The 72,089-nt window shown below is 45.1% G+C and overlaps 1 protein-coding gene and 1 long non-coding RNA gene across 2 annotated transcripts; one reads left to right on the top strand and one right to left on the bottom strand.

Moving 5' to 3' along the window:
* Positions 1-3,715: 3,715 nt before the first annotated feature.
* On the bottom strand, positions 3,716-43,549 carry LOC310690998 (tomoregulin-2-like). The gene is made up of 4 exons (XM_083470560.1): positions 40,925-43,549; positions 38,542-38,651; positions 10,256-10,385; positions 3,716-3,836 (listed from the first exon to the last, which is right to left on the bottom strand). Exons 1-4 carry the CDS (start codon positions 41,100-41,102, stop codon positions 3,724-3,726), a joined length of 531 nt encoding a protein of 176 aa, XP_083326686.1. The 5' UTR covers positions 41,103-43,549; the 3' UTR covers positions 3,716-3,723.
* Positions 43,353-44,536, top strand: LOC310691231. The gene is made up of 2 exons (XR_014518400.1): positions 43,353-43,443; positions 43,545-44,536. It is a non-coding gene; the product is annotated as an uncharacterized lncRNA (long non-coding RNA).
* Positions 44,537-72,089: the final 27,553 nt, after the last annotated feature.

Consider the following 72,089-nt stretch of genomic DNA (forward strand, 5'->3'; position numbering starts at 1 on the left):
AAGGAAAAGCCATAAGAGGAAAAGGGAGACCTCAGACTTGTGAGGAGGAGACTACCTTGGAAGACAGAGGAAAAGAATCCCAGCTAGTGTCAGGAAGCAAGAGGTGGAGGGAAATTGCAATTGGAATAGAGGATCCCTTGCCATGAGCAGCCCAACCAAATGCCTTCCTACCAAAAGTGAGCCCCTACTGAGCTACATTGGCTGCAGCAGGACAGCCCAATGCAAGGGAACAGACACAGGCAGATGTTCTTCTCCATCTCCAAGGGTCCCCTGGTCCTTATATAATATTGTTGTTTTGCTTCAGGATGCATCCATGTTTTAGAAAGTCACCCGAAAAATAAGAAGATGCTAAACAAGTTGCATTCAGGCACAGCGGATGCATAAAAGCAGAATTTCCTGCACCCTCTCTGATCCATAACTCAGTTATGTGGATCTGCCAGTTACATAAAATAACATTATTTGTCTCTTGTGTGTCTTATGTCAGAGTAACTCTATGTTAATAACTGCCCCATTTATCTGACAGACTTTTTTTGATGTCTGCCAGGCAGTTTGGATGAATGAGGCTATTTGGATAATGAGGCTTTGAGTCACCACCAAAATGGAGACAAGCGCAAAGTCATCCATTTCCTTTGGAAATGTTGGAAAAATCACACTGGAAAAACCCACAAAGATACAAATACACTGAAGCATCTATAACCAAGCATAAATACCAGGAATGGAATTCTTTCAAGGTACTGTGATATTAAGTCTGAAATCTATGAGTATGGGCAATGGGGACAAAATGAATGTGGTGCTATTACAGAAGAACAGAAATAATAGTGAATGCCACTTTTGCTTATCAACGCACTGTGTTAGGAGGAGCTTCTGTTGGAAACACCAAAAATTAACGCCTCTCTCATCCAAGTACGAGTGGGGTACACAAAGGGAGTTCAGGAGCAAGCACAACATGCCCAAGGAAAAGAACATAACATACTGTAGCCAAGATGGCCCATGTATGGGAAGGTCAACCCAACCAACGTGAGTCAAGCTAAATCTATCGCATTGGAACAAGAAGGTTCAATCGCTTTGAAAAATCCCATTCTGCCTACAGTTTTTTAGACAAGGCCGGGGTCAACAGTGAAGAGATCAGTGGCCCACATTCATCAGTCAACCTGCTTTCACAGCAAACAAGACTTTCTCATTTAGAGCTGCCATACGTCCGGGTTATCCCAGACACATCCGGGAATCAGGCTGTCAAAACGGCGTCTGGGTGGATTTTTGCTGAACTGACAAAATGTCCGGGGAATCCCTGACATATGGCAAGTAGAGCAATAAAGAAAAGCTTTAAAAAAACACCCAAAAGCCACAAAACTTCTGGGTTGCGTTTTGGGGGGGGGGATATTCAAGCTTAACAACTTTTTCTGGATTTTCACTTTGGGGAATATGGCAAGCCTACATTTGGTAGTCTCACTGCCAGACCTACCCCTCATATCAAATCCCATTTGGTGTTCTTCCACAAACCCACACCTTCTAGGGAGCTACCACCTCAGCCCTTTGTTGCCATCCTAAGACCATCTGAAGGCAGCCCTGTATTGGGATGTTTTTAATGTTTAATGTTTTATTATGCTTTTATATATGTTGGATGCTACCCAGAGCGGCTGGGACAATCCAGTCAGATGGTTGGGGTAGTAGTAGTAGTAGTAGTAGTAGTAGTAGTAGTAGTTATTCCAATCAGTGATTTGCACAGTCCTCCAACTGCAAGCCAAGGTCCCCATTCAATCCTTGGCGTCTCCAACGAAGGGATGGGAATTTCTCTGCTCTGAACTCATAGAATCATAGAGTTGGAAGAGACCACAAGGGCCATCGAGGAGTGCCACCACCAGTTGGCGCAGTTTGGTCTACAAAGACCAAAGCTTTGGGCTTTCAATTAAGCACCTTTCTGGATTCCAAAAGGGCCAATATGCCCCAAACGAAGGAAGTGAAAGTCCACAGCAGGCTTGCTGCTAAAATAATGTAAAGCTGGACACGCCCATCATTCTTCTCCGCCTATCCCAAATGATAAGAATGCTGAGAGGGCAGACAGTGAACCTGGCCCATGGGTGCACTTGTGAATGGAGCTATAGAAGAATGGTTAATAACCTGGCCCAACTCATCAATGAGGAAGCGTACAATGCAAATGTAACGCCCAGTTCTAGCCTGAAGAGAATGCCTTCCCCGTTTTTGAGCATGCCGTCTACAAGAGCAACTTCCGTAAGTTACTCACCACCCCTCTGTCAGAAGAAGCACAAAAAGCCTGAGCACATTCAAGCAAGAGCAAAACAACTTTAAGTCCCATAAATTTAAACAGGAGTCCTGTTCATATCCATGAATGTACCAGCAAATGTGACATGAATTTCTGTTGAAAAGAAGGAGCTGCACCATCTTAACTTGTGGATATTTGACCACAAGTAAGTCTCACTATATACTGCTCGTGTACAACTGCTCATGTACAACTGCACATGACTTCACCATGAAATGCTTACTTTCAGACAATGCTGGCTTAAGATCTCAGTATTTGGCCTGGGGAAGGGATTACTTGTACATCTAACCAACAAGGAGTTTATCAGCCCACGGCCGAAAACTATGGCCAGAAAAGCCACCTCGATTGGACTGTCACCATCCCTTTTGTATCAACTGGGCTACTTGTATCCCTGAGGCAAAGGCTTTGGGACATCTCACATAGCGACCTGTGATCCAGATCCAATGTAATCTGTGGCCCGATTGCAGCTGGAATCCAATACGGGCACGACTTTCAGTTAGCCTCATACCTTAGGAATTTGTCCATACCCACCTATCGGTGTTTATTTACCAAAGCTAGATTAAATGTATTTCCATCAGAAGTTCTAAATGGTAGACTGGGAGGCATCCTCTACCAGAACAGGCTTTGTTTATGTTCTCAGGACATTGACTGCATGAAGCATATCCTACTGCATTGTGGGCAGTACGAGCAAGCAAGGTATCAACGGATCAAACCCTTACTAGCAAATTTGCCGGGGAAATCTGAAGCCTCCCATATTAAATACCTTCTGGAGGATAGGTCAAATGATATTACACTGACCGTGGCAAAGTTTCTTTTGGAGGTCGCAAGAAACAAAGACCATCATGCTCTAGACATAACAAAACGACTACCTCGGTCTCTTTCACCTGTTGTTTGGTTGTTTTAACTGTATTTTGTTTTGAAACTGTTTTGTGGGTCTATGGACCGCAATAAAGATATTTATTTATTTATTTACTTTCAGACAGATTGTGCTCACAACTTATAAAAAGACCTAGAAAGATGAGTCAGTATATTTGCAATGCATATTTTTTAAATGCACCAACATGGCAGTACCCTGTAATCAAATTGTTTGACACAGCCACGTTTAAAGCCATAACCTTTCTTCCTAATTTTTCTGTGAATTCCCTCCACCTTATGGTTTGGGAAGACTACGTTAGTCACGGGAGAAAAATCCTGGGGAAAATCCTATTATGGGTTCGTTGAGAATGTAATAACAATAAATAAAACCATCTGTGCCACAAGAACTCTAGTAACAGTAGATGGAGATAGAGTCCTTGCTGAATCATGAAGAATACAAATCCTTACCAAGTGTAATACAGCCCTCCACATATCTCCAGAAACAAACCAGCTCTTCATCATTAGGCTGGAGTTTGACAAAAATGCAGAGGATCAGTTCGTCTGAACAATACAGGGCGGTACAAAAGCAACTATCCAACACGCCTAACTGCAATGTGGCAAGTGATGTCAGCAGGTTCCAGTGGTGGAAAAATAGAATTAATAAAAGCATTCCTACCTCCATCCCCAGATCCAGAGCCTGCATCTGTAAGAGGGAGAGAAAAAAAGGGGTTGTTGTTATATAGATGTATGAATACCGGGATAATTTGTATGTATGTGCAACCACATCCTGCTTAGTTAAAATGCAATGTAGCAAATTGTGCTTTTTTATGCCGTTCCTCTGTCAATTAGAGAGATCTATGCTAAATGTTTCATGTGAACTTTCTGTTTGATGCTGGGAAGTTCCTTTTAAGATTCTACAGGTGTTCCTCTTCTAAATCCTCGGTTTACTGCACCAAGGCTGGCAACGTTACTGTGTTTCCTGACAAATTTTCCATTTTCTTCCATAAAGTATTTGTCGGATGGGCGCTCTGTTTTTATTTTTCGAACGTAAGCTTTTGAAAGAAAGGAGAACCGAATCTACATTTGGCTGTGAGAGTCACGGGGTATGTTCCACACCAGGGGTCCACTGTCCCTCAGATCTTGTGAGGGGCCAGACTATATTTTTTTGGGGGGGGGGGAATGAATGAATTTCTATGCCCCAGAAACAACCCAGAGATGCATTTTAAATAAAAGCACACCTTCTACTCATGTAAAAACACCAGGCAGGCCCCACAAATAACCCAAAGATGCATTTTAAATAAAAGGACACATTCTACTCATGTAAAAACACGCTGATTCCCAGACTGTTTGTGGGCTGGATTTAGAAGGCGATTGGGCCAGATCTGGCCCCCGGGCCTTGGTTTGCCTACCCATGTTCCACACAACCCATGGGTGAGATCTCTATCCCTGCTCCCTCACAGACCCCATGCAGTCAGGCCCTGACCATCTAAAATCTCCCTGTGCTGCCATGAAACTGGTCTCAGCAACCACAGCCGTTTCTGAAGTGATGAGGCAGCAGCATCTACAGCTGGACCTGACCAGGATGTTCTATGTCTGCTTCAAACAACAATGAAGGAGCACTAGATCATTTTGCTGCCTGATCCACTGCTGGAAGGTTCCGTTGTTGTTTTTTAAATAGCACAGCATATGCTTGTTCTCGGCATTTATATACCACCCAATTAACCATGTCCTCTGGGCAATTCGCAAATTAAAACCAATAAAATACAAAATACAATCAATGGGCAACTAAAACGCTCATTAAGCGTTTGGTACGTTTCCACATCAGTAAGCCTGGTCACCAAGGAGGTTTAAATTCCAAAATAATATTCCAAAATGCCAGAGTCAAATCTCCTGCTTGGACTACTGCAACCTGCTCTATGTGGGGCTACCTTTGAAGGTGACCTGGAAACTACAACTAATCCAGAATGTGTCAGATGGACTGCTGACTGGGTGTGGCCGCTGAGACCACATAACACTGGTCTTGAAAGACCTACATTAGCTCCTAGGACATTTCTGAGCACAATTCAAAGTGTTGGTGTTGACCTTGAAAGCCCTAAATGGCCTCGGCCCAGTATACCTGAAGGAGCGTCTCCACCCCCATTGTTCAACCTGGACACTGAGGTCCAGCTCTGAGGGCCTTCTGGCAATTCCCTCCTTGCGAGAAGCAAAATTATAGTGAACCAGGCAGAGGGCCTTCTCGGTAGTGGCGCTCGCCCTGTGGAATGCCCTCCCATCAGATGTCAAGGAAATAAACAACTATGTGACGTTTAGAAGACATCTGAAGGCAGCCCTGTTTAGGTTTTTAATGACTGATGTTTTAATGTATTTTTAATCTTTGGTTGGAAGCCACCCAGAGTGGCTGGGGAAACCCACCCAGATGGGTGGGATATAAATATTATTATTATTATTATTATTATTATTATTATTATTATTATTATTATTATTACCAGATCCTGGCAAATTGATACTATAGGATTGGTACAAGAGAAGTGACATGTATAGCTCTGAGTCAGAGTTTCTGCCTTTTCTCAGGTTCAGTCCTTGACATCTGCAGGTCAGGCTGAGAGATGCTGAAAACCTGGACAGCTGCTGCCATTCAGCGCAGACCTGTGGTCTTAGCAGCCGGAGGGGGCATGTGTGTGCGCTGGGAGGGGGGTGGACCTCGAGGGTGGCCACACCAGCCCCAGCCCTCACCACCGACTGAGCCGTGGCAGTCTGAGCCATTGGCAAGTTGTGGGATGTGAAACACAAGAGCAGTCAAGTACAACATCCCTAGAGTGGACATAAAAGGGGATGTCTGGACCAGCCAATCAGAACCTGTTTCTCTTAGGCTGTGACAGACTTCCTCTGCATGTGACTAGAGTCAGGCGTGACCTCACCTACCCAGGTAACAAAAGAACAGGACTGGTCACCCATTTCTCTCTCTCTCTCTGACCACATTCATCGAAGAAGCAACATCTGCTTAGCCTAAGATGCTCTCTTGGCTTGCAGCCAAGAGAGGACAAAGGAGCTGTCTCCTTCTGGGATAGTTTACAGGTGTATATTACTTTTGTAACATAAGTCTGCCTTCTGGGATCCAATTGTGAACAGAATGTGCGAGTAAACTCTTTTTACACTTTTATAGAAGCCTGTATTGTGTCTATCTTTTTATGAGGGACTAAGTGGGGAATTGGGACGCGGGTGGCGCTGTGGGTTAAACCACAGAGCCTAGGACTTGCTGATCGGAAGGTCAGCGATTCGAATCCCCGCGACATGGTGAGCTCCCGTTGCTCAGTCCCTGCTCCTGCCAACCTAGCAGTTCGAAAGCACATCAAGTGCAAGTAGATAAATAGGTATCGCTCTGGCGGGAAGGTAAACGGCGATTCCGTGCACTCCTCCGGTTTGTCAGAAGCGGCTTAGTCATGCTGGCCACATGACCTGGAAGCTGTACGCTGGCTCCCTTGGCCAATAAAGCGAGATGAGCAGCGCAACCCTAGAGTTGGCCACAACTGGACCTAATGGTCAGGGGTCCCTTTACCTTTAAATGGGGAATTACCAAAAGGAAAACGTACAGTGGTGCCTCGCAAGACGAAAAGAATCCGTTCTGTGATTCTCTTCATCTAGCGGTTTTTTCGTCTTGCGAAGCAAGCCCATTGATGGATTAGCGGATTAGCGCTATTAGCGCTATTAGCGGCTTTTAGAGGCTTTTAGCGGCTTATCGGCTTATCGGATCAGCTGATAAGCGGCTTAGCGGCTTAGAAAAAGGGGGGGAAGAAAAAAAACCCCGCAGGAACTCGCAAGACATTTTCGTCTTGCGAAGCAAGCCCATAGGAGATTCGTTTTGCGAAGCACCTCCAAAATGGAAAACTCTTTCGTCTAGTGAGTTTTCCGTCTTGCGAGGCATTCGTCTTGCGGGGCACCACTATATTTTAGAGGCTTTAGTGAGCCTGAGCAAATGCATTCGCTGTGCAAATTTAAAAAGGGGAATGTTACTGTGCTAAATTGTATAACTTGTTCACACAAGTTGGAAAGGGGAGGGAGAAAGAGGCTCGCTGTGGCCCGACGGGGAGGGCAAAGCTGTGGACTGTGGCACCCCATTCCTGAAGGAGGCAGCTGCCAGGACATTTCACCTCTCCTTGGTGGGTGGCAGCAGCAGCACTGTTGCCCTCACCCTTGCTCTTGTCCAGCCCAGGGGTGGGACATATACAAGCATCCCTTCTCTGGTATTGGCTTGGCTTGCCTCCTCATGGCTCCAGCTTTGATAAGGGGACCAGGTTACACCCCCCCTCATGCCCAATCAAAAATTTGCGCCTGGGGCCACGACTCCCCTGGGCCTTCCCATCCTATACCCCCGGGATTGACAGCCCTGAGCAAGATAGACCAGCTCCCCCTGCTACCAAAGACTCTGGGCAAAAGGCAATCAGTTAATATCTATGCTTGGATGCCTAGTCAATAAAAGCACTTGCTTAAGTAGCCCTGTAATTAAACTTGAAAACTACATTGAAAATTACTTGGAGACATATAGCTCCAAAGGAAATTCCAGCTGCTGTTGCATATGTGCTTGCCCGGGAGTAAGTCCCGTTGAAATCAACGGCGCTTACTTCTGAGTAGCCAGGTATCGGACCGCGCTGCTACTCTTTAAAAGGTGCATCTGAACAAAAAGCAGGCAAAGCTGCCGCAGAGGGAGAGATTCGGTTCGCAAAGGCTCCTCAGTGTCACAGGCAGTTAGGAAGGGAAACGGAGAGCTTGCAAAATACAAGATTGGGATTCTGCTTGAATGCTGAGAGTCAGAATCCCAATTTATCTACAGTCAGATCTGGTTAATCTAGATCAGTTTGCAAACCTCCATCATCATTTCGATTTTCTTTTTAAATCTTCATTTTAAATGAAGCCGTGATGCTCTTCAAATTGCAATTGTGGCTTGCAATTAAAAACAAAACAGAAACCCGGTGTGTGTCTAAACAAAAGATGAGCCTGCAAACAATTTCTTTCTTTCTTTTGCACAATTGCTTGCTTTGCAGATAAGTAAGCCTCAGAAATTGGACTCTCGCTTTTCCCCCCCATATTATCGCAAACTGCAAAAGGCAAATGGGGCCTCTCGTGCGACTCTGTCCTGCTTTCCCTGATGACAAACAAGATTATCTTCCCTCACACACACATTCCTCTGAGCCAAAAGGTCTCTAGGATAAACCCTCCTATTCATTATTTTGCCGCATAAGGAAAGTAAGTATTAACTTTTGTAGCGGGCCTTTCTCGCTCTCTGCGGGGCTCTCTGAAACGCCACAAAATTGCAAGAGCCATACAGATCTAACACCATGAGACAAGATGGCTATCACACCGTAGTGAGAGAGCTTCTGCTCGTGATGACTTCTTACTCCTATCCTTCCGGCTACTTTAAGAACATTATTTGACCACTTAACACCATCTTGCAAGTCCCCCATTCCTTCTCTTATGGTCCCTTTAGGGCAGGGCTTCCCAAACTTGGGTCTCCAGCTATTTTTGGACTACAATTCCCATCATCCCTGACCACTGGTCCTGCTGGCAGGGGATGACATTGGCAGCACTGCAATTTACGTGGGTGGTTCCAGGGCAGCTTGCAAGGCTGGGGCTACCAGCAGAGCCAATCTGCATCTGTACCCTTCCAGGTAAACTGAGGCAACACCATTCAATTGCCAAATATATATTGGATGAGAGCTAACATGGCATGAGTGGGTGTCCACTCACACAACTGGGCTTCTCCCCTCCAACCCATCACACACACACCGAAAATCTACTTTGCAGCAAATATGCAAGTGGCTAGAGGTCCATTGTTCAAGCAGATTTCCTGTGACGGCCTGGGAATCTGATTCAGAGGCTGAACTGGAGGAATCCCAGCCTGCTCAGGAGTCCCTGCCTCCAGGGCCGCCTGAGCCGGGGCAGGGGCTTGAATCTGAAGGGCCTCCACCTGTGCCGGATCCTCAGAAGCAGACACCAGCTGAATCTGCTCTGGCTCCGGCGGTGATGGAGGACCCATTGCCTACAGGTGCTCCTCTCCCAGCCCTGTCAGGGGAAGGTGAGCCTCCCCCTGGGTCCAGTAACCCTCCAGCCTCTCCTGAGCTGCAGAGGCTCAGGGCAGAGAGGCGGAGGGAACTAAGTTCTCTCAGGAGGAGTGCTCGCCTCCAGGCCAGGAGAGGCGAGTCACCTGTGGGCTGGGACCGCCCCAGGCCTCAGAGGAGATAAAGGCCAGTCAGCCCAGTCCCAGGTTGCGGGAGCAACATCGTTGGAAACCTGTTCCTGCCAGCACCCTGACCTGCTCTTCTGGAGTTCCTGACCACGCCCGGCTCCTTGCCTTGGACCCCGCTTCACCCTTGACGGACAGCCTCCAGACCCTCAACCCAGGACCGGACTCAGACCACGCCACACGGTAACCCCCCCCCCAGGACCAGCACATTTCCATTGCACAAGCAGGCAGATATCATGGGCTGTTTTCTATTGGGTAGTGTGACTCTCGCTCTTCCTCATTGGTCATGTGTCAGAAGTAGTGGCAAAGCTTCATGCTCTGGCACTGGGGGGCAGAGGGCAGGCGGGGGTGGGGCTGGCATGTGTCCCGGGGCGGGGGGCACGTCTTGGGGGTGGGGCACCCAGAGCGGGCGGGGGGCAGCTGTGTTGGCACCCTGGGGGCCGCGCTGCTGGGGGCGGTGTGCTCCCCCCCACTCCTCTTCCTCCGCCAGTGGTCAGAAGCAGGTCAGAACACCCCGAAAACTCATCTTGCAGGCCACACATTCTAGGGTTGCCATATTTTGAAGAGCAAAAAAGGGGACACATTTGCCAACTTCTACTTTTAACATTGCTACGATGACTCTACCCATGAAAAAGAGGACACGTCCAGAGAAAAGAGGACATATGGCAACCCTAAAATGAAAACATAGTTCCCAGGTTCCGAAATGGTTTGCTGCAAGGCGGAAACAACAACAAAACCCCAACTGTAGCTGTCATTACATGTTGTGCCAAGCTTTCAATTACTGGAATGAATCAGTCAGCAATGCAAAACAACTGTTTGAGACGACACACAGCCTATTAGATTTGGCTTAAGATAATATGCCATACAGAGCCTGCTAGACCTACCAGTGGCACACGATCCTTCTGACGCCACAAGGATTTCGCTTTGCTGCTTGCAGGCAGCCTGTCTCAAGTAGCACTCGTTCTGATAGGTGTCGCCGTTGGAGCCGCACACAGGCACAAAGTCACTGTTACACTGATGAGCAGAAAAAGACAGAATGAAACAAGTTTAGGGTTGCGTTATAACCATCATCATCATCATCATCATCATCTATTACTTATACCCCACCCATCTGGCTGTGTTTCCCCAGTCACTCTGGGCAGCTTCCAACAGGATATTAAAAACACAATAAAACATCAAACATTTAAAAACCTCCCTAAACAGGGCTGCCTTCAGATGTCTTTTAAAAGTCAGATAGCTGTTTGTTTCCTTGACATCTGATGGGAGGGTGTTCCACAGGGAGGGTGCCACTACCAAGAAGGCCCTCTGCCTGGTTCCCTGTAACCTCACTTCTCACAATGAGGGAACCGCCAGAAGGTCCTCGGTGTTGGACCTCAGTGTCCGGGCTGAATGATGGGGGTGGAGACGCTCCTTCAGGTATACTGGGCCGAGGCCATTTAGACTGAGTTTTAAAGGTCAGCACCAACACTTTGAATTGTGCTCGGAAACGTACTGGGAGCCAATGTAGGTCTTTCAGGACTGGTGTTATATGGTCTCGGCGGCCACTCCCAGTCACCAGTCTTGCTGCCGCATTCTGGATTAGTTGTAGTTTCCAGATCACCTTCAAAGGTAGCCGTAGAGCACATTGCAGTAGTCCAAACGGGAGATAACTAAAGCATGCACCACTCTGGTGAGACAGTCTGCTGGCAGGAAGTGTCTCAGCTTGCATGCCAGATGGAGCTGGTAGACGGTTGCACTGGACACAGAAATGACGTGTGCCTCCATGGACAGCTGTGAGTCCAAAATGACTCCCAGGCTGTTCACCTGGTCCTTTAGGGGCACTGTTACGCCATTCAGGAAGTCCTCTACACCAGCCCACCATGTTAATTTCATCTGTGTATCTTGTCCCTCTAATAAGCCCCAAAGTGATTTCTAGGGTTGCCATACATCCAGGGAAACCCAGACAAGTCCTCTTTTGTGGGGCCAACATACCCATCTGGGAGGATTTTTCACATTTTAAAGGAAATGTCTTGGGTGGATGTTTGTTGGATTCACCTTGCATGCCTCTACCCCTGTCTCAGACTGGCAGCAGCTTGGGCTGCCCTCTTTTTTTGCTTTTCAAGATATGGCAACCCTAGATTTACAAGCAAGTAAAACTGAGACATCACCTTGCCAACAAAGGTCCGTATAGTAAAAGCTATGGTTTTCCCAGAAGCAATGTATGGAAGTGAGAGCTGGACCATAAAGAAGGCTGATCGCCGAAGAATGGATGCTTTTGAATTATGGTGCTGGAGGAGACTCTTGAGAGTCCCATGGACTGCAAGAAGAGCAAACCTATCCATTCTGAAGGAAATCAGCCTTGAGTGCTCACTGGAAGGACAAATCCTGAAGCTGAGGCTCCAGTACTTTGGCCACCTCATGAGAAGAGAAGACTCCCTGGAAAAGACCCTGGTGTTGGGAAAGATGGAGGGCACAAGGAGAAGGGGGCGACAGAGGACGAGATGGTTGGATTGTGTTCTCAAAGCTACCAGCATGCGTTTGACCAAACTGTGGGAGGCAGTGGAAGACAGAAGTGCCTGGCCTGCTCTGGTCCATGGGGTCACAAAGAGTCAGACACAACTAAACAACAACAACAAAACTGCAAGAATAAATTGGCAAAAAGCATATTAGAAACAGATGGAACAATAGATCATTGATGGCACCTAAAAAACTGTTGGGATACTGTTGGGGAGACGGGGGCATTTTGTAGGCCCCCAGCTGGCTCCAGCCACCGGCCAGCAGCCGGACAAACTCCGGTTCTCAGAACAGCATCAAAACTGTGACTCAAGCCTCAGATACCTTTAGAGACTTAGCACGCTCTAGTCAGCAGAGTGAATAACTTCTCACAGTGGAAGTGGCGGACAGAGACATGCGTAAGCATTATTTACAGGTGTTTATTCAGCATAGTTCAGGAACGAAGGAAAAAAACATGTCTGCCTCCTTTCGTGTCCAAGTACACAGCAGCATAGCAAAAGCAATATACAAACGGAAGTTCCCAGCAGGCTGTGCTGGAAGTAAACAGGCATGTGACACACAACAGTCATGCCTGTTCCTTTTAAGGTGGAATGGAACTATATCCTAACAAGAACCCCCCAAAAGCAAAAATGAGGACAAGGTTGGCACCAGGTGAGCCTCCTTGGAAAGAGAATTTCATAAACGGGGAGATACTGCAGAGAAGACCTGTTCTGCCATCACCACAAGAGATCCCAGAGGGTGGCAACATGAGAATGGGTCTTTTCTGTGTTGGCTCTCCATTTGTGAAATGCCCTCCCCAGAGAAACTCACCTGGTGCCTACATGACATACTTTTAGGCGCCCATTGAAAACATTTCTCTTCAACAAAGTTATCTACTGATTAACATTCTATGGCTTTTAAAAATGTATTTGTGAAAGAGGGGTTGTTAGTTTGTTTTATTACGTATTTTGTATTTTATTTTTGTATTTTTGTTGTTGTGAACCATTCTGGAATCTTCAGATGAATAATAAAATTAATAAATCATCATCATATCAAGTTTTATTAAAACAGACCCAATACAAATTAGAAGAGAGAATAAGGCCTATCACAATGGTTCCTTATTGCCTGTTTGACCGATTCCAAACTGGGGAGACACACAGAAGAATGGCTAGGCTGGATGTGCTCCACATGCTGCCACAGGAAAATTACCAAAATACATAGCATAGAACACACTTAAAAACTCTTCTCTGGGGCTTATATCTCAGTTTATTTAAACTTGACTTAGAACTGTGGTTTAAGATCCCGATTTACAAATTGGCATTAATATATAGTTCTCCACTGTGGCTGTAATGACTAACCGTGTTTTAATTAAACCAGGTTGTAAATACCGAGGAAGAAGGAGGAATGACCACACAGTCCCATCTCTTATTTCCAGCTGCTGAACTATAATTTGGCAAGCTGGGAACCATAGCTGTCAACGTTTTCCTTTTTTTAAAGGGAAATTCCCTTATTCCGAACAGGATTCCTAGCAAGAAAAGGGAAAAGTTGACAGCTATGCTGGGAATGCAGCACCCAAACAAGGCCATTGAGTAGAACTGAGTGGAAAGAGGGCAGATAAGGGACTTGGGAACACAAATTTCCAGGATGCAAACTGGCAGCCCTATTGAAAAAGGGCCATGTGACCCCAAATTTTGTTGTTGTTGTTGTTGTTTAGTCGTTTAGTCGTGTCCGACTCTTCATGACCCCATGGACCAGAGCACGTCAGGCACTCCTGTCTTCCACTGCCTCCCGCAGTTTGGTCAAACTCATGTTAGTAGCTTCGAGAACACTGTCCAACCATCTCGTCCTCTGTTGTCACCTTCTCCTTGTGCCCCCCATCTTTCCCAACATCAGGGTCTTTTCCAGGGAGTCTTCTCTTCTCATGAGGTGGCCAAAGTATGGGAGCCCCAGCTTCAGGATCTGTCCTTCCAGTGAGCACTCAGGGCTGATTTCTTTAAGAATGGATAGGTTTGATCTTCTTGCAGTCCATGGGACTCTCAAGAGTCTCCTCCAGCACCATAATTCAAAAGCATCCATTCTTCGGTGATCAGCCTTCTTTATGGTCCAGCTCTCACTTCCATACATCGCTACTGGGAAAACCATAGCTTTAACTATACGGACCTTTGTTGGCAAGGTGATGTCTCTGCTTTTTAAGATGCTGTCTAGTTTTGTCATTGCTTTTCTCCCAAGAAGCAGGCGTCTTTTAATTTCGTGGCTGCTGTCACCATCTGCAGTGATCATGGAGCCCAAGAAAGTAAAATCTCTCACTGCCTCCATTTCTTCCCCTTCTATTTGCTTAGGGTGAGCAAACCTGTCAATTTTGGTTTCTCGTTTTTTGAATCTTTAATTCAGCTCTCCACATCAGTTTGTAAGTGTGTTCTTTTGAACCCTCGTGGAAATTCAACAGCCCTGTAGTGCAAATTACTCCTACTAAACACTTTCTTGTATGCAATTTTGCACAACAGACACATTTTTTTATTTTTTGCAGAGCAGTTTTCCCAAATATAATGCATTTTTCTATGTTAGTTCCACCAATCTACCCTAGCATATCCATCAATAGGAGTATAGCATCTAGATCAAGGGAAGTAATAGTGCCACTGTATTCTGCTCTGGTCAGACCTCACCTGGAGTACTGTGTCCAGTTCTGGGCACCACAGTTCAAGAAGGACACTGACAAACTGGAACGAGTCCAGAGGAGGGAAACCAAAATAGTCAAAGGCCTGGAAACGATGCCTTATGAGGAACGGCTAAGGGAGCTGGGCATGTTTAGCCTGGAGAAGAGGAGGTTAAGGGGCGATATGATAGCCATGTTCAAATATATAAAATGATGCCATATAGAGGAGGGAGAAAGGTTGTTTTCTGCTGCTCCAGAGAAGCGGACACGGAGCAATGGATCCAAACTACAAGAAAGAAGATTCCACCTAAACATTAGGAAGAACTTCCTGACAGTAAGAGCTGTTCGACAGTGGAATTTGCTGCCAAGGATTGTGGTGGAGTCTCCTTCTTTGGAGGTCTTTAAGCAGAGGCTTGACAACCATATGTCAGGAGTGCTCTGATGGTGTTTCCTGCTTGGCAGGGGGTTGGACTCGATGGCCCTTGTGGTCTATTCCAACTCTATGATTCTATGAAAATTCAGAGAAGTGCAAATTTGAAAGGGTGGCTGCGTTTAAGTTCACATATGGTTTCAGAAAGTGGGAACTGGGTAGGTTCAGCTTTAAATGTGAACTTCTTCCCCCACCCCAACCCTAAACATACTGCAGGGAAGGATATAGAAATGGCAAGCGATTGCGACAATGATGTGTGCAATTTGGGACTTCCTAAAAATATGTTACTAGGGTTGCCATACAGTGGTACCTCGGATTAAGAACTAAATTCGTTCCAGAGGTCCTTTCTTAACCTGAAACTGTTCTTAACCTGAGGTACCACTTTAGCTAATGGGGCCTCCCACTGCGGCTGCTGCGCGATTTCTGTTCTCATCCTGAGGTAAATTTCTTAACCTGAGGTACTATTTCTGAGTTAGCAGAGTCTGTAACCTGAAGCGTCTGTAACCCGAGGCACCACTGTATTTCAAACAGTTAAAATCTGAACAGAAAACTTATTCAGCATTTTTTTTTGGGGGGGGGCAAAGCTGTTGAGCTTTTTTAGCAAAATCGTGAAAAAAAATATGCCAGTTTTGAGCTATTTTTATGGGAGATAGGATTTTCCCAGACATTTGTCCAATTTCTGCCAGGACACTACGGTGGTACCTTGGGTTACATACGCTTCAGGTTACACACTCCGCTAACCCAGAAATAGTGCTTCAGGTTAAGAACTTTGCTTCACGATAAGAACAGAAATCGTGCTCCGGCAGCGTGGCAGCAGCAGCAGCAGCAGCAGGCGGCCCCATTAGCTAAAGTGGTGCTTCAGGTTAAGAACAGCTTCAGGTTAAGAATGGACCTCTGGAACGAATTAAGTACTTAACCTGAGGTACCACTGTACTGCCAACTGCAGCATTCTGGGAAATTCTGGGTGTCTGGCAACCCCAATTTTCCCCTTATATGCAGCATTGTGACTCAGTGCAGCTGACTTGACCCTCTTTCTTAGCTTCCACACAGAGCCAGATGTATTAAGTCCATTGTTATTCATATCATAGCAAAGCCACGTGGATCTGAACAGAGCACCTGCAGTCAATGATTAATCCACATTGCATCAGCCCACCTGAAATTCCAGCTAAGCCATAGTTCCACTGTAATCTATCAGTCTTCTCTTCCTCTGTCAGAAGAAAAGGACAGCTTCGCCCCCCACCCACTTCCACCCCTTGTTCACTTTAATAAAAATAATTCCATTTTGTAATGAAAATTAAGCAACCTACAGGGTGCAGTTATCACAAGATAATCACACTCGGCGGCATTAGAGATACTTGGCTGTGCCCCATACCTGATAATTATGCCAGGGATGTGATTATCTCATGATTACTGTACTCCTGATATGCCTCATTGTTTAATTAGAACAAATGTAATGATCAAGATTATTATTTACAAATGATCACCTCTGCTTAAAAACCAGTAAAAAAAAAAAGTCACACTGCCAATTAGCTCTTCTGTCTTGAAATATCTCACGATATGCTAATGCACATGACACACCAGAGGAAACGGAGATCTATAAAGATGACAAACTTCAAAACATGCCTCAGCAATGGACAGTTGTTTTTGTGTTGATTAACATGTTGGGTGAGATACAAAGGTTTAGCTTGATCGGACATTACGCACAGACACGAGGCCAGGGAAGTGATGATTACTTGGCCAAACTGAAATGTCACTTTGCCCAAGAGAGGAAGCATCTTCCACTTGCCAAAATGTTAATCAGACTCACCAGCGCTTCTTTGACTTTCACAATCACGCCTCCAATATTCCTTTCTCCAAACAGACTGAGCCCTTCCACGGAGACTGAAGGCTGTTTCTGCTGAGCCAGTTGTTTTCGGAAAGAGTCTATGTTGATGTGTCTGCTTAAACACCCCTGATCTAATGTGATGGCCTCCAGCTGTTGTTGGATTCCAATTTCCATCAGCCCAAACCAGGAGTTGTGGATGGCCACAGGTGTCCCATCCTTGCTTTAGAATGACCTTTGTGACCTAGTGGGGTGTAGTGGTTTGAACCAAAACTGGGAAGACCCAAGTTCAAATCCCTATGTAGATATGAGGCTTTGCTGGGTGACCTTGGGCCAAACTCTCAGCTTAACCTACTTTACAGAATTGTTGTGAGGATAAAATTAGTAGCGGGGGAGAACACAGTGTGGTACCTATTTATCTACTCGCACTGGTGTGCTTTCAAACTGCTAGGTTGGCAGGAGCTGGGACAGAGCAATGGGAGCTCATCCCGTCGTGGGGATTCGAACCGCCGACCTTCTGATCGGCAAGCCCAAGAGACTCAGTGGTTTAGACCACAGCACCACCTGCGTCCCACTGGGCCAATCTCTCAGCTTAACCTATTTTACAGAGTTGTTGTGAGGATAAAATGGGGAGCAGGGGAGAACACAGTGCGTAGCCTAGAGTTGCCTCTAGGAAACGAGGGATCTATTAATGTAACAAACCAATATGCTTTAATGCCAACCACTGAAACACTGCAAAGAATGTTATAGAGAGAATGCTCAGTTCATGTGTGGCCATAGTTGGGCATCACTACTGCTATGTGTGAACACGAGATCTTTCTGGGAAGGTTGGTAGCTCTTACCAAGTTTTCCCATTAAGGAGCCCCTAAGCTGCTTCCAAGAGACCCTCCCCTCCTCCAGGGCTCCAAAAAGACTTTGAATAGTCATTTTCCATCCATCCACCCAGAAGATTTAAGGGGGCCTGTTGGTTTTCAAATTGCCTGCATGATGAATGCATTGCAAAGCTGAAGTATATCTGAAAGGAGAGGTGCCAGACTTCATCCAGAGCCTGCCGGGGGGGGGGGGGGGAGAGGGATTCTAACAGAGCTGGAGGGCAAATTGGCAGAATCTGCCAATGCAATTAATGCAGCCTGTAGGGATTTGATGCCTTCCAAAGCAAAGGATCAAAATCTCAGCTGTCCCCTGGATATAAGGAGAAAGCAGCACAGACTATCAAGAACATGCAACTGTGCATATGCAGAAGGCTGCAGGCCGATTGTTGCCTGCCACATGCAACCTAATGCAAGTTCTGCAAGAACATCTAACAAGGCAGGTGGATACCCCAAACACTCTTGTTCAAAATGCAAGCGGCACAAGGCTTGCAGAGTGTTGAGTGCACCCCTCAAAGTAGGGCAGCGTCGGCCGGCTGGGCTCCCCACTGCACATCCAGGAATTGCAATCCAGAACCTCCGGAGGGCACTAGGTTGGAGAAGCCTGCTCTGTGTCTATGAACTTGTCCTCCCCCTGGAGGAGAGCAACACCTACCAAACATGTCCTTATGTGGTAGCATGCAGAATGGAAGCCAGATGTACAGAAAGCAGGGAGACCCAACACGTAAACAACAGCAGGCCAGCATCAGCTGTACCAGAAGAATATGGTGGCATTAGCAGGGAGACACCTCCGCCATCCTTCGTGAAGCACCCACATATTGGGGATCTTTAAGGGTGGTCCAAAATGCACCCCATTATTTGCCACCCCATTGAACAGTGTCAGAAATTAGGAAACCTTTTCAGCAATTTTCAGAAGGGAGGAAGGAAAACAGGGGGACGCTTCCTGGGGAAGGTGCAACATGTTAAGACAATGCCATTCCCAAGGGAATTGTGTGAAATAAAAATGTCAGCCACCAGCTGGTGGCTGTCAAGGCGACGTCTGCCACCATGAAAGTGACCACCATGGTGAAAAGGCATTTGCCCCTCCCTTTTTCATCTCCTCCTTTCCCCGGAAAACCAAGCTGAAAGCAAGCTTTCTGCTTAGCACTAAAAATGGTGCATAGAGGGGGAATTGTAAATCAATTTTCAGCTTGCACTGGCCTTGTAGATTAGAGCTAAATTATACATCACAATGAGTTCTTTCTCAGTTTTGGGGGGAAACTATATATTCAGCCAGGAGGAATAATGTTAATATGTTGGCGTTTCTTTTGTGGGCAACATTCAAACACCAACATATTAACATTCTTCCCCCTGGCTGAATATAGTTTTCCAAAAACTGAGAAAGGGAGACATCAGTGCCACTTGGAGTTTGTATTCCAGACACCAAAGTGTCATGGGACAGAAGTTGATCAGATCTCTGACATTTTGTAGCCTTGGGGAATATCACCCTTCTGTTTGCAGACTAAAAGTTTATGCTGAGTTTTGGCAGGCCAGTGTTGTGATGCAGCTAGCATGACTTTTTTTTTTTTAAAGTCATTGCATTTCAAGAAAGTGAGGCAATCTTGCCTGTGTTTCATTCTCCATTCAGACACACATCCCAGCCTTTTTATTACAGTGGACGAATGCCTTGCAAGACGGAAAACTCGCTAGACGAAAGAGTTTTCCGTTTTGGAGGTGCTTCGCAAAACAAATTTCCTATGGGCTTGCTTCGCAAGATGACAATGTCTTGCGAGTTCCTGCGGGTTTTTTTTCCTTTCCCCCCTTTTTCTAAGCCGCTAAGCCGCTTATCAGCTGATCCAATCAGCAGATAAGCCGCTAAAAGCCGATAATAGCGTTAATAGCGCTAATCCGCTAATCCGTCAATGGGCTTGCTTCGCAAGACGAAAAAACCGCTAGACGAAGAGAATCACAGAATGGATTCTTTTCGTCTTGCGAGGCACCACTGTATTATTATTTTTACTTTCCACATTCCTGAAGGTGAAATGTTTGTTGCTCTAAAAGGCCTAATAATATATTGGTACACAAACACACACATGGAGTTATTAGTTCTGTAAATCTGGTTACATCATTGTAACCAGGAATCCACGTGGGCACAGACAGTTTGGATTCACATAGATTACAAACTTTACTGGCCCATCAATAGTGACAGGTAAGCTCTCCCACACCGCAACCTAAATTGAATTGGCTTGGAAAAAAGCTGTGCTCTTTTATTCCAAAATCAGAAATAGCTTGGCTTGTTTTCTAAGTCCCTAAATTCCAGTTCCCCCCACCTTGGAAGCTAGTGGGCTTCCTGTGGGCATCTGGTTGGCCACTATGAAAAGAAAATGCTGGGCTTTTAGGTTCTTTAAATAATAATAATAATAATAAATAAATAATTTATTATTTATTATTTATACCCCGCCCATCTGGCTGGGTTTCCCCAGCCACTCTGGGAGGCTTCCAACAGGAAATTAAAAACACAATAAAACATCAAACATTTAAAAACTTCCCTAAAGAGTGTTGCCTTCAGATGTCTTCTAAAAGTCTGGTAGTTGTTATTCTCTTTGACATCTGGTGGGAGGGCATTCCACAGGGCGGGTGCCACTACCGAGAAGGCCCTATGCCTGTTTCCCTGTCACTTCGCTTCTCACAGCAAGGGAACCGCCAGAAGGTTCTCGACACTGGACCTCAGTGTCCGGGCAGAATGATGGGGGTGGAGACGCTCCTTCAGGTATACTGGGCCGATGCCATTTAGGGCTTTAAAGGTCAGCACCAACACTTTGAATTGTGCTTGGAAATGTACTGGGAGCCACCCCAACCCTCTCACTAACCTCCTGCCAATACCCTCCCTGCCCGCCCCAATACTCCAACCTTCCAAGCCCACTTCCCCATTAATAATAGCTATCTGATGACGTGGCAAGAGGAGCAGAGGGGCTGCCTTTTACAATTCCACTTGGATAAGGTGCAACTCCCAAGAGTTGCTGGGGCCATTATTCCTGTAATTAGCCCAGCAGAAAGGCAAAGGAGCCAGAGATCCAATCTCCCTCCATCCCTCTTCCCACGGCTGCTGCCCCCCCCTGCATTTATAGAAATGCAGGAAGGGTGTGTGCAAACCCTCCAAGTGTCCCTATTTTTCAGGGACATAAGCTGTTCCTGTTCCTGATTTGATCCTGGAATGCCCCACTTTTCCTTAGGGCGTCCCTATTTTCATTGGAGAAACATTGGAGGGTATGGAGCTATGCAACCCCCGAGCCAAGGTGATAAATAACTATACAACCTTTAGAATATGGGTAGGCAAACTAAGGCCCGGGGGTCGGATCCGACCCAATCGCCTTCTAAATCCAGCCCACGGACGGTCCAGGAATCAGCGTGTTTTTACATGAGTAGAATGTGTCATTTTATTGAAAATGCATCTCTGGGTTATTTGTGGGGCATTGGAATTCGTTCATTCCCCCCCTCCAAAAAAAATATAGTCTGGCCCCCCACAAGGTCTGAGGGACAGTGGACCGGCCCCCTGCTGACAGTTTGCTGACCCCTGCTTTAGAAGACATCTGAAGGCAGCCCTGCACTGGGAAGTTTTAATGTTTAATGTTTTTATATATGTTGGAAGCCACCCAGAGTGGCGGAATATAAATAATATGTTTTTTAATGGAATAAAGGTAAAGGGACCCCTGACCATTAGGTCCAGTCATGGCTGACTGGGGTTGTGGCGCTCATCTCGCTCTATTGGCCGAGGGAGCCAGTGTACAGCTTCCGGGTCATGTGGCCAGCATGACTAAGCTGCTTCTGGCGAACCACAGCAGTGCACGGAAATGCCGTTTACCTTCCCGCCGGAGCAGTGCCTATTTATCTACTTGCACTTTGACGTGCTTTCAAACTGCTAGGTTAGCAGGAGCAGGGACTGAGCAACGGGAGTTCACCCCGTCGCGGGGATTCGAACCGCCGACCTTCTGATCAGCAAGTCCTAGGCTCTGTGGTTTAACCCACAGCCCCACCCGCGTCCCTTTTAATGGAATAGGATATCCCTATTTTCATCAGAGAAATGTTGGTGGGTATGTGGGTGATGGATTTGGAAGCTAACTGGGAAGGGGTCTGGGGAATGAGTTGGGAAAACAGAATTATTCTCCGGCTTGGAATTCAACCAGCAATATTTTTTATTTCTGGAGGGGCTGCTCATTGTGCTTGATGAATTTTGCAAGGAACTGGAGCCTGAACTCTCCAAGCTTTATGGTAACTACCCCATTGTACAGTGCAACATTTGTATGCTCCAAGCCGCCTTGCTGAAGAAACTTCACACATGAATCTGTCTCATGACAGCGCCCATTCTTCTTTGCAGTCACATGCATCACATATGACATAGACTCACTCGGAGAGCCCAGGGCTTCTCGGATCATCATATAGCACAAAGTTCATATACTCCAGTGATACTTAATATGGGAATATCACATGTGCCAGAACTACGCAGCTTCCGCAGTTCCTTTCAGTCACTGGGTATCGCAAATGAGCAAGGAAGCCAATGCAAACCACTGACTCAAGAGCAAATATCTCACTTAAGCCATGATACAAGAGACTTGAGCAATGCTACTGAAGGAACCTGCCCCTCACATCTGTCACACTTCCCCATACTTCTCTGTTTACTTATTTGTTGATCTCATCCTGGCTCAGAAACCAAAGACAAGTCAGCTGGAGGGAGAGGAGGAAAGGAAGCCATCAAACAGAGAAATGCAGATAGAGAAAAGGGAGAAAGGGGAGGCTTTTGATCTTACCTGAGAGTGCTTCGTGTCAGGATAAATGTAGACCCAACTGACATGTTTAGTCAAAGAAAAGCCATTGTTGACATTTGTTAAAGATTGGAAACCTCCCACAGACTTTTTGTGTGAAAAAGAAATCATGATATCTGGATTGGAGATAATGTTTGTTTAAAGAAAGTGGCTTTGTTGGGTTTTATATTGGATTGGGGGGATGCGGGTGGCGCTGTGGGTTAAACCACAGAGCCCAGGACTTGCTGATCAGAAGGTTGGCGGTTCGAATCCCTGCAACGGGGTGAGCTCCCTTTGTTTGGTCCCTGCTCCTGCCAACCTGGCAGTTTGAAAGCACGTCAAAGTGCAAGTAGATAAATAGGTACTGCTCCGGCGGGAAGGTAAATGGCATTTCCGTGCGCTGCTCTGGTTTTACAGAAGTGGCTTACTCATGCTGGCCACATGACCCGGAAGCTGTACGCCAGCTCCCTTGGCCAATAAAGCGAGATGAGCGCCGCAACCCCAGAGTCGGTCACGACTGGACCTAATGGTCAGGGGTCCCTTTACCCTTTACCTTTATGGTGGAGATGGAGGATGCTTTCTGCCCGAGGACCACACATTATCTTCTGAGTAACCATTTGAGTAACCAACCACGCATCAGTGATGGGCAGAGTCAGAGCAAAAAGTGTGCAGAGCAACAATGACACATTTTCCCTTTCTAGAGGAGACTAATTTGTACACACGCCTGCTTGCTGCCTCTGTCCTCCATCATAGCATGGAAAACATTATCAAGGAATAACTGTGGAGAAGGCTACCAAAAAAACCCAGTGAGGGGTGTGGCCTAAGAAGAGAGGTGTGGCAAGGGAGGGGTATGGTCTGGAGAGAGTTCTGGTGGCCAAACAGAGACACCTGGGGCATTGTATTTGGCCCTTAGGTCTGTTCTATGATTTGGCCATCATAAAAACAGCCCCCAAAGGAAGTAGGGGGTTGATAAGCCCAGATAGGACCTTTTCAGTGGTGGGCCCCACCACTGGAATGCTGTTGTTTATTATATATATATATATATATATATATATATATATATATATATATTATTTGTTGCCTGTTTTCAAAGGAGAACTCAAAGCATCTCACAGCCATCAACTATCAAACAAAATAGAAATACAAACCGCAAAACACATTAAGCCACCATTGCAATAAAATGGCAATTAACCCAGGAAACGGAGTCTAGCAAACAGCAAAAGCCCAACTCCATAAAGCCAAAAACAACAAGAGGAGAGACAGAAACAGCATTAACAGAATTACTCTGCTGAAGAGCTTCTTAAATAAGCTGGTTTTAAGCAGGTACCTATTGCATTGGGGATCAGTAGATCGCAGTGGATCCAACTTGCAAGTTGCCGTGGGCCCAGTAAAAGAGACTGTGAGCAGTGATGGGTGGTCAGAGAGAGAAGAGGGAGAAGACTGGGAGGAGGAGGTATTGGAAGCTGAAGCGGTACCAGGGCTTAGTGAGCAGGAAGAGGCTGTTGCAGACAGAAGTCCAAAATCAGAAACAGAAGAGGAGGGAGGCCAAGGGGCAGATATGAGTCAGGCTTTTGAAGAAGCAAGGGTGTCTCCTCATGCTACTGCAACCAGCTCCCCTCCTCCCAGTCTACTATGACCAAGAGAGGGCTGAAGTGGGAGGAGCAAAGGTAGGCACGCCAACATAGTCCCAGATTGCTTGGGAAAGACCCAGGAGAGGAAGAGACTTAGGCAGCAGTGGGAAGACGAGGACCTTGAGCTTATACAACTGACTCATAGGGCTAAGGCCTACTGAAGAGTTGCTGTGCTCATTAGGCCTGACACTCCTGAGCAGATTTTGTTTCTTCTAATAAAGAGTTAACTTCGCTGACAACCCGTAAGCTAGCAAAAATGTAAAGAACCAGCTCTAACCTGTGTTGCAAATGTAAAGAAATATGAGGAACTATGTATCATATGTGGTGGAATTGCAAAAAGATAAAGGAATTTTGGGAAATGATCTACAATGACCTAAAAAAATGTTTAAATTAACCTTTGCCAAAAAAACCCAGAAGCCTTTCTCCTGGGGATTATAGGTGTGGAGATACCGAAAGATTTCAGATTATTTATGTATGCAACCACGGCTGCAAGAATGCTGTTAGCCCAATGTTGGAAAGGAGAGAACATATAGACAAAAGTGGGATGGCAGACAAAATTATTTGACTGTGCTGAGATGGTAAGATTGACAGTGAAAGTTAGGAATCAAGATCAAAAATTTAACCAAGAATGGGATAAATACAGACAATATTTAAAAGATCACTGTAAACATGTAAAATCTTTGGCAGGCTTTGAATGGCTACTGCAATGTGATATAATTCTTGGAAGTACTGGATAATTTCAAAATAGATGCTGTTTAATATGCAGTTGATATAGAAATGTAGAGAACCCAGGTTGGGGAGGAAGGAAGTCTCAATATGGGAAGAACTTTACCTTGTTCCCAACTTTTTTTTTTACTTCTTTTATTTACACTACTGATGGAGAGTTACAACTGTGATTCATTATAAAATCAATAAAGATTAAATAATTTTTTTAAAAAACTTCACTGACTCTGTGTGATTTATTGCTTGCTCACTCCTGACAGTTGTTGACTGAAGCAGAAAAGTGTTGTCGATGGAAGCAGAGAAAGGACTATGCCATGGGTAGGCAAACTAAGGTCTGGGGGCCGAATCCGGCCCAATCACCTTTTAAATCTAGCCTGCGGACAGTCTGGGAATCAGCGTGTTTTTACATGAGTAGAATGTGTCGTTTTATTTAAACTGCATCTCTGGGTTATTTGTGGGGCCTGCCTGGTGTTTTTACATGAGTAGAATGTGTGCTTTTATTTAAAATGCATCTCTGGGTTATTTGTGGGGCATAGGAATTCATTCCTTTTTTTTCTTCAAAATATAATCCGGCCCCCTGCTGAAAAAGTTTGCTGGCCCCTGGTCACTAAGCCCACACACCCTTTTCTATGTGCCCACTCAAAATAATCCTCTCCCAGAGTGGCTTTCCCTGCCCTGCATGAGCCTGTGTGCATGCATTTTAAAGCAGAGGTGGGGTTTTTTTGCTGGGACTACAACTCCCAGCAGCATCTGTTAGGCCAAAGGTTTTCCATCCTTCCTTTAAAAGCTGCCAGGATTCTGCAACCCCGAGTTTAGCTATAACAATCTCCCCCTCAACAGCTGCCTTTAAGTTACGAAGCAATCCTGCTTTATTTTCCTCCCCTTTTAGAACCAATAAGCAACCTACAGATGGTACGGAGGTCTAAAAGGAAAGGAAGACTCCTAAGAATGAATGCCCTAATGAGCACATCAGACTGTTCTCTAGCAGAAGACAGAATTAGCATCTGTTCTTGTGGAAGCAGACGAATAATGGGTGCTCTGCAGAGAAATACAGTTCCCTTACCGTACGGACTCAGTAGGTGCCTGGTGGTCTATCTGCCTGCAGAATTATCAAGCAGCAAAAAATGAGTTTCTTGGGACGAAGGCCCTGCCTGGAAGGGAACAGAACTCATTCGAGCGATGCCAAGCAACCTGATCAGCATTTGCCTTTTGAGTACATAGGATCTACTTATTTACGTAACCTGCTACTTCTGTTGGCAGAGGCCCTATTTTGTATACAGTGGTACCTCAGGTTACAGACACTTCAAGTTACAGATGCTTCAGGTTACAGACTCCGCTAACCCAGAAATTAGTTTTTACCTCGGGTTAAAAACTTTGCTTCAGGATAAGAATAGAAATTGGGCAGCAGCAGCGTGGTGGCAGTGGGAGGCCCCATTAGCTAAAGTGGTGCTTCACGTTAAGAACAGTTTCAGATTAAGAACGGACCTCCAGAATGAATTAAGTTTGTTCCACTTTTACAGGGACGTACCACTGTACAGGGATGTGGGTGGCGCTGTCGGGATGTGGGTGGTGCTGTGGGTTAAACCACAGAGCCTACGACTTGCCGATCAGAAGATCGGCGGTTCGAATCTCCATGACGAGGTGAGCTCCCATTGTTCGGCCCCTGCTCCTGCCAACCTAGCAGCTTAAAAGCACGTCAAAGTGCAAGTAGATAAATAGGTACTGCTCATGTGGAAAGGTAAACGGCATTTCCGTGCGCTGCTCTGGTTCACCAGAAGCGGCTTAGTCATGCTGGCCACATGACCTGGAAGGTGTACGCCGGCTCCCTCGGCCAATAAAATGAGATGAGCGCCGCAACCCCAGAGTCGGTCATGATTGGACTTAAGGGTCAGGCATCCCTTTACCTTTCCCACTGTACAACGATCAGGAAAGAAAGTACTTGAAGTAGTGGAAGCGGCAATGGAGCGTCAAATGTTGCCTGTCCTTTCCTACTATAGTCAAAGTCTCCATTCTACATGCAAGTATTTACAGTGTAATGCTTCTGCAAAGCTACTCAGAAGTTAGCTTCTGCCTGAGTTCAATGAGACCTGCTCCAAGATATGTACAATTGCAGTATCTGTCCTTGGGGGACTCCGCTCTCTGATGCTGTACCTTGAGATTTTCCATAGGGGAACAGTTAAGGCCAGAGGCGCCAGCTTGCGAAGGTGATGTAGAGGACTGAGGTTTGTCATAATGTCCTGATGTCCTGACGTCATGAGCAAGCATCGTGCCTCCCTAAGGTGGGCGGAAGCTTCCCGGGCTTTGGGAAGAAGGTGCCAGGGCTCTGAGAGGACGCTGGAGCCCTCCTGCCTCCAGGTGGGCTTGGGAAAGGTGGCAGGAGGGCTCTTGGACCCATTGGAGCCTCACACCTACCTCCCTAAGGTGGGGAGAAGCTTCCCAGGCTTTGGGAAGGAGGTGCCAGGGCATCCCTAGCTAGCAGGACCAGTAGGCATGGCTGATGAGAACTGTAGTCCAAAAACAGCTGGAGATCCAAGTTTGGGAAACACTGATTTAAAGTCAAAGCTACCACATCTGCACTTTCCAAAATGGAAACACACCCATTCTTTGAAGTTTGCACTTCTCCAGCCAAGTAATGTTTACAAAACAATAATAAATAAATAAATACATACATACATAAATACATATGGTAGGGTAAAGAGTGCATTATTATTATTATTATTATTATTATTATTATTATTGCAAAGCAATTTCCTCATATAGGGTGCATTTTGGATTAGAATATAGCATCCCCAAAATGCACCATATGTACGGGAAATGATTTGCAAAAATGTATATATTAAGAGAAATTTACACTAAAATGATGCATTTTCATAAGAAGTTGGAAAAAAAATACTGTAAACTGACATGGAAATGTGAAGAACTGAATTTATGACTGAAAACGTGAGAAACTAAAATTGACAGATTCTCCCATCCCTAACTTATACAGTACTGGCTTCTCCAACAATTATCAGGGTGAGGTCTTTCCTTTGTGGTAGCAAAAGCAGCAAAGGTTCCGTAGCACATAGAAATGATCACATGTGACCATCGTCACCAACATCGAACTCTCATAATAAGCTCTCATGAACCACTTCGTCATCTGAGCAAGGGGGAAAAAATGCCCTGAACTGCTCCCAGCAGCGGCGTGATCTGCAAAAACCATCCGTTGAAGCTTTTTGCAGCCCAGAGATAAACATTGCAGCTTGGTAATGTATGCAGCATAACTACTGCCAAAGGCCCAGGAATGAGGGGTGACTGTATACTTAAGTAACTCTAAATACTGTATACTTAGTAGCTCTAAAATGAGCAGTTTATGTTGGCAGATGAAACAATGTGATGCAATCTAGGATATTGAGAAGCTGGAACATTTGCAGAGGAGGGCAACCAAGATGATCAAGGGTCTGGAAACCAAGCCTTATGAGGAACGGTTGAAGGAGCCGGGTATGTTCAAGCCTGGAAAAGAGGAGACTGAGAGGAGCTATGATAGCCATCTTCAAATATCTCAAGGGCTGTCACATGGAAGATGGGGTGAGCTTGTTTTCTCCTGCTCAGGTGGGTAGGGCACAGCCCAATAGCTTCAAGTTACAAGAAAGGAGATTCCCACTGAACACCAGGAAGAACTTTTCGATGGTAAGAGTGGGACGGTCTCCCTTCGTAGGTTATGGACTTTCCTTCCTTGGCCATCCATCATGAATTGAGATTGAGATTGAGTTGAGATTCCTGCATATCAGAGGTTGGACCTGGTGACCCTTGAGGTCCCTTCCAAGTCTACAATTCTATGATTCTCCTCCCCATCACATCACGGCAAAAGAAAACAAGTCAGTGTGGGAAAGAGTGGGGGATGTTGGCGTGTGTGCATGGGTGCTGGATCATCACCTTGTCCTGCTGAGTGGGCTTGCATGTTCCTATGACCCTTGTGAGTGAAGTTGTCGGGGAATCTCGTACTCCCAGCAGGGTCACCCAAGGCGGTAAGGTCAAAGGGAAGGAGCTAGACAAAGAATGATCCAAGAAGTCATCAAGGGCAGAACAGGCAGATGATAACAATTGGTATGTTACAACAGCTGTGAAGGAGGATGAAGGCTGCAGGAGATCTACTGGTTTGTTGTGACTACTCATGCCACTGGAACAGAGCCTTACTGCGAAGACTGTGCATTGATCAGCGTACACTGATCTATACACATAAAACAAATTCACACACAGGCGTCTTCCAAAAACCCAACCCAGGACGCAAGGGAGAAACGTGCACACTGGGCAAACCCTCACTGTGATCAACTCCCACCCGGAAACCAATGTCCCCACTGTGGAAGGACGTGTGGATCCAGCACTGGCCTCCACAGTCACTTACGGACTCATTATTAAAACCGTGTTTATGGAAGACAATCTTGCTCGGCTACGAGTGATCGCCAAAGAAGAAGAAGCATGGGTGCTTATTGCCTCTCAGCCCTTGCACCTCCCGGCCTAGTTGTCAAACATTCTTTCCAGCATTACATGGAACTGCCTTTCTCTCCCCTGACTGCCTCTCCTCTTTAATCTTTGTTTAAATTGCCTCTCTTTACAGCAAGCCCCACCACCCTTAACTCTGTTAATTTACTCTGTAATGCTGATCTAATAAGTACTACATAATATCATCGCACAGAATGCTACTATTAATACCTGCGCAAGCAGTCTGTGACTGGTGCTGCATTTGCAATTTTGAGCGCGTGCATCAGCCGCTGCTGATAGTTTGGCAGCGCCAGATTCATCCATTGACCTCAGCAGACATCCAGCACAATGGGCCTATAACCTCCTTTCTCCTTGGTGGGTAATTTGGCAGCCAGGAAAATTATGTTGCTACAGCAGAAAGTTAACGTCTAGGGAAGGGATTGTGGCACCAGTTCAAGCAGAAGCTGAAACAGTAGGAAACCAAGGAACGATGTTGCCGTGCCTTCTATGAGCTTCTCAGAAACTTGGAGCTGGGAAATAAGGTCCCTTGGAGCCCCGTGGTTTTGGAGACATCTTAACAGGGCTATGAAATCATAGTCAGAGAACTAAACACATCAAATGATGGGCTGGTTCATCCTGAAATAGGCTGCCTTCCAACCATACCTCAACCAACCTTATCTTTCTTGCCCTGATCTGGTCACAGTGATCCATGCAACTGTCACCTCCAGGCTTGATTATTGTAACTCGCTCTATGCAGGGCTGCCCTTGAAGCTGCCCTAGAAACTCCAGCGGGTGCAGAATGCCACAGCGAGGCTACTTACGGGGTTCTTGCTGTGGGATCACATTCATCCAGTGCTTTACCAACTGCACTGGCTTCCAGTGGAGTAAAGGGTCAGGTTTAAGGTGCTGGTTTTGACCTTTAAAGCCCTATGCAGCCTAGGACCCGCGGACCTACGGGACTGCCTCTCCCGGTATGCCCCGCAAAGGACCTTAAGGCCCACAAATGACAACATCTTGGAGGTCCCAAGTCGCAAGGTGGTTAGATTGGTCTCAACTAGGGCCAGGGTCTTTTCAGTACTGGCCCCGACTTGGTGCAACGCTCTGTCACAAGAGACTAGAGCCCTGCGGGACTTGACATCTTTCCGCAGGGCCTGCAAGACAGAGCTGTTCCGCCTGGCCTTTGGTTTGGACTCAGTCTGACCCTTATGTTTTTTTCCTCCCCTTATGGCTTTGATCTATGGGCTACTATTAAAATGAGGCTGCATTTTAAATTATATTTTAACCTGTTATTTTAAATTGGGTTTTTTATTGTAATTTTACTTGTGTTAGCTGCCCTGAGCCCGGCTCTGGCTGGGGAGGGCGGGGTATAAATAAAAATTTATTTTTTTATTTTATTATTATTATTATTATTATTATTATTATTATTATTATTATTATTATTTACTTTTAGCATTTCATGGCCTTTTGATACTAATTTTTAAAACAATCCACTGCTGTACCAATGTATATATGAGACATGGGAAACATCTGCCCAGGGTAAATGTGGACTTTCCACCCAGCCCTCACATTTCTCCCCAGAACACATCTCACACTGGACATGCTTCACATCTCTCTCGAGTGTTTTTGCCTGACTGTAATGTGTCCTTGAAATCTGATCATGCCTCTTGCTTGCCTGCATTGAGGAGAGGGTGGTATCTGTAGAAACCAGCCTACTGCACAAAGGTAAAATTTACATGTATAGTGTGGGGAGGGCCATGGCCTGAAGGAACAAAATTCTGAAGGGGTGCAACAAGGCGCCCCCATGCAGGTTGTGGGTTTCACAGGGATCCTTGTCCCACCTTGGCAAAAGTGGCAGAGCAACCCATTGGGGGACTGCCACCATCACCTAGATGCATCCTGGTGGGCCAACCTGTCCTTGGCTCCCTTTCATTCCCTGCCTGCCTGCTGCTGGGGGGTCTCTGGGCCCTGGAGCCCAGCCCGGCCTCACTACCACGTCCCTGGTAGAGGCTGGCAATCACAGAGGCTCCACACAGGCCAGACAGAGGGTTCCATCTACCTTCCTCACGCTCCTGAAGGCACATTCCTGAGGCCAGGCCACCTTTCAGTCTCCAGGCGGGTGGGGGTCTCTTTGGCAGCACTGATAGCTAGCCTGCCCTGGGTGCCAGCAACCCATGCTATGTCACTGTGTCCACTCACTTTTTTTCCTCTGGTCCCACCCATCACCTGCTTGTGGTCCTCAGCACACTGTCCAAAAGGGAACACAACTCTCGAGCTGGAAAAGGTCTCTCTCCGCTGTCTGCTGTATATGAACCTGCCAGCTGTAGAGGATCATCGGGGAATTGCTGCAGATCAGACTGGTGTTCACAGGACAGCCACAGGTGCAAAAAAGTGGCCAACGCTCTCTCCAAACCTAACCCTCCAGCCATAATGCCATGTTGGCTCACTTATGAACCCTTTGAGTGCAGAGGTTGCTGCTGACCCTAATATTCAGATGATGCTGGTCTCTTTATGGAACTATCATCCACTTAACTCCATAGCTGCTAGTTATGATGTCGAGCCACAGCAAACTATGGAAAGTTCTTAAAGAAATGGGAGTGGCTGATCACCTCATCTGTCTCCTGAGAAATCTCTATGTGCGACAAGAAACTACAGTTAGAACTGGATATGGAACAACTGATTGGTTCAAAATTGGGAAAGGAATACGACAAGGCTGTATACTGTCTCCCTGCTTATTTAACTTATATGCAGAATTCATCATGCGAAAGGCGGGGCTGGATGAATCCCTAGCCGGAATTAAGATTGCCGGAAGAAATATCAACAACCTCAGATATGCAGATGACACAACCTTGATGGCAGAAAGTGAGGAGGAATTAAAGAACCTTTTAATGAGTGTGAAAGAGGAGAGCGCAAAATATGGTCTGAAGCTCAACATCAAAAAAAGGAAGATCATGGCCACTGGTCCCATCACCTCCTGGCAAATAGAAGGAGAAGAAATGGAAGCAGTGAGAGATTTTACTTTCTTGGGCTCCATGATCACTGCAGATGGTGACAGCAGCCACGAAATTAAAAGACCCCTGCTTCTTGGGAGAAAAGCAATGACAAATCTAGACAACATCTTAAAAAGCAGAGACATCACCTTGCCGACAAAGGTCCGTATAGTTAAAGCTATGGTTTTCCCAGTAGTGATGTATGGAAGTGAGAGCTGGACCATAAAGAAGGTTGATCGCCGAAGAATGGATGCTTTTGAATTATGGTGCTGGAGGAGACTCTTGAGAGTCCCATGGATTGCAAGAAGAGCAAACCTATCCATTCTTAAGGAAATCAGGGCTGAATGCTCACTGGAAGGACAGATCCTGAAGCTGAGGCTCCAATACTTTGGCCACCTTATGAGAAGAGAAGACTCCCTGGAAAAGACCCTGATGTTGGGAAAGATGGAGGGCACAAGGAGAAGGGGACGACAGAGGATGAGATGGTTGGACAGTGTTCTCGAAGCTACCAGCATGAGTTTGACCAAACTGTGGGAGGCAGTGGAAGACAGGAGTGCCTGGCGTGCTCTGGCCCATGCGGTCTCGAACAGTCGGACACGACTCAATGACTAAACAACAACAACAACATGACGTCGAGACTACCGACAATTTGCAAATTCAGAAAGCGTGACAGGCTGCAGTCCTCAGATCACTTCCTTGAGAGCAGTGTGGTGCCATCCAGATGTGGTGGACTACAGCTCCCTCAATCTATTACCACTGGCTATGTTGGCTGGGGCTGATGAGAGTTGGGGTCCACAACATTTGGTGGGTGCGACATTGCCTACTCCTGCTCTGAAGCCCATCTTGCTGAAGCAAAAATATTAACTCAAGCAACCAGACAGTCTGCGTGCACTTCTCAAATCCAGTCCTTAGAGTATACTCAAAGCATGTACTTGAATTTCTCAGAAAACAATTTCCAGGAAACCTTTTGGAAAATAACAAGTCCCTCCCTGGCCAAGTGGCTTCTCCCTTTTTTCCATTAACAAATTTTGGGCATGGATCCCTTTTTAATACTGCGCAATCTCATTTTGATATCCTTAAAGGAAGCCATGAGCTTGGCACTCATTTCTCTTGGTTCTCATCTCTCAACCAATTACTTCCTTCATCCAACAATATGAGCTAACAATGGAGTTTCTTTGCCTGAAATTTCTCAGAAGAGAATTTTTGTTGTAGTTGAGAAAACGGTTAAAATTTTCACCCCCATGTCAACAATATTTTGAAAAAAAAAACCCACTCCTAATTGTCCAACCCTTCCAAACAGAATTTGGGGAGGGAAATTGTGCTCGGGCCTAGAATTTGACCCCACCGGATTAATATCCACCTGCTGAAAAACTGCTGGATCTCAATTCATGAACTGCTTCACTTGCTCAAAGTTGTAACAATTTGGTGTATCTCCTTTGCACCACAGACTAGCAACGCAAATACCTGAACCTTTCCCCAGCCAGCTCCTCACTTCTACCATTTGATGTTGAGTTTTTCTTGATTCAGCTTGTAGTTCCCCCAACTTTAGTTTTTGAGTAATAACAAGCTCCATCTGCTGACTGCTGCAGCAATAACTTCAAGGTGCAAATAAGTGGGAGGAGCTTTGCGTGTGATTGGTTAACTTAAAGTCTCCTTGTGCATCTGGAAGCAAAAGAAGTGACATGTAAAGCAGTACCAGGTGACTGGGTCTAGCTGCCATTTAAATCTCCCATCATGCCCTTGAGCAGCAGTACATTTCAGGAAGCTAAAATAGCAGCTAGTCTCAGGCATTATTCATAGTGCTGGGCCAGGTGGATTGTATAAAATAGAGGGCCAAAGGGGCCTAGCAGCTGCCCAGGGATAGCAGGTGCTGGTACCAGCCCTTGCAGGGATCCGAGGGAAGCCTCTTCATGTGGCCCAACACAACTACAATGGTACCTTGGTTCTCAAACGCCTTGGTTCCCAAATTCTGAAAACCCGGAAGTACGTTTTCTGGTTTTCGAACATTTTTTGGAAGCTGAACGTCCGATGCGGTTGTCTGCTATTGTTTCCAGGGCGCCTGCACCAACCAGAAGCTGCGTCCTGGTTTTCAAACATATTGGAAGTCAAACAGACGGAATGGATTAAGTTTGGCGCTTTTGTTTTTGCTATTTATTTTGCGTTTTTTTAAAAAAAATAGGCTTTTTCGGTTGTTTTTGTGACTGTGTGGAACCCAGTTCAGCTACTGATTGATTGTGTGATGGCAGAAATGGACAAAAGTCCCCCATCCAAACAAAGACTATCATCAGAGCAGGTAAGGGGAAAAAAATAATTTTAATTTTTACCATCTACAATACTGTCTTATTTATTATAGTACAGTACATTGATTATTGCTTTCATTTTGTGGATCAATGGTCTCGTTAGATAGCAAAGTTCATGTTAAATTACTCTTTTAGGGGTTGTTTTTAAAAGTCTGGAACGGATTAATCCGTTTTGCATTACTTTCTATGGGAAAGCGCGCCTTGGTTTTGAAACGGACTTCTGGAGTGGATTAAGTTTGAGAACCAACGTACCACTGTGGTAAGCCACAGCTAACAGCCCTTTGTGACAGACTACCAGGGATCAAATAGGATCCCTGCGTTCATTGCCTGCTTGACACTTTTGGAACAAGGCAGGGAATTGCCAAGCAACTGGCCGGCCAGAATTCTATGACTGCTGCTGGTCACAAGTTCTGCAGGCCTGATTTGACCCAGGCAGTCGTACCACCAACCAGCCTTGGCCAACTCCCTTCAGCTACAGCCAGCACATCTGGAGTGCAGCAGGATGGCAAAGCTTGTGCCAGATGGAATGTCCTCTGGAAGGCCAGTATCAGTCCCACCAATTAATATTATGCTAACGGAGCCACATAATGCAGCTCTGAAGACAACTAGTCCAGTATCATAGGTCTTCAAATTCTTCACCAGGGGCTACCATTAGCTCTTGATGAATGAACAACAATGGACACAGAAGGGCTGCACCACAGATTCATAGAATCATTATATTATTGTGTCCAGATCTTACTCAGGATATGTTGGAGTGGCTTTTATTTTATTTTTTATTTGAATGTCTTATTGAAGACTGGCTTGTATTACGGCCAGCCTGAGTCATGGCCATCATTTATGGTGTCACTGGCTTGTCCAATATGAGCAGCAGGTGCACGATAAGGTAGTCCAGGGCAAGAGGAACAGAACGTACTCCCAACATTGTCCAGAAGGCAAATCCCAGCCATTCCATTTTCATCTAATTTCTCTGTGTGCCTTAACATGATTTCCAGACTCGGTCTCGGAGCTTATTGAATAGCCTGGGGGCAAAGCACTGTAGAAAGTATCTCATCTCGATCTTTCCCCCCTGTATATAAACACACACACACACACACACACACACACACACACACACACCACTTCCCAGTGTTCAGTGCCACTCTGCCGTACCAAGAAATGGAAGTTCTCCTTGTCAGAGTTAAAAGGCTGAAATCCTGCACACAGTGAAAGATGGGGCAACGTCTTCTCTCATTCCAGAAACTGGAGTTACCCAGAAATTGGGAATATCTCTCTACATTTCCCATTCCCTTATATAAGGTGGGGTGGGAATAAGTCACAGCACTTGACAACAGTGCAACCTGCCCCCATCTCTCTCTCTCTCACACACACAATGAAATACTCAATTATTCCCTACATGGATGCAAAAACTCCTCATAATAACGTGTGCGCGTGTGTGTTTTGCTAAGTAGTTCTGTTTTCCAGCACAAGTTCAGAAAGGTCTGAAACAGGGCCAGGACTCACTGGGGCTCAGTCTCAGGATCTGTTTCCAACCTGCCCCTCAACTTGTGCCTTTAGTAGGAGCTTGATTGGCAGCAATTAGGAGGAAGCAATGTTCGTCTGCACTATTCCACGAAAAAGCTTTGCCAGCTGATTTCTGCAGATCAATCCTCAGCTAAAAGCACAGGAGCAGGTTCTCTCCGGCCAATTGGCAACCCTACCTGGAACATGTTTTTGCCGGCTCAGTGAATAACTACAGCCAGCGCCCCCACGCTCAGGATGAAGGGGGGGGGGGCTTTCAAGGCAGATGGCTTTCAGGAAGAGTTGAGGTCCAATGACTGACTCCCTTGTTAGAGAATCGGAACAGTGTCCAGAGATTGCAGATACTCCGAACTCCAAGCACCTTAAATGAATTTTGTATAACTGTATCAAGGCACTGATATTGTATTCATTCAAAAACATTTATAACTTACTCTTGGGTTTTTTAAAAGTGTTTTGTTTTGTTTTTTAGATACTGTTCAGCATGGGAATTAGACTTATAAGTTAAGATAATACATTAAAGAAAGTGAATAGCATATACAGTGGTACCTCAGGTTACATACGCTTCAGGTTACAGACTCCACTAACCAGAAATATTACCTCAGGTTAAGAACTTTGCTTCAAGATGAGAACAGAAATCATGCTCTTGCGGCACGGCAGTAGCAGGAGGCCCCATTAGCTAAAGTGGTGCTTCAGGTTAAGAACAGTTTCAGATTAAGAATGGACCTCCGGAATGAATTAAGTACTTAACCCGAGGTACCACTGTATTTGTGTTATTTTGTGGAAATAGCTGCTGCTTTAAAACAAAACAAAACCCAACTTCAATTCTTCCATGTTCACTAACTTCAAACCTACCGCAAAGCCAAACTGGAACCAGGCAGAAGAAACGAAGTGTACTCTGTGTCTAATTTAATTTCACTGCTGGTGGCTCTGAGGTTGCTGCTTTTACTCACCAGGCAGTGATACAAGGACAGAGCATTAAATCAATCTCTTGGGAAGGAACAACTTGCAAAGTAACTAAGAATCTTAGACTTCTACAGAGTATCCTTGTTCCCTTCTCCTTTTGACAAGAACTGTCGTTAAATATTTACATTTGAATGTAATCTCATATAGCTATTTAGAGATAGGTGAAGAAGAGTAATGTGCCAAGCAGAATAATTTTTAGCAAGGAAGATTATGTAGCTCTGATACTTAATTTAGGGATTGATTAGTCACTGGTTATGACATGCTATACAAGCTTAACGGAGTATTTCCTCTGTTAAAATCAAACAATGTACATTTCAAATTAATATATTGTGACACTGAACAGTGAGGTGGGCAGGGTGGGCATGTTTGGTTGTTCACTTGCAATTATACAAAGAATCCTTAGGCTCGCCACACCCGTCTCCAACCTTTCAGAAGTTGGACTACAACTCCCATCATCCTTTACCATTGGCTATGTTGCCTGTGGATGATGGGAATTGGAGTCCAATGACATTTGGAGGCTGAACCAGCTTGGGAAATACTGGTTCACCATAACAAATCTACTCCTAAAGTGCACAGCAAACTACAGTACAGATTAAATGCATTTAAGAATCTACAAGAATAAAGACCTGAACACCTAAGCAAAATATAGATTCCATACTGAAATAAAATGAATTTTTAATTACTATGTTGAGAGGTAGTTATGATACTATTCACCCTCTACTGAGGTTCCATTAGCGTATCAACTCCAGACCATTACATGGATGTAAATCCCATTGCCTTCGACATAATCTACTTCATATTTGTTTGAGAATGTGGATTTAAGCCACCTTAGGCAGACCTGTGGGAAAATACGGTCTCCTGGAATAGGCAGGACTTATGCAATGTTCCATGCAATGTTTACTTTCAGGTACAAGCCATACAAAACATCCACCACCTTTCAATTAAAGTTTTTGATGTAGCCCTTATGGTAACATTCAGTCTCAGCAAAATGCATAAAAGTTTGGTCTCTAACAACACGGATTGCACCCTCAAAATCAATGGGACTCAGTCTGTTCAAGCAGTCTGGAATCTTCCTTGGATTTTGAATTAGGGTTGCAATTTAGCTTGAAGCGTTCTCTCCCTGTGAATTAAGGAGCATTGTTGAATTACGCACTGCCTTAACTTGCCTTTGGTGTATCAAAGCCATCTTACAAATCAACTTTTCCCGCAACTATTTCAGTGGCTTCCTGGATGTATAAAGAAGATGCTATATGTTTGGCTGAATTGAAAAAGGACAGAAAATCCCGATTCCGAAAAGGCCACAGCAGCTGAACCCCCCACACACAACCTGAAGCTGACGACCCTAAAGAGCCATTTGGAAGAACAGCATCTACATTTTCCCAGAGAATCTTCTATCTTCTTGACACCAGTTGGCTACCCTGCCAAGCACCTTAGACTAGCTGCCAGGTTTTCACTCCGACTTCTCTGCATGCAGAGAAATAAATTGCCCAGTGATGGGTTGTAAAGGGAGATCCCTGATTTGTATTCTCATTAGTGAATTAAGGAAGGAGAGATCAATCTTCTTACCTTGAACTGACAGACGCAAGTCACGGTGTCTCCAATTCTTAAGCACTCTCCGTCAAATTTACAGGTATTGGTGTCGCAGAGAAAGAGATCATTTTCTCTGTCATCATAACCTCAAACGCAAAGAGAAAAATGCTGTCAGCCTTGGGTCTGGCAAGAAATATAAGGCAGGGGCAGTTGCTTTTCTATGTATGTGGCACACCTAACATTGTTGATGAAGCAATGTGCAATCTAGAAAGGTTGTCTTCTCATCCTCGCTTTGCCTTCCTCTTCCCCATTTCCAGAGGAGTTTGCAGTCCCTGTTAATCTCCCAGCTCCTCCTCAACGCCTTCTATGAAAGTAGTTTCCATTTCCACAAAAACCAAGCATTTGGTTGCAAAGCAACATGATTCTGCACCCCTCCCCATTAACTCTTCTGGTCCAAAGTCTTAGAATGGGCATTTCTCCAGGCAGTGACATAACAAAGCCCCCTAATAATAAAGATAAACAGGCTATGTGCTTTTTGTGATAGGCTGTCTGATTCCAATGAAGATTGATCACCTCCAGGTTAATAGGAGGGGTGCCAGCTTCTCGACAGAGCTGCTGAAAGGAGACCCAGCTCCTTTCCTCCAGTTTTGACAGGCAGGCTAACAAATCTGGCTGGAGATTCAGCTCATGAATGCCAGCTCAGATTTCAGACCTCAGCTAGTTGCCATCCTACTCGGAAAGTGTGTAGCAAGGTATGAAGCCAAACAGCCATATTTGGCTCCGAAGTCGTCAAGATTGTGTTCTATTGATTTTATTAACATCTCTGTGTTCCTAGCCATGTCCTGGTTGTGCAGTAAAAATGGAAACACCACCCATAGGGCAAAAGTGACTTATTGACCCTAATGATTATACACACACACACACACACACACACACACACACACGTATACACACACACACACACACACAGAGAGAGAGAGAGAGAGAGAACTGAACTATGGCATTCTAGTTATACACCCAAAGTAATCCTGGGGTAATTAAAAATAAATAAATTAGAGAGCCACAGTGCTGGGCTAAATAATGCTGTATTTGCTGCAGGGGTTAGGGTAACTTGAGATATGGTAAAGTATTGGGCTTCCCATAGTTTGTGAAATCAGATTTGAGTTATAAGATAGAAGTAACATGCTCTGTTATCTATCCAGCATATATGCTGAGAGGAAATGTAGGTGTTTTGTTTAAGATACAAAGTTACACAGCATTTTCAGTGAAGGGCAAACTGCATCAAAACCCTACTAGTGTGTTTAGAAATGTCTCTGTGTGCAGCTGCAGATACACATCTATAGCTGTATGCACAATGTTTATTTTTCTCTCTGTGTGTGTTTTTTTTAAAAAAAAATATCTGGAGATGCAGCCTGCAAAAGAAGGTACTCCCAGAAGCATTTGCAAACCAGGATTGTGTGGGAAGCCCTGTACAAATGGTAAACACACTCCAGACAGAACTACAATTAACCTATTGAGGATGAGTCTGGTCATAGGAAAAGACAACGGATGGAGAGAGGGGAGGTAACTCCCCAGTTTCTTCCTTATTCAATTAGTACATTTTACTTGAACTGTGTCTGGCAAACCACTTTAAGCAGGGCTGAAGCTGTCTAGAGAAACAAGGAAAAGGCAAGTCTGTTTCATGACAGAAAGAAGAGGAAAGAGCCTCAGGAGCCGATTCAAGATTATCTTCCTTTGTGTGCTGTGTGAATTTGGGAGTAAACACTAGCTCTAAGTTCCCTTCAAGAACAACAGGATTCCTTTTTTTAAAAGCTAAGAGGGGGGAAAGCAGAGAGATAAAAGGTTTCAGGCAACCCCAATCTCTGTTTTTAAAAATAATATATACAGCATAGTCTTAAAAGCTTTAAGGCAGGTGGGGGTGGAATAGCTTTCCAGATTAGCAAATTTGCTGGTTCTTCGAAAGGAGATCTAACGCAGCCTGCAAGATCCTATGACCTCTCAGAGAATCACAACTTGATTTATAGCATCTTCCCCGTCTCTCTCCTGCTCCAACTTTTAACACTTCTAAAAAAACAATAAAAGATCCACCCTTGGCGAGTTACCCGATTGCGCCCAGACTGTGCAAGTCTGCAGAGATGATAATCAAAAGCCCATTTGAAGCAGAGGCAATTAAAAAGGTGGCGAAACAAGTAGAGAAAGATCTATAGATACTTTCCTGACCAGCCATTCTATTCCTTTCGCCTCAAATCCGACCTGTAATTTCCAGACAGCTGCGCGATGTGCCAGAGAGGTTTGGAGAGACTGGCTCAACCCCACCCCTCCGATCTCTTTTTAGAAGATGCTTTCGTTTAGAGACGGATGGGCATTGCTGTACATTTCTCTTTTTTCCCCCACCCCCTCTCCCGCTCCGCAAGCTTACCAGAGCAATTCCAGCCGGTAGGCGTTTGGCAGTCACTTAAGGAGGTAGGGAAAGCTGCAAGTTTCACCGGTCGGGCTACGATGAGAAACAACACCGGCAGCAGCAACCAGCAAAAGCAATCGCAAAGTGTCCAGCCGCTGCTCCACTGCCGAGGTGGGGAAGATTCCCACAACACCATGACTTCGTAACTCAACTCCGCAGCCGCAGCAAGAGGGAACAGCAGCGTCCCCCAAAAAGCGAATGGCTCTCTCGGGCTGACGGGGGAATCCTTAGCATCCCGGGGGCCCCAGCCAACAGCAGGTTAGGAAGAGGCACCCAAGTCCTGGCATGGTGATGATGGCGAGGATGGTGATGATGATCCTGAGAGTTTCAGCAGAGATATCCAGGGGCCTGGCCCAGCCCGGGGAACGGCATGAGCAGGGATGGTCAGGAAGGAAGAAGAAGAAGAAGAAGAAGAGGAGGAGGAAGAGGAGGAGGAGGAGGACCGGGAGGCTGGAGCAGCCGCTGCCATAAAGGGGTCGGGCTGGGCTGGGCTTGGGGGAAAAGAGAGTCAAGGCACCTCGCAGCTCCGCAGCCGCTGCCTCCTCTCCTGCTCTGCCGCCCGCATCCCTCTGGCGTTGGGAAAGCAGCAGGTCCCCTCAGCCCGCCGGGGTCACGTGGCGCAGGCAGCGCGGGCCGTGATTGGACGAGCGGGATGCAGGTCCCTGCGAGGGAGGAGGAGGAGGAGGCGGCGGCAGCTGGAGCGAGAGATGCTGATGCTGCGCCCGCTCCGCGCTCGGCAAGGCGAGGCGCACCGGGGAGGCTCTCAAGCGGCGGCAGCAGCAGCAGCACCCAGCCCCACCCTGGGAGCTGGCTGACTGAGGGACCATCCAGCAGGCAGAGCAAAGAGGAGGAGGAGGAGCAGGGAGAAGCGGCTCCCGGAGGAGGATGGATTGGCAGGGTGGTGGGGGGCAAAAGAAGGGCGGCAGCAGCTGCACCTTGCCAGGTAAAACGGCCGCCCCCGTCCGTCACCTGGCGGAAAAAATCCCGGCCGGATCTGCAGCGAGGAGCGTCGGGCGCGCTGTCGAGCCGCGGGCGCTTCCCCCGCTGCTGCACTGGCGAGGAGTGACTGAGAAAAGGCACGCACTCCTTGCACTCAGCCCCAGTCACCAGGCATGGGAAGTTGGCTGCGGTCAGCACGCATGTGCAAGCGCCGTTGGCGAGTGTGTGTGTGTGCGTGCGCGCGTGTGTGGGTTGCATTGACCGGTGCGTGTCTCCAAAGTAGCCCCGTCGGCGTGCATGCTCGCTCCCTGATCCACCTGTGGGCTGTTGTTGTCTAAAGGACTCGGAGCGCCGAGGCGAGTGCCCGGCTTGGAGCACCTCGCAGGAAAGCCTCGTATCCCCCACGGAGGGGTGGGTCCCACGCGTGGGGGATGTTCCCCTTGCGCGGTCCCCACGGGTGGACTGCTCTCGCCACCAGATTGGCCACTGCTCTCGCTCCGGTCGGCTGCTTCTACGTGGCCACCTGCAGTGCCTCCTTGCAAGATTTCAAAGTTCCTAGTCGCGGTCTAAAGGGTATGTTGCTCCCCCCCCCATGCAGGGGAGGGGGAAGGAGGGAGCAGAAAGTATAAAGTGGCTGTCACGCGAGAAACCGCAGATCGGATGCGAAAAGGGACAAATGGACCAGAAGGCAGACATCCAGCGTGGTGACATCCAGCGCGCTCTCGGAGGCGGGTGTCCCCTTCCGGGAGAGCTGGTGCGGGCGCGATTCCCCGCTTGACTCCCGCAGAGGCAGCGCCCAAGGGCTGTCCTTAGAGCTAGCCATAGGGACCGAGGTCCCTTCGGTCCCCCCAATAAAATATTTGAGGGGGCTGCCCTCCCTCCCCCGAAGTTGATGGACATTGCCATTCAAATGATGTCCGTGTGCTGCGTCTGGTGATCGATTACGTGAGCTCTCCAATATTTTATTTAAGTTGGCACTCCTGGACTAGTAACCGTCAGGTGACGGCTTCATTCAGGAGGGTCCCGGGGTGGGGTGGGGGGCGAGGGAGATGAGGGGATCCCTAAGTTTGCCACCACCATCAGGGCCACTTGGACATATAAATTATAGAAGAGATTCCCTTGCCTTCTCCTTTCCGCCTTCCGAACTCCACACACACCCAGCACAGATGCGCAGGCCCAAAGTCTAGTATTTTGACTGTGGGTGCGTGCATGCTTGTTTAGTTATTTTTTAAATCTCTTGTTTTGTCTGGCTTTTGTCTTAACGGCGCCCTTCCGTCATCCAGTCGCTCCCCTCACCCCCCTCCCCAGTAACCAGAGAAGGGAGGCGAGGATCCTGTCTTTCTGAAGCCAGGAGAAAGAATTCATGTGGATTTTTTCAACCTTTCTCCGCTCCCTCTCCGTGGAAAAGACTCACTCTCCGTGCCTCACATAACAGAACTGGTGGTGGATGAGGAGCTAAGCTCTCCGCACCCGCCAGCTCTAAGTGACCCGTCTCTCTCTCTCTAGTATGCCAGAAAGCCGGGATCGGTCTCATCCAGGTAAGGAATGCGCTACCCTCCCCCTCCCAACTCCCACCTCCACCCAGCCCCCACAATGTCCCGCCCACTCTTCACACTCTTGTTCTCCTTTCTCCACAAAGACTCCATTTTTGACGCGCGCGCCCCGCGCAAACCCTCCCTGTAACCCAACCTAGCAGAGATCAATTTGCCCAGACGGCATCAAAGAAATCGTTTGCTAGACAACAGCAGCTTAATGCATTTCTAGGAGGAAGGGAGATGCCCATTAAAAAGAGCGAAGGGGAACTGTCATCTAATATCCAAGGAAGGAAGGAAGGAAGGAAGGAAGAGATCGCGCCTTGAACCCGAGTTCTGTAACAGCAGAAGAACGCTCGCGGCTTAGCTAACGATTTTGCAACCTTCGAACTTGCAAGGCGCGCCAGACTTTCCTTTCTTTCAAAGGAGCCAGGGAGGCAGGCTGAGCAGCTTCGTATGAAAAAGAACCCACTGCAGCAAAAAAGAAAAAGTGCATATGATACAATTACGATGATAAAGATGAACTTGGCGAAGCTTCTGCTTCCAAAACATTGAAGGGTCTTGGGAGATGACCACGTATCTTCGCAATAACATTTAACCACTATCCAAGGGAATCCGAAATAAATGCACAAGAATCGCGCAGCCCCTCCTGCAAAACACACGCACCAACTTCAGCAGATTGAATGGCTGTGAAGGATTAAGAAGTGCAAGTACATCCCGTCAAAATCCCCTCCCCCTTTTTTCGTATCTGAATTATTGAACTGCACAATACATGCCCCCCCTCTGCAAACGTTTGGGGTTTTCCCCTTTTCTCTCTTTCTGTGGCTTCATTTGTACAGACTATAGCAGTAGCCACCGAGGAGCAGACCCACAAAACTCCACCATGTGGCAGGAGAACATCATCAGTCACTGGATATTGCATTATGGAAGAAGCAGTTAAATAAATAAATGGCTCCTAAATGAATTCCGAGAGTCAGATGCTGTCAGCAAGGGGAGAGCTGGAGAGACCGGAGTGAGTTGCTCGCAGGATCACTCAAGGGTTTTATGAGTCAGAGGAATTTAAAAGGCGAGCAGAGTGTTTCTAATTATTTTGTTTGTTTTTTAACAAACAAACAAACCCACCAATGGTTGTTGGGTTTTGAGAACATAACCAGAAGTAAATACTTGGGAATTTTTTTTTTTTTATATTCAGGTACCATCAGGAGGGAAGGAAAACGTCTTCTCTAAGACCCAGGGAGAGTAACTAACAACACTTCAAGCTTGTTAAAAAGCTTGGTGCTGTGTATAATGTGGAACTGGGGCTGGAAAGGTTGCGGTGCTCACTAGGTGACTGGGGCTAAGCTACCTTTTTTACCTTATCTCTGTGGGATGTAAAAATGTATTGCAGTCAAATACAGTGGCACCTTGGTTTACAACCATAAGCTGTTCCGGAGGTCCGTTTGTAAACCAAGACAGGTTGTAACCCAAGGCATGCTTTCGCCAAAGGGGCCTCCCCCCCAAAAAATTGTACGTAATAAAAAAAAAAAATATGGGTTGCAATCCCAAAAAAGTTTGCAAACCGGGACATGCACTTCTGGGTTTGACGTGTCTGTAATCCAAAACGTATGCAAACCAGACTGTTTGTAAACCAAGGTACAACATTCCTACAATGCACATGCTGGGGAAAACTTTGAATCACTCAGGAGAAAACTTGCTAGTTCCTCCTGAGCTGGGACAGACTTCCTTTGCATGTGACTTAATGTGGGTGTGGCCTGTTCTTGGACAGAGGAACACATGACCTCCATGTTCTGCTCTTCGTGTTCTCCTTTTTCTGTTCCTAAGAGTTAGGAGAAGTGACTGCTGAGTCGCAGCCACTTGAGACCATTTCCCTTATGGGATAGTTCACATAGTTATACGTTGTTCCTTTGGGGATCTTATTGTGAACTGGATGATTGTCAGTAAACTAGTTTTATGTTATCTTTAATCAGATGGTCGTGTCTGTTCTTTCAGGAGGGATATAAAAAGGGAAACCAGGAATCCTAAATAGTGAGGCTCAGACGAGCCAGCAACTAGCTAACCGCTGTGCTAATTTAAAAGGGGGATTGTTTAACAACTCTGCTAAGTTACAGAACTTGCTGACACAAGTTAGCAAGGATATCATAAAATAATATATCCTCTCCTGCCTCCCTAAACATCCCCACAATCTCTGCCTAACTTACCTTGCAGGAAAATAGAATTGTAGAGTTGGAAGGGACCCTGAGGATCATCTAGTCTAACCCTCTGCAATGAAGGAATATGCAGCTGTCCCACACGGGGATAGAACCTGCAACCTTGGCGTTATCAGCACAGTGCTCTAATCAATTGAGCTATCCAGGATAAAATAGCATGAACCCAAGTACGTTGCTGTGGTGTCCTTGGAGAAGGGGCGGGACATGAATGTTGAACTAAATCTGAATATCAAGTTCCTCTCTCATATATCCATATTCAGTTCATTACTTGGGAACTCTATACATGGATTTTGGCAGAAATATGGACGGATCATATGGCAGAAATGTGGAGTCTGACCAATGTGGAATACTTAGAAATCTTGGACAGTGGCTTATGCCAAGTCCAGCTAACCCAATATTGTTGACAAGGACTGTCAGTAGCTCTTGGAAGTTTCAGATGAAGTCTTTTCTAGCCATGCCCTACCTGAAGATGCCAAGGATTGAGCCAGGCTTAATTTGCATACAAAGCAAATAAGTAAACAGTGGACCCTCTTAGGCTGACACCATAGCATTTCCAAGAGCTTTAACTCAGCTGAGAAAGGAGCACTGCAGAGTTAGTATACCAATACTCAATGCCAGTGGTTCCCAAATAGTTAAAAAAAGGGTAAAGGTAAAGGACCCCTGGATGGTTAAGTCCAATCAAAGGTGACTATAGGGTGCAGCACTCATCTCGCTTTCAGGCCGAGGGAGCCAGCGTTTGTCCGCAGACAGCTTTCCAGGTCATGTGGCCAGCATGACTAAACCGCTTCTGGCACAACAGAACACCGTGATGGAAATGAAAGCGCACAGATACACTGTTTACCTTTCTGCCACAGTGGTACCTATTTATCTACTTGCACTGATGTGCTTTCGAACTGGTAGGTTGGCAGGAGCTGGGACAGAGCAATGGGAGCTCACCTCGTCATGTGGATTCAAACTGTCGAGCTTCTGATCAACAAGCTGAAGAGACTCAGTGGCTGTAGACACCCCATTTTTCAAAAGCCAAGCCATGGACCACCCTACTTTTTTGGGGGGGGGGATATCTCTATGGTAGTTTTTGTTATGTGAATGATGCTGAAGCTCACAGAGTTTTCCTGTAAGTTTGCTAGAGAGCCCTGACAGGGGGATGACGTAGCCATATATAACCTCTGCACCTGGCTGGGCACTTCCTCTTTGCTCTTCACCAGTCCAGAAATGTGAGAATATCTGCATGTCTGTACTCCATTGCTCAGACACCATCTTAAGCTAGACTGGGAGTAGACCATATAACACTGGTCCTGAAAGACCTACTGGTCCTGGTGCTGACCTTGAAAGCCCTAAATGGCCTCGGCCCAGTATACCTGAAGGAGCGTCTCCATCCCCATCGTTCAGCCCAGACACTGAGGTCCAGCTCTGAGGGCCTTCTGGCAGTTCCCTCACTGTGAGGAGTGAGGTTACAGGGAATCAGGCAGAAGGCTTTCTTGCTAGTGGCGCCTGCCCTGTGGAACACTCTCCCATCAGATGTCAAGGAAATAAACAAATATCTGGCTTTTAGAAGACATATGAAGGCAACCGTGTTTAGGGAAGTTTTTAATGTTTGATCGTGTTTTCAATATTCTGTTGGTACCCACCCAGGGTGGCTGGGGAAACCCAGCCAGATGGGCATGGTATAAATATGTTGTTGTCGTTGTCATTGTTGTTGTTGTCGTTGTAGCTGGATTACCATTTTAGGCCTACCTGAACAAAGCTGCTATATCTGTTACTCTTCAATAAGTATTATGAGTGAGTATGTATATGTAGATATATTACGATTTACAAGATTGTTTGTGTGATTATTGTTTTTAGGGGGGGGGGGATACCAGAAGAATCCAGTCTGCCTTAAAGCATCCTGGATTACTTAAACTGAAAGGCTAAAACAAGCCCATCTAAGCTTCCTCTTTAAGCTGCAAAGGGATGCACCCTGCTGAATTCACAAATGTGAGGAAGGAAGGATAATATCTAATAAATATATACTCTTCTGGCAGCTATACACACTCCTACACTACCAGCCACTGTGCCCTGTTCTTAGCCGAGTGCAGCCAGAGGTGGCACTCATCTCACTTTATTGGCAGAGGTAGCTGGCGTTCAGCTTCCGGGTCATGTGGCTAGCATGATTAAGCTGCTTCTGGCGAACCAGAGCAGCACACGGAAATGCCGTTTACCTTCCCGCCGGAGTGGTGCCTATTTATCTACTTGTATTTTGATGTGCTTTCGGACTGCTAGGTTGGCAGGAGCAGGGACCGAGCAACGGGCGCTCACCCTGTCACGGGGATTCGAACCACCGACCTTCTGATCAGCAAGTCCTAGGCTCTGTGGTTTAACCCACAGCGCCATCCGCGTCTCTCTCATAGGGAAAGGGACATGCCCCAAATCACCAAGCTGTTTGCAATCCTCTTTACGATGGTACACTAATAGGGTTGGTCCAGTTTCTGACCATTGACACCCGATGTAAGGTGTGCCTCCAGGATGCTTTGCTCTTGAATGATTGGCTCAAGCCTTACGGACATCCTCATCTCTTGTCTGGCATATGCTGAAGCAAAAGGGCTGGCCAGCTGGCAGCCACAGCTGCATCCCAATCTCTACAGCCTCTCTATGCCAGGTGGGAAGCTGGCCACATCTGACTTGGCAGATGTTCTTCCCAGTGTGAAATGAAAGGATGCTCCAGAGGCCTTTGCAGAGGCTTCTGGGATGCCTTCTTCTTTTGGACGACTGGGAAGCGGTGTAACCACATTACTCCAGGGGATACGTACAGGAAGTATGTGTACCATTGAGATCAATTAGATTTAAATACCCAACTGCTCATTTTGAGCTCTACAGTTTTGAATGGGACTTAGTCGTGGCTGACTTTTGCTGGATTGAGTTTGGTCAATGTTTCAGCCCTGTGGAGCGTGTCTTATTCTACATCTGCATTCCCAGAAAAATCCAAAATTACATCTATTAAAAAACCTCAGGAAACACACCCTCTAAGCATATTTCTGTCTTACATATAGACTTTTAAAAATGCAGTAGTAAAACATTTCTTTTGCAACTGCCAAGGAAAAGGTTTTTATTTTGAAAAGTAGGAAGGTAGATAAGTAAAAAAAAAGGAAAAGGAAATAAGGCAGTAGTTTAAAATGATCTAAATGAGCCAGAATATACTCAAAGACAGTTGACATGAGTTTATGTAACAATATCCATAACACCTTCATTTTTTAAATAAAAAAGCCAACAAGCCCCCACATGTTTTACTTGCAAAGGCTGTTTCAGGCTGAAAGTTGGAACTTTTGAAGGGTAGAAATGTTTTCAGGGGGGAAAAACATTTTGATTTTATATGTTTGTACATTTTACAATGTCTTGTGTGTGTGAATGCCATTGCTTCCTTTAGATGCCTTATAACCATTTTTGCCTTGCTGCTTCTTCCTTCTCCCTCCTTGGAAACTTATATGGGTGATCTCATCCAATCAGAGATCATGGCCTCGATGACATCACAGCTCTCTGTAGATAATCATATTTGATTAGGTGATGCTGTTAATGAGGACAAATCAGGGCTTCTGAGAGCAATGGCAAAGTTTTCTGGATTAATCACATGGGTGAGCTAACCTGATTGTGGCCAACACGGTGAATGGAATGCCATATATATATGCATATATACGATTGTATTTTTCTATAGGTGCATTTAACAGACATATCACTCTTTTGTTTAAAAAAATAAATAAATAATCCCAGGGTTGCTCACATAATTAACAGCAATAAACGAACAAATGAAATAAAACTCAGTGTGATAGACTGCTGAAGGAAGCGCAAAAGATGGATAAAATTCAGCAGCATCAATACATTTAAAGCAGATTGAGTGATCTCCGGAAAAGTCAGGGTTGATTGAACCTGAGTGGAACACACATGAATTGATCAATTCCTGGCATTTCTGCTTAACAGGATTTCAGAGGAAGACCTCTGCCTAACAGTTATTGGAGACCTGCTCCAAGACATACAATGCTAAATGAGTAGTACAAGCCTATAAATGTTTACTCGGAAGTAAGTCCCATCAAGTTCAAGTGGGCTTACTTTCAGGATAGTAGGTAAAGGATTGTAGCCTAAATGGACGAATGGTTTGAATCAGTATTAGGTAACTCCACATGCTTGTAACTGAAGCTTAAAACTAAGTTTGTAACTAAAGATACTCACTAGCTGAAAACTCTCTTTGGTGCAAATCAATTCAACTGTAAATCATCTGTCCATTACATCAGGGGTGGGGAATCCATGACCTTCCAGATGTTGCAAGATTACAGTTTCCATCCCTGGCCATGCCAGCTGTGGTTGATGGGCTTTGAAGTCCAACAACATCTGCTCCCCTGTGTAGGGACGCACACATCAGTCAATTTTGGTGTTTCTCCCCCGTCAGTTCCTTGTTTTTTCAATAAATTTGGTTTGCCACATTTCCATATCAGTTTGCTCATTAAATTTCTCAGTGTTTTAGGGCACATTTCTCCTAACGAACAGAGTTTTGTGTGAAATTTAGCTTAGTATAATTTTTTTGAATTCCCCCTATTATAACACACTTCTGCATGTTATTTTGAGTACTATTTGCATGCTTTATATGTATTTTTGTATACATTTTTTGGCCACTAAACTGCAGCACAAAATGAAAATTTCAAACGAGAGATGCATTCCAGTTTGCACATCTGTATCCAGGGCAGCTGTTTACCAGCTCCATCTGGTATGTAGGCTGAGACCCTATCTGCCTGCAGACTGTCTCGCAAGAGTGATACATGCTCTGGTTATCTCCCGCTTGGACTACTGCAATGCGCTCTACGTGGGGCTACCTTTGAAGGTGACCCGGAAACTACAACTAATCCAGAATGCGGCAGCTAGAATGGGTGACTGGGAGCGGCCGCCAAGACCATATAACACCGGTCTTGAAAGACCTACATTGGCTCCCAATACGTTTCCGAGCACAATTCAAAGTGTTGGTGCTGACCTTTAAAGCCCTAAACAGCCTCGGTCTAGTATATCTGAAGGAGCGTCTCCTTCCCCATCGTTCTGCCCGGACACTGAGGTCCAGCTCCGAGGGCCTTCTGGCGGTTCCCTCACTGCGAGAGGCCAAGTTACAGGGAACCAGGCAGAGGGCCTTCTCGGTGGTGGCGCCCGCCCTGTGGAATGCCCTCCCATCAGATGTCAAAGCGATAAACATCTACCTGACATTCAGAAGACATCTGAAGGCAGCCCTGTTCAGGGAATTTTTTAATATGTGACATTTTAGTGTATCTTTCATCTTTGTTGGAAGCCGCCCAGAGTGGCTGGGGAAACCCAGCCAGATGGGCGGGGTACAAATAATAAATTATTATTATTATTATTATTATTATTATTATTATTATTATTATTATTTATCAGCATCATCATCATCATCATCATCACATTGGTTCAGCAAGGGTAAATCATGTATATTTGCAATAAAATGTGAATTTCCCTTCTATCTTTATCACTGCATCTCTAAACTCATTGTAAGAAGCCTTCCTAACACTCAGTTTTAGAAGTCAATCTGCACACTCAGTGTCTATGAAGTGTTTGATGGGTTCTGCTCCACCATTTTGGAATCAGAAGCTAGCAGGAAGAAAGTAAGACAGACTATTTAGTTGCCATATTGTATAGGTGATAGGTTTTATAGAGTCAAAGAATAGTAGAATTGGAAGGGACCCGAGAGTCATCTAGTCCAACCCCCTGCAATGCAAGAATCTCAGCTAAAGCATCAATGATAGACGGCTACCCAACCTCTACTTGAAAACCTCCAATGACAGAGACTCCACAGGTAGACCGTTCCACTGGAGAACAACTCTTACTGTCAGAAAGTTTTTCTGTGTGTTTAGTCGGAATCTCCCTTCTTGTAACTTGAAGTCATTGGTTTGAATCCTACTCTCCAGCTTTACAACCTTGAGAATCTCAGATAAGAGGCTGTGTTTGCCCTCACCTCCTTTTGAAATGTTTCCTATTGTTACAAAAGTTGGGTGCCCCGCTTCTCTCTGCTGAGTTGTAGCAAGAGTCCATGGGGTTCCAAGCACTCACCCAAGGTCTGTGTTCCTTTGGAGAATGGAGACACAGCAGAGGCTGTCGTAGCTTTAAGAAATATGGTTTATTCGCCTATTTACACCTTTGGTCTGCATGGAGGGAGTCCAGATCTTACCCCATGGTCATTTCAAGAGGGGCTTCTACTCTACAGCAGTGCAGTCATGGAGTTTAAGGCATCTCTCCCAGCCAACCTTCAGCCATCCTGCCCAAGATGGATCCCAGTCCTTTTTTCTTCCTTCTTCTTTTCAGAAGATCTTGCTTAAGATTCATTTCCTTACCCTCACACCCATTTATCCTGGCAACCTTCCAAACCCCTGTCTCCCTCTGCAGCTTGTATTTCTGCTTTCACATCCCAAATAATCAAAATCCTACCATTTATTAATTTCTAGGGTTTAGGGGGGACCCCCTCAAATTTATAGCATGATTCATCTCCTGTCCCTGCAAGGACATTTCAGGTAATTTAAGGACATCGTGTAACTCTCTTGCAGAATTGGAAGACCTCACATTTCAAACTGGAAATAACTGAGCAAAACTTTAGCAGGATTCCCATTACTGTGTTGGAAGAGATACGACTACTCCCAGCAGAATTCTGTACCATTGTTAATAATTTACATCACCTTAAAACCTACATACGATTTGCTTTCTCTGTTTAGACCTGGTTTTCTCAAGCGTGTGCAATTTTGACCCTGGGGGAAACTCAAGAGGAAAGATTTGGTTAGGGGCTCATCCAGACTTTCTTTTGTGTTGTGCTTCCAGGCACAGGTCTATGCTTTAAAGTCCAAGCATTATTTTTTTTGCCCCCCCGGCACCTCCCCCATGAAAACCAGTGGCATGTGGTCAGCAGATCAGAGGGACTAAGCTAGTCCCCTAAATGTTCCTGGTAAATTATAGTATTAAAGTATTAAAGCCTAGTGTCTCCTTACCAAAGCATGGGAAGCTTCTGGCCGGCTTAGGGAGGGAGGCACGATGCTCACATGTGACACCAGGATGTCAGAGGGGGCCCCATCGCCCTCACAAGCTGGCACCTCTGGTCCTAACTGTTCCCCTACCAAAAAAATTCACCACACACCACTGGTGAAAACCCACTCTTTACTGCTGAATTGGAGCAAATGACAATCCATGGGAAACCAAAATTGCTGTTTGTTCCAATTCAGCATTAAAGAATGGGTTTTTGCTGGGAAAGTGTTTGTGAAACGGAAGCACTGGGATGCAGCACTTTGAAGAGTGGACCCGTGCCTAGAAATCACAGCAGAAAAGATAAGTGTGGATGAGCCCTTATTATGTACTGAATGTCCTGATAGCAAATCCACTTGCTGTTTCAAATGAGCTCTCTCCTCCACTAAAAACAGCAACACCCTGGCCAAGCAGCATGAGATTTTACGGCTTGCTCCAATTTTAATGAACAAAGCTCTCAATTGCTATGGGTGCACTGCATTCCATATGCCACTGTCTAAATTCTCAAATGAACTGAAAAGGTCTGGATTGTACAGATTCCATGCCCAAAAATATTCTCTATTCTGTTGGCTGAAAACCTACGTTGCCCAGCATTAAATTTTGTGAACTGGAGAAAACTTTGAAATGAGCAAGTGTGAGGTATGTGATTGCTTTTGAATCTTTTGAGATGTTTGAAACATTTGAAAAGTGTTTCAGGTAGGTTTAAATAGTATTTAAGTATTTTAAATCGCGGGTTTTGTTTTTTGTTTTTCAGTAAGGAAAGTGACAGGAAAATGCGCTTGGAAATGTGAGAGGGCCTGCAACATTATCTAACCACTCTATAAAAAAAATGCATGGTCATTCAGCCACTTGGGCTCTCAGACTCTTAAAAAGGTCTAATCTGGCCTTAAAATGTAATTGACTGAAAAGTTGGTTTAACTTTAACATTAATTAAAAAGAGCAGGTTCTTGGATATGCCTTTCTTTTCTTTTCTTTATAAAAAAAGATGGCATTCCCTAGGGGTTTGGAGACCACCCAGCAATTCGGAACATCTCATGCAAAAACCCAGCCTGCTTTCCTCTCTCCTCCTCTCTCTTTTTCAGCATAGGGAATAACGGAGTGACTGCTGTCTAACTAATTAACCAAGGTAATGCTTCTCTGTATGTATCGGCACTCATTAGATGAGAGGAGAAAAGAATATAATTGTTACTCTTGCGTTTTCCGTCCCTATAGGCACCTGACACTTTCTGGGAGAAAATAGTGAGACATTGTAATTGTTAAGGCTCTCCTCACATTCATCATTAGATTAATGATACATTTCACTTCTCAGCTGGAGTTGATAAAGTTGGCCTCACGGGTATAGCCACACAGGTTTTAACGAAGGAGGTCAGAACAGTTGTAATCTCATTGTTTTGAGAGGTCTACCCAGTGGGTACCCCTGGAGTAGACTGTGAAAACCATAAAAGACAGAGGAAAGCTCAGACTTGCTTCCCAAGCACACTGCTTTGCCATTCAGTATGGCCTTGCAGATTCAGTGAACATCTCTGGAAGAACCTGAGATGGACATAAGGAAATCTGGATTCCTGTGCTTGTAGGGCAACTTGGCCAGATCAGGAGCCCTTCATACTCAACGGATTACCATGCCTCACTTATGACAGAAAATTGTCTGCATACAGAGGCATTATCTGGCGGTGATGCCCCACATCGTTCCTGGTAGGACCAGCCCAGAACTGGATAGGGCCTCAAAGGAAGAGGAGGAAGCTATTCCTGGTCCTGGAACTAACAGGATTCAAAGTGAATCATCAGGTGTTGATAGCCCTCCTTAAACTACCATCTCAGAAGATACCAATGTGCTCTGACTGGTCTCTAAAACCTCCTTGTTTACCCCCCAAACAAGAGGCACAATACCCATCTTCAGCACAATGTTGACTCTTCTTGTGAGAAGGAAGCCATACATTTCACGAGATCTGGACCAGGGCAGCAAAGTCCAGCTATGAAGCTACTCAATTGGGGCCAACTCTGAAGCAACAACTCATCCTAAAATGCTCCCTATGACTTCTTGTTGGACAGCTCCCATGTTATCTGAAATGCCTTGATTCCTGACCAACTGGACAGACACTACTCTGTTCTTTTAAGAAAGAGTTTTGACCCACATGTCAGCAGTAGCAGAAGCAGGACACCAGTCTGGTGGTTTGTATTCATATGCCCTTCTTATCATGTCAGCTTGATCTCGTGCGTAATTCTGTCTATTTATCTGCCTTAGTATTACAGCCACAGATAATTTACCTCCCTCTTCATATTGGGGATTGGGTCTTGTAATTGATAAAAGTGAAGTGGACCACACTTCCCTTTGTGATCAACATCTTTCAGCCAAACCCAGTTTACAAATATTGTTTGCAAATCTAAATCGTGCTCACCTTAACAGACTATTGCATTCAAACTGTGAACAATCAAATATAAGGGTTTTGCTAATGCTGTGCACTGGTGTGGTATATTGTTTGGAAGATAGGAAGGTGATTAGCACCATGGAAATATAATACTAAAACAATCTCCCTTGGATATCAAGTTTGCACGCAAAATCGTTTTTAGACCACCAGTTTCTGAAAACAAGAATGGCTTATAGACTCAAGCAATTCTGTGGTTTATGGCTCTAGATTTAGAAAAGATAGTAAGGTTTGATAGCAGTGTCTTTGTTCCCAAGTAACATTGACTCATTATGGCACCTTCCCGATGGAGCACTGTGATTAGAGAAAGGATTTAGAAATTACCCTAATCTGGATTTACTGACAAATAGTATCTCTGGGGATTTTGTTTGTAATAATACTGTGGTTCTTAACAAAATAGCTCAGAACTATGTGTTGACATCTACAGCAGTGTGTGTGTGTGTGTGTGTGTGTGTGTGTGTAAACAGCTGTCACGTGTTTTTTGCTGAGCACTGGGCTACTTTGTAATCCTAAACAAGGAAGAAAGTCACATTTTGCTCAGTGGAATTTAATTTTAGTATAGATGTTTAGGACCAAGGTGCTTGTTACAGTCATTGCATGTGGCCTGGCCCCCTGAGGGCATAACTCCTTCTTCTCCTTCTCCTTCTCCTTCTCCTTCTCCTTCTCCTTCTCCTTCTCCTTCTCCTTCTCCTTCTCCTCCTTCTCCTTCTCCTTCTCCTTCTCCCTCTTCTTCATTCATACCCCACCCATCTGGCTGGGTTTCCCCAGCCACTCTGAGCGGCTACCATCACAATATTGAAGACATGATAAAACATCAAACATTAAAAACTTCCCTAAACAGGGCTGCCTTCAGATGTCTTCTAAAAGTCAGGTAGTTGTTTATTTCCTTGACATCTGATGGGAGGGTGTTCCACACAGCGGGCGCCACTACCGAGAAGGCCCTCTGTCTAGTTCCCTGTAACCTCACTTCTCAGAGAGAAAACCACCAGAAGGCCCTCGGAGCTGGACCTCAGTGTCCGGGCTGAATGATGAGGGTGGAGAAGCACCTTTAGGTATACTGGGCCGAGGCTGTTTTGGGCTTTAAAGGTCAGCACCAACACTTTGAATTGTGCTGGGAAATGTACTGGGAGTCATCTTTCCCCATTCAAGGACCTGGAACTAGCAAGTATGAGCAAATGTATTTGATGTAAGCAAAGCCTAGTCTAAACATTTATTATTATTATTATTATTATTATTATTATTATTATTATTATTATTATTATTATTTACCCACTCAGGACCATAACGGTCAACTTTTCCCTTTTCTTGTGAGGAATCCTATTCGGAATAAGGGAATTTCCCTTTTAAAAAGGGAAACGTTGACAGCTATGCTCAGGACTCGTTACAACATTATTGTTTAGTTGTTTATTCGTGTCCGACTCTTCGTGATGACAACTTACCATCATAAAAGTAAGGTGGGTCCTGAAAACATAGAGTCATAGCATTGTAGAGTCAGAAGGGACCGTGAAGGTCATCTAATCCAATCCCCTGCATTGCAGGAATCAATTGCCCAACATGGGACTTAAACTCACAACACTGAGATTAAAAGTCTCATGCTCTACCAAATGAGCTATCCCTGCTCAAGTATCAAAAACCAGGGTAAGAAGATGTGGTTTCAGCAACCTCCAGGAGCTGTATAATGAAGGTGCCAGGTTCACTTCTATGGGGAGGGAGTTCCACAGCTTAGCAGCAACCACAGAGAATGCCTTCACCCAAGTCACCACCACCCGAGCCTCTGAGAGTGGAGGAATCACCAAGAGGGCTCCCTCTGCTGATTTCAAGATCTAAGAGGGTCTGCAGGGAAGGAGGTCGTGTTCCAGATATTTGGACTTCTTTAGGGCTTAAACACTAATGTGAAGACTTTGAAAAGGAGCTGGCAACCAGTTCAGCTGGTGGTCTTCCAATGTGGTTGGATGTCATCGCTCATCACCATTGGCTGTGTTGATTAGGGCGGATGGGAGCTGGAGTCCTACACGATCAGGAGGGTGCCGCATTGCCTACTTCTGACCCAGGTTGGTATTTACAAAACTCAAATCTTTGTTAGTATTAGGTTGGCACGGAGATGAGAGGTGCTATCCACTTGCCTTGTCTGTCAACAATAAGATGAAGTGGTTGAACCATCATGAAACTGCAGCACAGAGAGTTAACCCCTCTTCATGTGCCAGAATCCCAATTGCAATTGCACTCCCCTTTGCTTCTTCTTCTTCCTCTTCCTCTTCGAATAATAGAATTGTAGTATTGGACGAGCCAAGACACATCTAGTCCAAGCTCATGCAATGCAGGAATCATAATGAAAACATCCTTAACCTGTGTTTAAAAAGGGTAATCTAGTCCAACACCCTGTGATTCAGGAATCTCAAGTAAAGCATCCATGGCAGATGGCCATCCAATGTCTGCTTAAAATAAACATGATCATGCATTTAATGCTGGATATCATCCAATATCTATCTACATTAATGGAACACTTTTAATTAGGCGTTGTGTCATGTTCCAAAGAAAATAGAATGATCTAAACTGGTATCACAGGCAATATGAGATCTTCTGTAGTGGAACATTGCCTTATTCCTCACAAAGACTGCTGCGTAATGGAGTTATATGGTTTTGAGATTTCACTCACTTACCCCATTCCAACCACACAGATGCTTCAACACAAATAGCCATTAACAGCTCCACTTTGTATTCAATTATCTTGATTCCCCTCTCATTTACTTTTGATTGTGTGTTTTTTCTCCCCCAGGGTGACCTGGTGACCCCATTGGAATTCTACCCTGGTGTAATTGAGACCAAAATTAGGCCCAATAGTTTTATAAAAAGCACACAGATGCTTCATAATGAGCCTTTTAGAAACATAGCTCCAGCAAAATAACAATCAAGGACTATTAATTGTGCCACTTGTTGGAGAGAAAAAGGACACAACATTTATACCCTCATTACACTGTTGTAAAGGCTGATGGATATGTATAAAACAAAATCCGATTTCTGCTTTTTCTTAAAAAAGAAAAGAAAAAAAGCTAAAGAAAAACAGTTCCCCACCCCACAGTTGCAGAAGGGTTACCTTTTACCTTCACGCAGTCAACCATTTATTATTACGTTTAGGACTTATTCTATGCTTGTACAACGTGTGGAGATTCATGTGGAAACTGAGAAGCAGCGACTGAGTAAGGATGAAGGTGGGGGGCAAGGGAGACACATATATTACTAACTAACTAACTAACTAACTAACTAAACAAACAAACGCAGGTGGCGCTGTGGGTTAAGCCACAGAGCCTAGGACTTGCCGATCAGAAGGTTGGCAATTCGAACCCCCGCGACAGGGTGAGCTCCCGTTGCTCGGTCCCTGCTCCTGCCTACCTAGCAGTTAGAAAGCACATCAAAGTGCAAGTAGATCAATAGGTACCACTCCGGTGGGAAGGTAAACAGCGTTTCCGTGCGCTGCTCTGGTTCACCAGAAGTGGCTTAGTCCTGCTGGCCACATGACCCGGAAGCTGTACGCCGGCTCCCTCAGCTAGTAAAGCGAGATGAGCGCCGCAACCCCAGAGTCGGTCATGACTGGACCTAATGGTCAGGGGTCCCTTTACCTTAAACACACAAACCTACCACCCTTCATCCAAGGATTACATATATAAAACAAATGTACCAAGAATTTAATCATTTAAGACTATTAAGATGTTTCTATTGTTTTCTATCCAATACGTCCCTTTTGGGGTACTTCTGTACCATATACCTACCATGAGTAAGATGGCAGAGTGAGATGGCTTCCTAAGGTGGGAGACAGCACTTCAAGCAGTGCTGAGCCTGTCTTTCTTTCTGAACCCACCCCCATATTGCCTTAAACCTACCATTCCAGTTACTCATCCTTCCCACCCTTCCTCTTACGCCTCATGTGCCTGCTAGTTGCCTGCAAGCCACAAGTGTATTCATTCAGTTGCGGTTAGAATTATTTAGCCAGTTCTCCTAAATCAAAGAACTTGTGTGTGTGTGTGTGTATTTGCTCAGCTATTCCCCATTGCCCTAGTAGATGTGCATATTTTGCTGAGATATTCCCCACTGCAACATTAAATGTGCATACTTTGATTGTGTGTGTATGTGTGTATATATAAAAATATATACGCAAGAAACACTATCCTCATGTTAAGACCTGTCTTGAGTGTGTTAGATGAATCTGCCAGGACACTCTATTGCAGCTGTGTAAAGATCCTAATTTTACACACATATGTGTGTGAAATGAGCCCTCACACTTTACATTGTGGGTGCCCTTTGTGGGATCGCACATGGTTCTACATTTCCCAGGGAAGTTACTGGCAAATAGGAACTGGCTTGCCTCTCAGTGTTAATTTTTGGAGGTTCACGCCCAGCCTCAGTAATCGAGTTTCTTACTGGGAGGCGGGGCCAGCCCCATTTATAAACAGGGGGTGGAGCCGACAATAGCCAGGCAGTTGGCTCTGAAGATTCACCCTCCCTCCCCTCCCTTTGTTTAATGTTTCTTGTTTGCAGGTTAACCATTTTTCTTCCTGTTTAGCAGGCACTGTTACGGTCTTTGACTGGTTGCTGTTGAAGGACCAGGAAGAAATTTTCCTGCATCGGAAGGTTTTGTCTTCCCCTAGCAATTCGTCACAACTTTAGCGGTTATGACCTCGGGTGGAATCCTTTAGTCTTTTCTTCCCTATATGGTGTGTGTTTGTGTGTGTGTGTGTGTGTGTGTGAGAAGTGGTGACTCACTCCCCTGCGGCGGCAATTCCAGGGTCCCCCTCTTAAAGGGGTTGCGTATATAGGTGTCACTGGCCATTCACGGAAAGGTTGTCAGTGAACTACCCTGTGCGCGGGGATATGGGCTGGGCTGCCTGCTACACTTATGTCTCACAGAGCACCCCATATCCCATTTACCCTGATAAGCCCCAGTTCCCTCTGGCTGGGGGGCTGTGAGGGATACACGCCCAAGGCCTAAGCCAAGGTCTTCTTACATTCCAAAGTTTAATAAAGTTGTGGCCTAATTTTAATTCCATATAACGTTGTCCGAGTCTTTATTCCTTATGATCCCTGGGGGCTGGGGCTGTCGCTGCCTGGTCACACAATATGGTATCTATCTAGAGGGGAGGCCTTCCCTATGCCTCCTAACCTAGTCCGCTGTCTTCAGGATGCTGCCCCATCACCAGTGTTGAAGTAAGACTCAATGCACAACTCTGGTCATTAGCTATATGTTGTTGTTGTTTAGTCGTTTAGTCATGTCCCACTCTTCGTGACCCCATGGACCAGAGCACGCCAGGCACTCCTGTCTTCCACTGCCTCCTGCAGTTTGGTCAAACTCATGCTGGTAGCTTTGAGAACACTGTCCAACCATCATCTCCTCTGCCGTCCCCTTCTCCTTGTGCCCTCCATCTTTCCCAACATCAGGGTCTTTTCCAGGGAGTCTTCTCTTCTCATGAGGTAGCTAAAGTACTGGAGCCTCAGCTTCACGATCTGCCTTTCCAGTGAGCACTCAGGGCTGATTTCCTTCAGAATGGATAGGTTTGATCTTCTTGCAGTCCATGGGACTCTCAAGAGTCTCCTCCAGCACCATAATTCAAAAGCATCAATTCTTCGGCAGTCAGCCTTCTTTATGGTCCAGCTCTCACTTCCATACATCACTACTGGGAAATTGTTATGTGTTGAATGGGGTAAATAGGCAGCATTCCATCCTTTGCCCCAAGCAGCAAAATATCTTCTGCTAAGACTGGGTAATGTGGAGCACATTAAGAGAACTATGGAATAGAACCTCAGTTAGCTAACTATAGTCTTCCCTCACCCACCATTCCTGAAACAAAGCATTTCTTCAGCTACCTCAAGCATCCTCAACTCACCTTGATACACTCTGGGGAAGTCCGTCTGTTGATAATCATGCTCCCGCCCTTGTTGAAGCAACGCTGGCTGCTATTTCAGGTCTGATAGGATTCTCTGTATTCATGAGCAGATGTTCATCGCAGGTGATTCACATATTTCCAATACCAAATCTGGGTACCGTGCAGAAAAGGGGGGAAAACAAGAACATACTCTAGTACAGTGGTGCCTCTGGTTATGAATTTAATTGGTTCCGGAGGTCCGTTCTTAACCTGAATCCATTCTTAACCTGAGGTACCACATTAGCTGAACGTGGGTGGCACTGTGGTCTAAACCAGTGTTCCCCAACCTTGGGCCTCCAGCTTTTTTTGGACTACAATTCCCATCATCCTTGACCACTGGTCTTGCTAGCGAGGGATGATGGGAGTTGTAGTCCAAAAACAGCTGGAGGCCCAAGGTTGGGGAACACTGGTCTAAACCACTGAGCCCAGAGCTTGCTGATCAGAAGGTCAGTGGTTTGAATCCCTGCGATGGGGTGAGCTCCCATTGCTCGGTCCCTGCTCCTGCCCAACTAGCAGTTCAAAAGCATGTCAAAGTGCAAGTAGATAAATACCTTCTTTGGCGGGAAGGTAAATGGCATTTCCACGCGCTGCTCTTGTTCGTCAGAAGTGGCTTAGTCATGCTGGCCACATGACCCGGAAGCTGTCTGTGGACAAACGCCGGCTCCCTCGGCCTATAGAGCAAGATGAGTGTGCAACCCCAGAGTCATCCGTGACTGGTCAGGGGTACCTTTACCTTTACCACTTTAGCTAATGGGGCCTCCCGCTACCGCCACACCACCGGTGTGCAATTTCTGTTCTCATCCTGAGGTAAAGTTCTTAACCCAAGTCTGTAACCCAAGGTGTTTGTAATCCAAGGTACCACTGTAGTAGATGAAGACCAAATATAAGAAAAAATAACTCCAACATGTTTCTGAATTTTGAGGAATTACTGCTTTCTCTTTCCTTCTTTACCTTTTATTTTGCAGTTGGGTTTGAAGTTAACTTTGCTCTCCCTAAGTGTAATTCCATGAACTGGGACATTGACAAGTATAGGTCTTATACCAATATGCTTTCTATGATCATGCTGAGATATACACAGCACATTGATTTATATGTTGCAATCCCCTCCCAACCCTCCTGGGGGGGGGGAATCAAGATATAAGACATGTGCCATCATTACTCATATGATTCTTTCATAGAGTCCCGGCAGACTGGAGGAGGGCAAATGTTATCCCTATTTACAAAAAGGGGGAAAGAGAGGACCCAAATAATTATTGCCCAGTCAGTCTGACATCAATACCAGGGAAGATTCTGGAGCAGATCATTAAGCAAACAGTCTGTGAGTACCTAGAAAGGAATGCTGTGATCACCAATAGTCAGCATGGATTTCTGAAGAACAAGTCATGTCAGACTAACCTGATCTCGTTTTTTGACAGAATTACAAGCCTGGTAGATGAAGGGAACGCAGTGGATGTAGCCTACTTTGATTTCAGCAAGGCATTCGACAAGGTGCCCCATGATATTCTTGTAAAGAAGCTGGTAAAATGCGGTCTTGACTATGCTACCACTCAGTGGATTTGTAACTGGCTGACTGACCAAACCCAAAGGGTGCTCATCAATGGTTCCTCTTCATCCTGGAGAAGAGTGACTAGTGGGGTGCCACAGGGTTCTGTCTTGGGCCCGGTCTTATTCAACATCTTTATCAACAACTTGGATGATGGACTCAAGGGCATCCTGATCAAATTTGCAGATGACACCAAACTGGCAGGGGTGGCTAACACCCCAGAGGACAGGATCACACTTCAAAACGACCTTGACAGATTAGAGAACTGGGCCAAAACAAACAAGATGAACTTTAACAGGGAGAAATGTAAAGTATTGCACTTGGGCAAAAAAAATGAGAGGCACAAATACAAGATGGGTGACACCTGGCTTGAGAGCAGTACATGTGAAAAGGATCTAGGAGTCTTGGTTGACCACAAACTTGACATGAGCCAACAGTGTGACGCGGCAGCTAAAAAAGCCAATGCAATTCTGGGCTGCATCAATAGGAGTATAGCGTCTAGATCAAGGGAAGTAATAGTGCCACTGTATTCTGCTCTGGTCAGACCTCATCTGGAGTACTGTGTCCAGTTCTGGGCACCACAGTTCAAGAAAGACACTGACAAACTGGAACGTGTCCAGAGGAGGACAACCAAAATGGTCAAAGGCCTGGAAACAATGCCTTATGAGGAACAGCTAAGGGAGCTGGGCATGTTTAGCCTGGAGAAGAGGAGGTTAAGGGATGATATGATAGCCATGTTCAAATATATAAAAGGATGCCATATAGAGGAGGGAGAAAGGTTGTTTTCTGCTGCTCCAGAGAAGCGGACACGGAGCAATGGATCCAAACTACAAGAAAGAAGATTCCACCTAAACATTAGGAAGAACTTCCTGACAGTAAGAGCTGTTTGACAGTGGAATTTGCTGCCAAGGAGTGTGGTGGAGTCTCCTACTTTGGAGGTCTTTAAGCAGAGGCTTGACAACCATATGTCAGGAGTGCTCTGATGGTGTTTCCTGCTTGGCAGGGGGTTGGACTCGATGGCCCTTGTGGTCTATTCCAACTCTATGATTCTATGATAAAGTCCATGTATTGTTTGGGGTTCCTGATGTTTTGGCACAGAATACCCCCCCCCCAATGTTTGCTTCCCTCACGCTCATATATCTATGATGAGGAGGATTATCTCATCATGGAAGTCCCTCTTGCTCCCCTATGCTTTTTCTTCTCAATCTCTTGTTTATTCATAGTGCATAGCAGTTCCCTTGTCCTCAGTAATAACCACTTGCGTGCATTCTGTCAGCCCTTCGTGAATGACACTGGCAGTAAAAGCAGGAGGCATCACAAATGAAACAGAATAGATACCCACCAAAGCATAGACAAAAACAAATAAACTGAAGCCTGCATACAAAGGCCAAGTGCAGCATTTATATACCCACCATGTTCTGGAAAAGAAAACTACACGTAATTTAGCCTTGGTCAAAAGTAACATATTTTGGCCCATTGTTTTAATTTGTGCTGGGCTGCCTGCAAATGTCAAAATATATCCATATCTATAGCTATTCAAGTTACAGATAGGTAGCCGTGTTGGTCTGCCATAGTCAAAACAAAAAAATTCCTTCCAGTAGCACCTTAAAGACCAACTAAGTTAGTTCTTGGCATGAGCTTTCGTGTGCATGGATCTGAAGAAGTGTGCATGCACACGAAAACTCATACCAAGAACTAACTTAGTTGGTCTTTAAGGTGCTACTGGAAGGAATTTTTTTTGTTTTGACTATAGCTATTCAAGCATTTGTTATGTGGGAGAGAAATGAAACCCTCCCGAAAGATGGTGGGAAGGGGAGAAATTGTAAAGGGCATCTCATGCAACTGTCAATTATCTATCACACACTCCTCTCCCCCCAAAATCTAATTGTGTTACAGCATAAAGACTGTTATTGATGAAAAATAAAAAATGTGACTCCCTCTAAGAACTGGATTGAAGATATGTACTCAGTACACATGAACGAGTTATGTACAAATGTAGAGTTGTCATGGACAAATTTAACTATATTTGGAATTCATTTTTTATAAATACTTTATTAGGTTAAAGTCTGGTTTAATAAAATAACTATTCCCCCCCCCCTTTTTAATGTACACAATAACTTCTTTTGTTCTTTCCCCCCCACTACATGGGTACTATTTCTTGTTTCTTCTTTTTGTGTCTTATCTTATTCTGTGCACTTGCAATTTTGTACTTTTTATTTTTCAATAAAGAACACACACACACAATCTTGTTGCGGTTCACACAGGAGGCTATCTGGCACAGGCATACTTAACTTTGCCAACAGAACAGTGCCATTTGCCTTTAGACCATTCTGTAATTTTAAACGATCAGTCCCAACAGTTGTTTAATTGTACAGATACATTGTAAAGCCATTGTGATGGAGAAATTAGCAAGTAGGAAGAAACATTAACATTTAATGAGAGTAGCAACTTGGGAGCTTCAGATTTAAAGAGCTGCCTTGGAGCTGATAAACTCCATCTAAGCAATTGATCAGTTTCACGTGATGATGAGTCAATTTCATGTGATTTCCCCCCACTCTTCACCCCAGCTAATATACAAGAGTTTTGTGTTAGCTTGGTCACATGCAACCCATCAAAGTACTGACTGTTACATCAGAAACTAGCAAAAGAAACCAGTAAATTGGCAAATATAATCCCTTTCATTTAAAAAAAAAGTCACAAGAGATGTCTCTAATGCTCCATTTAAAGCATGGTGGTGGTGTTTTTTTTTTAAAAAAAGTCTTCATTTGTTCTATAAAACAGTCCATATAATACTCAAAGAAGGGTATGGATGTTTCATCAGTAGCAAATGTGCTTCAAAATTATGTGAGAAACGCACAGAGGATGAACTTCCCCCAAGAAATGCTAATTGTGGAGATCCATTATAAAGCAAAACATCTTGTTGGGTATCTAAGATGCTGTTGCTATGCATTTTCCTATGCCAAGTTGCTTGCATGACCATGCTAGGATTGATCATAAATTGCAGTGGAAGACAGGATATGCCTGTTTTCCTTGAGCACGTTCTGCTGTGATGGTTTGCAGCATAATGTAAAAGGAAGACACACTTACAGAGGACATTTTGACAGCAGTGATGAAAGAAAGAAAGAAAGAAAGAAAGAAAGAAAGAAAGAAAGAAAGAAAGAAAGAAAGAAAGAAATGCAGTAGATCTAGGTATGAGAAAGAGGTTAATGGAAAAAAGAAGGCTTCGACAACCTAGCTCCTAATATTTTGTGTGTGTGTGTGTGTGTGTGTGTGTGTGTGTGTGAGAGAGAGAGAGAGAGAGAGAGAGAGAGAGAGAGAGAGAGAGAGAATGAATGAATTCTGGGGCAATGCAAGGGATGCTGGCAGCTGGAGGACAGTGCAGCTGTCTTAGTACCTGCAGAAGTAAAACTTGGACAATTGAAGACACCTGAAGGATGAGAGGCACAGCACCTTTCTAAATCTTGACTAGAAAGCTCCAATACATGGGAGAAGGTGATGCTATACAGTGGTACCTCTGGTTAAGAACTTAATTCATTCCGGAGGTCTGTTCTTAACCTGAAACTGTTCTTAACCTGAGGTACCACTTTAGCTAATGGGGCCTCCTCCTGCTGCCGTGCCGCCATGTGATTTCTGTTCTCATCCTGAGGTAAAGTTCTTAACCTGAGGTACTACTTCTGGGTTAGCGGAGTCTGTAACCTGAAGCATTTGTAGCCCAAAGCATTTGTAACATGAGGTACCAATGTCTTGAAGTTGCAGTTAGCATAGAATGGCTTGAAGCTACCTTAGACCAGGGGCAGCCTATGTGATGTCCTTCAGATACTTGTTGGTGGCTACAGCTCCCATCATCCTTGATCATTGGCCATGTTGGGTGGGGTTTATGGAAGTTGTAGTCCCACACAATCTGGATGGCACAATGTTTGCTGCCCCTGCTTTAGACAATTGGTCACAAATGTTGATGGGTACCCATTATAGCATCATGGGGAGATTAGCGCTCTCTCTCTCTCTCTCTCTCTCTCTCTCTCGGCAGTGACATTCTGAAGAAAAACAAAATGATTTAGGGAGGGAGCAGGGATATCTCCCTTTTCTTCCTAAAGGAAATTTGCCATATGTAAAGGAAGAAATAGCATAAATAGCATCTGAGAGACGGGAAGTGGTCTATGTATTTAACACACAGGTGATTGATTTGAGTGTTTATGGTGGAAGCATAAGACATTGTGAAACAAAGGATATGATGCCTCAGAATCTCTCTCGTTTTCTATATTTCTGTATCCGGGCTCTGTTGTCATGCCCCTACATGGATCATTTTCCGCATTCACTTCAGAAACAAGGCCAACTCTAGGCATGCAAAGATGTGCACACAAGAATTTCCACTGCCACTGAAGTAAATGGGACAACTCTTGTGGGTTGGTTGAGCTTTGTTGTGTGTATTGAAGCTCCCACTTCTATGGTAAAATACTAGAACAGGGAACATCAAGTTAACTCCCATTAACTAGAGCCAATGTGGCCCAGCAAAATACACTGGAAGTTGGTTGATACATGAGTTAGAATATTGCTCCACCTTGCTTAGCATTGCCTACAGAGGCAGTGGCTCCCCAGATGTTCCTAGACCCCAACTCCCATTATCTGAAGACAGCATGACCAATGAGCAGAGACAAATGAGGTAGTAAGTGGGATCCTCCTCAGCAAGGGTCCTGGTTGCGCACGGGCCCCTGAGACACCCCCCGCTGGGTTGGTAGGTGCTGGGCATGGCCCAGGCCTTGCCAGTAGGGCCCACAGCTACGCCCGGCCATTTGAGCCAATCTGATGCAGGTGGCGTGATTGGGGGCCCGTAAAAGCAGCGGCGCGATGCGGCTGAAGCACTTGCTTCGCGCTGCCGAACACCCGCCTTCCCGTCCCTATTTGTTGGTGTTGCTGCTTCGGATATTGGTTGGTCGCCTGTTTTGGAACAGGGGCCGGGTAGGAATTTTTCCATTTGGCAAATTGGCACTGGTCAATTCTCACCTACCCCCTTAGCAATCGTCACGACTTTGTAAGGTTTGGCGGTTAGGCATTGGCTTAGTGAGGTGTGTGAGAGGGGAGGTGCGGGCATCACCTGTCCCTCCATGAATAAGAATATTCCCGTAAAGGAATCTGGGGGTCCTGGATCTCGGTCGAAGTTTGCTTGAGGGGCTAGGGCCATGCCAGGACCACAAGAACCCCGGGGTGAGCTTCGGTTGATCTTCATCAATGTAGCTCCCTCGTTTGGTGTTTACCCTTCCAGACTACCTGCCTGAGAGGCAGGAATCAGTTATAGCTGGTTGCCAATGCCTAAGCCAATACCACTCACTTTGCTGTAATCAATAAAGTTGTGGCCTAAATGTTGCCCATTAACTTTAAACCAAAATTATGTGTCAGTGTGAAATTATTTACTTGGGGGAGGCCTTGGGGGCCTTGGGGCGCAATTTGACAAAATCTGAAAGGTTCCCCACCCTTAATCAATAGGGACTGGCAGCAGTTTTCAGGGGTCTCAGACAGGATTCTTCCCCAAAACTACCTGGAAATACCAAGGATCGAAGATGGGACCTCCTGCAAGCCAAACATGGGTTCTTCTGGGGTCCTTCCCCCAAGAGATTCAATAATATTAATAGTTTATTATTTATACCCCACCCATCTGACTGGGTCTCCCCAGCCACTCTGGGCAGCTTCTAACCAAATATCAAAAACAATACAGCGTCAGGCATTAAAAACTTCCCTAAACAGGGCCACCATCAGGTGTGTTTTAAAAGTAAAATAGTTGTTTATGGCCTTGACATCTGCTGGGAGGGCGTTCCACAGGGCAGGCACCACTACCAAGAAGGCCCTCTGCCTGGTTCCCTATAACCTCACTTCTCGCAGTGAGGGAACCGCCAGAAGGCCCTCAGCGCTGGATCTCGGTGTCCAGGCTGGATGATGGCCATGGAGCTGCTCCTTCAGGTATACAGAACCGAGGGTGTTTCGGGACTTTTTTCTGCCCATTGTGAAGGTCTCGACCAAGGTGAGCAACTCCTAAGCTACTTTCTTTTCTTTTCTTTTCATTTTTTTTTAGCAAAACACAAAAACGCCGTGTGTGGGGAAGTGGTGGTGGTGGAGGAGCTATTGTTCAAAGGCTATTTTAGAACAAAACAGGCACAGAGAAACTTTGCTTGCAATGACTCACTGTTTTCCTGAGAAGAAAGCTTTTGATGTCATGTAGGATGCTGTAGGGAACATGCTTGCTTGAATCGGAGGAGTCTCTGTGGAACACGGCACCATATATTTCGAACAGGAATACTGGTGTGTATCGGCTCCTCTGGCCACATGCTAGCGACAAGCAAGACTTGACACATTTTCATGTGGAAATTCCTGAGACTAGATGCACATCTATGCCAAACAAAAGGGTTTCCCTCTCAGGTAAAAGCATCCAAGCAGCTTTAGTAACACGTTTTGATGCAAGAGGTTTCATTTTCCCTTTTAAATCATCATCCACTTGTTTTAGCTTTTAGCAGTAGTTAAAGCTGATTATTTCTAGCTTTCAGCGAAAGCAGGAGCTGCTGCAATTTATTGATAAACTTCTATCTTTCACCCACGTCTTAATCAATTCCGAGCTTTGCTTCCCACCAGAATTACTCTGCTTATTGTTGACAAATATCCCCTTATCTTCATTTCCCTTGTGGAAAAAAAAAATAGTGCAAAGAAAGCTGGCAGCCACCATACCGAACAATTAAAACTAAGCAATGTTGGCTTAAGAAAAGAAAAAGAACGACCAATTCTATTTTATTTGATTATTCTTCCTGCAAACTCCATTGTGGCTTTCTGGATTCACAGACTGACTATTCAGCTCAATTAATTAAGCTCTGGGATCTCAAGAGAATGATGTTGTTTGAAAAGGAGGGGGGGGGGGAAGAGAACAAAATACAAGGAGAAAGTTCCCCAAAATGTCTCTCTAATTAATATTAAGAGAGAATGCTGGAATAGCCCTCATTGTGTTTGGTGAGAATTGATATCTGTCAGTATCGCATGTTCCACATGTACCGTATTTTCTGCTCTATAAGATGCACCAGACCATAAGACGCACCTAGTTTTTGGAGGAGGATAACAAGAAAAAAATAAATCTGAATCTCAGAAGCCAGAACAACAAGAGGGATCGCTGCGCAGCGAAAGCAGCAATCCCTCTTGCTGTTCTGGCTTCTGGGATAGCTGCGCAGCCTGCATTCGCTCCATAAGATGCACACACATTTCCCCTTACTTTTTAGAAGGGAAAAAGGGGGTCTTATAGAGCAAAAATTATGGTAGTTATTTGTTACCAGGGGTTTTTCCCCAGCTGGAACTCTCTGGAACTCAGTTCCAGCACCCCTCGGGGGGGGCACTATTGCCATTATAAGATAACAACGGAGGCGTTCATGGTGAGTTCTGGCACCCCAATTTTTCTAGAAAAAACAGCAGTGTTTGTTACATATAAAACATTGTCGATTGTAGCTTTGCATTTCTTGGTGCACAATAAACTCTCTGATGTCTACTGCCTGTGACTTTATGTGCCCAGCTACTATCAATGCTGAGTTCATAATTATGCTACTGAATTATTATTATTATCAGTGCTTTTTCTTAAAAAAAATGTTTAGGGGTACTCTCATTTTCCTACTCATATTGAAATACTGTCCCTCAATGAGGCCAAACTTAGATTTAGAAAATGTTCAGGGGTATGCATATCCCCCAGAAGAAAAGCACTCATTATTATTATTCATTTAATTTCTATACCACTTTATATTTTAAAGGGGGGGAAATCTCAAAGTGGCTTAGAACACATTTAAACATCAAATAAAACAACCCAGAATAAAACATTACTGAAGAAATTCAAATATAAAGTATACATTGAAAGCAATGTAATTAACAGAAAACCAAATCTTAAAAGATTTCAAAATAAAACATCAAGTGCAAGTATGAATGAGCACTGGATGCAGCAAAGTCAACCAAAGAAGAATCTTCTTTTTTTTAATAAGATATTCATTAAAATTTTCAAAGTATTACAAAATAAAAATAAAAAAGTAAGAAAATACAAAATAAAAATAGTTAAAAACAACTCATTCTTTCCATTACTTATTTTTCATTAGCTTATTTCCCGGACCTCCTCACGTCTCCCTTTTTTGTATTCCAGTTCAGTTTGTTGGTTCAGCAAATCCTTACCCTCTTTGTTTATCCTAGTCTTTAATCTTAAGCTATTGTAACATTAAATTTTTACCTATTAATAATCCATTTTTCATATTCCTTTATTGTATTACAGCTGAAAACCCCTTAATTTCTATCCAACATCATTCTATCCAACATCATTCTAACATTCATTAATTTTACAATATTTCTGTAAATAGTCTTTAAATTTCTTCCAATCTTCTTCCACCGACTCTTCTCCCTTGTCTCAGATTCTGCCATCTCGGATTCTGCCATCTCGGATTCTTAAACATTTCATTTCATTTCACTTTTAATTTTCATGCCACCGTTTAATATTACTACGTGCATGGCGGTTTACAAGCTGAAGAAACACACACCGTATAACAATCTGAATCAACGCCAAAAAAATCATAATGAGAACATAACTTTAAAATAAACAACTTATTTCAAATAAACACTCAATATAATCCATTAGGATATAATGGTACGCAATGAAATTAAAAATCAGCAAACAACAATTAAACAGAAATTTACTCCTAACATTTACAAACACATAATTACCAAACTATTTAGCAATAAAAAGAACAGCGAGTCACAATGAATAAAAATGCCACAATATGCACGAAACCTGGCAAAAGGTCAAACCGAGAAACAAAAGAACACAACTTACAAAATTATTAAAAAAAATATCAAAGGAAACCATTACTAAAGGAAATCAAATATAAAATGCACATTTAAAACTGCGTAACCAACAAGAAATAAATTACCGTATTTTTCGCTCTATAACACGCACCCGGCTATAACACGCATGTAGTTTTTAGAGGAGGAAAATCCGTAGGCATGCCACCCGTAGGCATTCCCTCCATAACACACACAGACATTTCCCCTTACTTTCTAGGAGGAAAAAAGTGAGTGTTATGGTGCAAAAAATACGGTATCTTAAGCATGGATTGTATCGCTATTGACGTCAATTCTGTCAATGGTGATTCATGGAGGGCAGTAACTATGGAAGCTCAGACTCAATGACCTCAGACTGCACTAAGAGATAGCCAAGATACCAGCTATCTGCAGAATCCAGGTCAGGAGCGCTCCCGAGGGGGGTGGGGCATGGAGAGTGCCCTCCCAGGCGTCGGATAGCCACTCAGGTAATAATAATAATAATAATAATAATAATAATAATAATAATAATAATAATAATTTATTTATACCCCGTCCATCTGGCTGAGTTTCCCCAGCCACTATGGGCGGCTCCCAATCGAGTGTTAAAAACAATACAGCATTAAATATTAAAAACTTCCCTAAACAGGGCTGCCTTCAGATGTCTTTTAAAAATAAGATAGCTGCTTATTTCCTTGACATCTGATGGGAGGGCGTT

The sequence above is a fragment of the Podarcis liolepis genome (genome assembly GCF_965112155.1).
Source record: "Podarcis liolepis genome assembly, chromosome: 1".
Lineage (NCBI taxonomy): Eukaryota > Metazoa > Chordata > Lepidosauria > Squamata > Lacertidae > Podarcis > Podarcis liolepis.

Coding starts and splice junctions, on each gene's coding strand:
- LOC310690998 (XM_083470560.1), bottom strand. CDS start 41,102: ATGGTGTTGTGGGAATCTTCCCCACCTCGGCAGTGGAGCAGCGGCTGG. Junction 38,652..40,924: donor TACCGGCTGGAATTGCTCTG/GTAAGCTTGCGG, acceptor TTTGCGTTTGAG/GTTATGATGACAGAGAAAAT. Junction 10,386..38,541: donor CTTGCGTCTGTCAGTTCAAG/GTAAGAAGATTG, acceptor TCTGCTCATCAG/TGTAACAGTGACTTTGTGCC.